This window comes from Protopterus annectens, chromosome 3.part0 (genome assembly GCF_019279795.1).
Source record: "Protopterus annectens isolate FY-2018-M chromosome 3.part0, PAN1.0, whole genome shotgun sequence".
Lineage (NCBI taxonomy): Eukaryota > Metazoa > Chordata > Ceratodontiformes > Protopteridae > Protopterus > Protopterus annectens.
This window is the reverse complement of record NC_056731.1, coordinates 84,677,536-84,749,624: the sequence shown is the minus strand read 5'-3', so window position 1 is coordinate 84,749,624 and position 72,089 is coordinate 84,677,536.

Below are 72,089 nucleotides of genomic sequence, written 5' to 3'. Positions count from 1 at the left end.
CTAAGAGGTCATCAAGGTTATACATGATGACAACAGTATCATGCTGTGGGCCTTGACCAGGTCAAGGCATTTGACACAAATCCTCACTGAGGTATTCACTCTACACTGTCAGATGTGGTCATAAACATCTATATCACCAAATGGTAGGCAAATGGATCACATATGTTGCATCTAAATATGTTGAAACATGTAAAGTGACCTATATCTCAGGTCCAGTGATCAGGTCCGTACATTATAACTGTCTGCTAGGTCCTTTTCTGACCATTATTTAAGTCACAGACTTCAAGAACGACATAAGCATACTGTGTCCAAATAGCTGTCTGTAGGATTACAGATTGTGGGAAATCATTGACTCCAACTGTGGTATTAGTATAATACAGACAGTATCAACACACACCAAAAATTGCTGCTACAGCCATTACAACACATGAGATGCAACAAAAACATGGAGAGATTTGTTACATTATGAAAACAAAAGCACAACCCATGGATAATGTAGACATTATACCCTATCAGTAGACTAACTGGTGTGTGACCTGTGTCCTGGGGTATATGGTATGTGGAACATCTACCAGCACGTAGCCATAGTGGTGACTACTCCCTTGTATGTAATGCAACTACTGGGTATATGCAGGGCATTCACATCAAAGGCCATAATGCCTCCATAGTTCACAGACTTCATCACACCAATAATTGAGTGCAATGCACCCTTCTTCATGTACTACCCTAAACATATTCCAGTGATGTGTAACTGAACTGTACCACCTTTGCCACAGTGAGCTGCCACACATCTTATTGGCCATACCTAGGTATTCTTTTTGTTGCATAAACATTACTGTCTGATGATGCGGAACACTCATCAAGGTGTTACACGAAATGCATGTCTGATACTTTTTCCAGTGATACACCCAGTACATATAGTTTCATCGGTTCATAGGTTGGTACTGGGCTATCTGCCCGAAGGCATATATAAGCCCAGCCACATTGTGCGGTATTCACCTCCCCTTTAGTAGTTCCCTAGACCCTTGTACTAGTAGCTAGTACCCTTGGCCCCTATCTAGTAGTGCTGTTGGCATGATCCCCGGTGTGAACTTTCTGTTACCCATCCACTCATCAAGGTTCCTCTTGAAGAGTGATAGTGAGGGGCTCTGTCTTATGTAGATCGGGACCATGTTCCATAGTAAGGGAAGTCTCTGCAAAGGGAATCTATCCCTCCAGCATGTTCTATTCATTGTTGTGTTGAGGTTTATATCCCTAGAGCGTGTAGCTCAAGTAGATTTGGTTTTGCTAAGATGGAGCATGTTCAACAATTCTGGGTTGGACATGGCTCTGTACGTTAGACAGAGATCGCCTCTGAGAAGGCGGTATGCAACAGAGAACAGTTTTAGCTTTTTCAATCGTGCTGCATAGGGCAACTGTTTGAGGCCAGTAATCCTATTGGTTAGGTACCTCTGTGGTCTTTCCAACTGCTGGAGATGTCTAGCCAGGTACATTCCAATTGGTGCATTGTACTCAATAATGGGTCTGATGAGGGAAGAGTAGAGGGGCACCATTACATCCTTAGATCTTGATGCGAACCCTTTCTTGATCAGATGGGTCACATAGAAGGATTTTATAACCACTTTGGCAACATGGTTATCAAAGGAAAGCTGACTATCTACTTGGGTCCCTAGATCCCTTATTTCTTCTTCATATTTCAGGGGATTACCTCCTATGTTGTAGTTTATGGTACTCTGTTTTTTCCAAAGGGGATTACTACACATTTTTTTGCATTTAGCTTGAGACCATGGTTTTGACACCATGCATCAGTCTCATTTAGGCCCTTCTGGAGGATCTCCATGTCGGCTGGAGACTCTATTATAGTGCCCAGTTTGCAGTCATCTGCAAACTTAGTCAGCCACAGCCCTTCCATGCTTGCCTGTACTTCTGAGAAGTATATGCCAAACAGGAGGGGCCCCAGGACAGAGCCCTGAGGCACACCGCTCGTTACTGGTCTGGATTCAGACATAGATAGCTGTCTGACAATATTGATAGCATGGATTACATTCCTGACAGTGTGGATTGTGCTATATATATATATATATATATATATATATATATATATATATATATATATATATATATATACATACATATACACGCACACACACACACACACACACACACATATATATATATATATATATATATATATATATATATATATATATATATGCCATGCAGCACACCAGTCAACTAGCCTATAGTGATCATAAAGTCACATAGAGGTATAGCAGTATCCCTCCTAACACCTCCAGCAGATGTTACAGTATCAGGATGGTGTATTTGATTACCCTCATAGATAGCTGACATGTCATACTAGTTGCACAAGTGTGTTTGTGCAGAAACATCTATGATCACTCAGAATCACATATGTTATGTCAGAGACATAGGATTAATGGTGGTATTATTCTGATATTGTCCATGATTGTGCATGCTTCTTTTAATGTTGTCCATGAGCCTATAACTGTGTCCCACTTTTTGGAGACCTCTGCTGACATTACACTCATATTTAGGCAAATCAATTTGCACAGCTTCACAATATGCAGTCAACCAAGATTGCATATAACATCCTTGATAGATGTCCGTTCCACTGTTCATGTCAGGATGCTTATCTCAAAAAGACATCTTATCCATCATTATGTCACCTTGTCTGACTGTCCATTCAATGATAAAACGCAAGAGATAGTCAATATTGTTCAAGAAGCATGGATTAGTGTTATTGATGCGAATGTAGAACTTTCGAGTATTTTAGGCAATTTACCTAAAATTACCTACAGTAGAGGGAAAAACCTGAAAAATCTGTTTGAAAACAACAGTAACATTGATTTGGTTAGACACTCTAGGATGAGCAAATGTGGCGCATGTCATGTTTGCAGATTCATTAACGATGGTCCATACATTTCCATCTCCAACTATGGGAAGACTATTAAATGTCCAGGCCATTGTAACTGTAATTCTAGCATGGTAGTTTATGCTGCGTCTTGCACAGCTTGCCAAGCATTTTACATAGGAAAAACTATTAGAAAGTTAAAAACGCGTATTATTGAACATTTAAGTGATATCAAAAGACATAAAACAACTAGCATGTTATTTAATCACAGTATAAATTGTTCTAATTTTAAAAGATTTCTTTTTTTCGTCATTGACAGAATACCACAGAATATACACAAAGGGGGTGACGAAAAAACTATGTTGGAAGCTAAAGAATGCTTATGGCAACTTAGACTAAATGCTTGCAAATGGCCTGGCATTAACGAACAAATAGCAATTACCAGTATTCTTAAACTCAGATCACATTTTATATGAACAAACACAACACTACGTACATTTTTATTATATTTTATTATTTTTATTTGTTTTGTATGAACTTTGAATGTTTATCATATGCAGTGGCCATTATTGTATTTAATAAGTTCTTTTCATATAACATACACATGTTTTAATACAAGTTTTTAGTATATTTATATAATTATAATATAATTAATTATATAACTAACTATTATTATATTATTTACATTTAATATTTAATATTTATACTTATATTTATAACATATATATTTATTTTTACACTCACATCTATTTATATTTACATTTGTATTTGTATTTACATTCATATTTATTATATTACATTTATATTTAACTTCATTTTTTAATAATTATATTTATATTGACATACATTGCTGTCATAAGTATTGTTTAATTCTTACCATGTTATTTATTTATATATTTACTCAATTACCTTAGAGAGATTAATTTTTAATATTTAGCACTTCTCTGTCTGTCCTTTCAACAGTATAGGTTTTTTGCTCCTCTTGTCTCTTTAAAGAAGTGATGAACTGATTGTTTGATTTATTTTAATTATTTTTTAATTATTCAATTAAATGTTTTTGTAGTTAGTATATAAGGGATGATCAGCAATGTTTTCTTGTACTCTGATGATGCCCCTGCTTAGTGGGTGAAAGCGCTTAGTACCTGTGGATTTTATCGTGGTTTGTCTTCCTGTTTGGTCAAGTTTTATTCATTAAAAGTCGTTTTGATATGACCAGGATCCAAGGTTTGCTGTTATTTTTTGCTTATTGGTGTGTTCAACAATTGGACGGCATACCTTGTCTGACTGTCACATAATATACATTTTCACTGTGTAGTCTGTACTGTGCCATGTTGATATGTGATTAGTGTTCCTGTTACAACTGTCTTTCATTTACATGCCCTCATCTGCTGTAGATTACAATGTTTCTCTTTCCCTGTGCTCATTCCTACAGTTCATCTGTGGGTCCTTATTCAATACACACTCTTCCCCTGACTATTATTTTAAATCGCGGTCCATGTACCCTTACACATCATTTACACAACTTTTGTACAGAATAGCTGGAATGGGATTTCACAATACTCTGCACTGTATACCAAGTCATGTACTATGCTTAGACCATATACACTGAGATATAATAAACCCTTGTAACCATTGTGGAATTCCGTTCAATCCCACTAAGGTAGATTGCTCTATGGTAAACAAGTTTGCTATTCATGTTGCTTTACATGGTTTCCTGGCTGGCAATACTGTTGCCAGCCACAAAACTGAGCTTGCTTCCATTTAAACGCAGTGCTTAGCATGAATATGTATTCACTGCTGCTACTCACCATGCACTTATGTCAACTCTGTGTAAGCTTTGTGCTAAACCTACATGGAGTTTATTAAATTTCAGAGTATATGCTTCCATATTATATATAATTGCTTCCAGTGCAGCTAATATTTCAGTTTATAAAATAAGTGGAGAATGTTCAAGTCATAAGAAGGGTATTAAAAGCAGTGTCAGTGATGCAACAGGTAGCACAGTCACTTTTGATGCAGGAGACAATAGGTTTTATTCCCACACAAAGTAGATCAGTTGCTGACACTACAGTGTGGTGTTTTCTTTTTTGGATGTGATGTTATACTTAAATCGCACCTGCTTGAGTTGGTGTTAGCTCAGGTGGGTGTAAAGGATCCCATGGCATGTATCAAAAAGAGTAGGAAAAGTTCCTTAATGCCCTGGCCAAATTTCTCCTTCCAGTATAAATACAACTTTAGGTCTCACCCATGAAAACAGTCTACGAACCTGGTTAATAAACAATAAATAAAAGTCTGTGTGTTAGTAACCAGATTTCTACAATTAAACTTCAGGTTTTTACATCTCAGTCATATTGTATATTCAACCAAAAAAGTTCTGTTTTTATTCTTTCACTTCAGATTAAGTCAAATGCACTAGAAACTGATTTTATAATGGGTATTTATATGAAATAAAATAGTTTTAGTGAACATTTCACATGTTGATTTCTTTCACTACCAAACTACCATCTGGCATGTTGTTGCATGCTGAACAAGTAGGGTAGATGTCTTTGGGTAAGTTGAAGCAGTTTCTTCTGAAAAGAATGCATTGATTCCATACCCCGGGACAATGCTTGACATTTACTGAGTTGTAGACTTTATATGATATAACATTCATGCATCTGTGTAGAAGCTTAATTCCATAGATATGGAAAATGTTTTTTTCTTACAATTTCTTTCTGGAAATGTTGGGTATACTAGTGCTTGAACTGTTTTAATCATCTCATCTTCTAACTATGTGTACAAGAGCTTTAATGACAGCAGATACAAGCAAAGACTCCCAGCCCCTTTCCAGTGGGACAGACATTTGAGTCTATCTTTGCTAATCAATCTGTGGAAATAGCTATTAAGGGTGCTGCAATCAGTGCAGAGCCTTTGAATGTAAGCTTATTTAAAACCTTAATAAAAACTTTTTTTTCATGCTATAGTGGTGATACACAGGTTGTTTTTTGCAGAAAAAAGATAAGTCTTCATCTGGTTCTACACATGTTCAGGCGACAAATCTATTGATGGAAGTGTACTCAGAAGGGTTTAGGATCACTTGGGAATGCTAGGACAAAGATGAGTTACAGCTACCAATTTCATTACCTTAAATCTTTTCTGGAACATTGACAATGCCAGAACAAACTTGCATGGTTCATGCTGTGTGCTTTAGTTAATGTACTGATGCCTTTCCTTGGCCAGACTTTGATAAGGATGCTGGTTGCATACAGATAACAAATTGGTTTGTTTATTTATGTATTTATGTATGTATTTATTTGTTTGTTTGTTTATGTTTGCATGCATTTATTTATTTTATTTGCTCAGCAGGTGAGTGAGTTGGTCCTAGTATTCCTAGTCAGTGGAAACATGACTATGACATTATAATTAATTTTGCATAAATAATAGGAACATCTAACTTGCAGGCAATTGATAAATGCAGGATTCAACATCCAGGAAAATATTGAGTAATTAAGCGTTAGAATAAGCCATAATCAGTGGGTGAGAGGTTTCTCTGGCAGTTGGCTTAGAGGATTAAGGAGCTGTTAATGAGTTGTTTCATATGGCTTAGAGGACAAGGTTTGATTCTCGCATCCTTCATTGCTTAACTGTGTGACTAAGAAAGCCACTTAAGTAGATACTGCTCCTAAGATGAGTCTGAAAAAGTGCCATGGAGATCTGCTGTCTACCCCAGAAATCAAAAATAAATAATAAGGTGATGTAACATGCATTATTATTGAAAATGACTTAATGATGAAAAAAAACGTATCCTTAGAAGTTAAGAACTCATCCAAATTTAAATTAATAGTACATATGACTTAATGTTATTCAATAAGATTAATAAATAATCTTCAATAATCTTGAAACTTTTCTCCCTAGGTTCCACTGAAAAAGGGAACCTGTGCCCAGTCAGACTTTCCCACTAAACAAATGTCAATAAATAAATAAATAAATTAACATTAAGTGAATTGGGGTTTGGTCATTCATAGTTCAAGCCACTATCTTTAAAGCATTTACAGTTTTGTGATGTTTCACACCTTTTGAATAAGATTATTTCTAAATATGGGAAACAGGGACAATTACTGTAAATTACCTTTCCCCGTTTGCTAATCTGAAAGCAAACCACTTAGTTATGAGATCTAGGAGGATAGTAACATATTTTAATTTGTAGTTTTTTTGCTTAAGGCAGTGGCACTTCCAAGTTTTGTTTCTTGCTGAGGAAGACATGGGCACAACAGCTACCTAGTGGGCACACAAAGACCACAAGAAAAAATGTGTAAAAGATACAAACCTATGCTGTCTGCCTTCTTACTAGTTGTGTGTTTTTCTACAAAGAAACATAGTTCTCTAAACAAATGGAATAACTTTTTCAGACTAATATATCACAACCTCCAGCTACTAAAAAATGGGTCCCCTACAGATGACTGAACTTTTAAAAGTTCGACTTTCATATGGCCGAGACCATATGATCTAACTTTTAAAAGTTCAAACATTCTGAATGGAGATCTCCATACAGCACGGAACAGGAAGATTTCCCTTTTCCTCACTGTAGTGTGATCTTGGAGTTGGTATACTTAAATAGCAGGGGGTGTGGGGGGTGCAGGGGGGCGTGCCCCCTACTAAAAACGTTCAGGACAATTTTTTTACTTTTTTTACTTTTTTCAACAGGTGTTAGAACTTAGAAAGTGCGATTATATGGTCTCGGCCATATGAAAGTTGAACTTTTAGAAGTTTGATCATCTGTAGAAGACCCCTACAAAATGCACTTAGCTGGTGATTCCAGTATATGACTCAAACATTCTGTCATACTAGCTTGCCGAGCAAGTCTTTCATAACCTTATACTTGGCTTTTCTTGATCTATATCTATGTATGCAAATAACCATTGTTTTTATTTTCTAAATCTCTCCTGCCCCTTCACAATCAGGACTCTGACAACCAAAATAAATCCTTCCTTACCAGGCCTATCGCCACAACCACCACCAGACAAAGGCAAACTGACAGGTGCAGTTTTTTTTTATCTAAAAAATATCTTTGACACTCAATAAACACTTTATTTATTTATTTTACATTTGTTTACTGGGATAGTCTGACTGGATACATGTCCATTTTCAGCAGAGGCCTGGGGAGAAAAGGTCCAGATAGACAAACTTACATAGATTACACAAGAAGTTGGATAACATTAGAAAATATAAAACAAAGTGATTATGTAAAATGGTTTAGAAGTGTTCCCTAGTAGGGACTCACAATTCTTATGGACAGACACAATTAAAAGCAAGAGACATCGATTTGGATATAGAGCTTGGTGATGTAGTTGCATGTTATGATATTTAAGATTATGCTTTCAGCTTATAACTTAATCAGGGTTGGTACATGGACAAAGCCAGTTCACTTTGAGATACTGTTTGAAGTTTTATTTGAAGATACTTTTGGAGGATTGTAGGGTTATATAGTTCAGCAACAAATTCCAGGTTTTGCCAACAAAGTTGGCAAACAGGAATTCACCAACAGAGTTATTAGCTTTGTGGGTTTGGACCAGTAGTTTGTTGGCTGACCATAGGGATCTCAGGTTGCTATATGGCTTAATAATATTTATAAGTGAGGGGGTGTCCTCAGGGTGGTACAGAATTTTGTGCGCTATTAAGAGCTGATTGAATTGAATTAAGCTGGGCAGTTCTAGCCACTCTAGTTGTTTCAGGTTCTGGCAGTGGTGGGTTCTATAGGTTGAGCCAGTGGCAAATCTGGCAATATGGTTGTAGCTATGGGACAGCTTACCTAGTTTGGATTTGTTGAGGTTTGAGAGTACAGGCGAGGCATATAAAAGAGTAGAGAGTAGGTGTGACTGGGCGATTGCAGTCTGGCATTAAAAATGTCTTGTTTCTATACAGTGATCCAAGCTTCTTATTGATGGTCTGTATGGTTTTGTTTACCTATAGGTCAAATTTGAGATTATTGTCTATGATAACCCCTAGAAGTTTGGTGTGTTGATCTGGGGATATAGTGGTACCATTTTTAGACATGACAGAGAATGAAAGTGTGGCAGATCTATTAGTGGGGGTGAAGAGTAGAAGTTTAGTTTTATTGGGGTTCAGCAGTAGGCGTTGGTTGGCAAACCAGTTCTCAATAGTGTTAAATGTATTTTGGGTTAGGATTTGCAGTTTGGATGGGGAGGTGGCTGAGCAGATCAGAGTGCAACTATCTGCATATTGAATACAGATCGCTTTAGGGATAGCAGTATGAAGGTTGCTGATAAAAATAGAGAAGAGTAGTGGACATAGTATGGAGACTTGAGGGACACTGAGTGTCAGAGGTAGCTGGCTGAAGAGTTTGTCCTGCCATAGTACCACCTGTTGTCTACCAGCCAGGTAGGACTGGAACCACTGGATTGCGTGCTTATTGAGGGAAATAGATTTTAGAGAAAGAATGAGAAGTTCATGGTTGACCATGTCAAAGGCTTTTGATAGGTCAAGAAAGAGGGTGGAGGATAGCCTATTGTCATTCCTGTTTTGGTTTATGGCATTAGTGAAGGAAAGGAGGGATGAGGTGGTGCTGTGATATGGCCTAAAACCATTCTGGGAGTTGGATGATAAGTTATTCTGTGTAAGTTGCTTGTGTACACATTTCTCCATTATTTTGGCTAGTGGGGGAAAGAATGGCAATGAGTCTCTAGTTGGATATGTCTGTAGAACAACCACGTTTATGGAGTGGGATGACGTGGGATATTTTCCAGAGGGAGGGGATGGTGCTTTTGGATAAGGTTCTGTTGATAAGGATAGATATGGGATATTCAATGGCATCTGCAGCTATTTGTAGGTACTCTGCAGGGAGGAGGTCAGCAGTGAGGGTTGTATGTTTTAGCTTTTTAAAAGTGTTTTGATAAAACTAGTGGATATCGGTTGGAAGCTAAATTGGAGGTGATTAGTGGGTAGATTAGGGGTGTGGTTTAAGTTTGTGGGGGTTAGTTGATTTGCTAGGGATTGGATTGTTTCAGTGAAAAAGTTAGTATAAGCGCCAGCTATGGTCTCTCGGGAACTATGGGTGTGGTTAGCTGGGATTGTGGTGGTAGAATGACCTGGATGAAGTAGTTGATTAAGCCTGCCCAGAACTTTTGTGGGTTGTTTTGGTGTTTTTGTAAGAGATTTTGATAGAAGCTTTTTTATCTAGTAAATTAGATTTTTTGTATCATTCCTGAGATGACGATATTTTAGATGGTCAAGTGGGGCTTTAGTTGTCCTCCAGCTGGCCCAGACTCAGTTTCTAGTTTTGATTTTAGATTTGGTATCTTTTGTAAGCCATGGTACTGTGTTTGATCTAGATTTTATTGTACGTGCTGGAGCATGGGAATCAAGGATCCTTAGGAATTTAGTGTTAAAGGGAGCTATAGCCTCGTCTAATGGTAGATTTTTTAGTGTTGACCAGTCAACTGCTTTTAGTTCATTTAGGAATATAGCAGTGTCAAAGTTTTTCCTGTTTTTTCTTCTTCTTCTTTCGACTTTTTCCTAGTTAGGGTTCACCACAGCGGATCACCTATCTGCTCATGACTGGCAGTGGAGTTTTTCAGTGTCAAGTTGTCAGCCCGGCGCCCAACCTTCCACAGAAGGCAAACACATGCACACACTCACACCTAGGGACAATTTAGAGTATCCAATCCACCTACAGCATGTCTTTGAGATGTGGGAGGAAACCAGAGCACCCAGAGGAAACCCACGTGACCACAGGGAGGACATACAGACTCCACACAGAAGGCATCACAGCCAAGGATGGTACCTCTTGCTGTGAGGTGGCAACACTAACTGCTGCACCGTGGCCGTCCAAAGATTTTCCTGTTTCTAAGTGTTTTATATTTGTCTGGTGAGGGTTTCCTGCCTTATGTTTTGTAATACAGGTTAGTAAATGGTCGCTAAGGTCATCAGGGAGAGTGCCAGCTCTGTACAGTTGGGGTTGGTTATTAACTAGGATCCAGTCTAGGATACTTTCCCTGTTGGTTGGTTTGTTTATCCTAGTGGGAGAGGCTATGGTCTGTTTAAACCCAGATAAGTTTATAGGGGTGAGGGGGGGGTTCAGAGGAGCAGGGTTGCCAGTCGGCATTGAAGTCACCAAGAACTATGGTTTCTTGGGGCTTGGTAGTGGATAACCAGTATAGGATATCCTTTTGGGTATTTAAGTTGTTGCTTGGTGGAATGTAAGCACAGATGATGTTTAAGCATTTGTTCTGGTTAATCTGTAATTTGGTTATGAAGAGTTCTGGATTATTAAATTGGGGTAGTTGAATGGTTTCTCTATTAACAGTTAGAGTATTTTTGTAAAGGACTGCTATCCCACCTCCTTTCCTTGTAGTGGGGTCTAGTCGGTGAATATTATATCCTGGAGGTAGTATCTCATTATCAGTAGTACTAGGTTAGTACAGTCTAACCAGTGAATATTATATCCTGGAGGTAGTATCTCATTGTCAGTAGTACTAGGTTAGTACGGTCTAACCGGTGAATATTGTATCCTGGAGGTAGTATCTCATTATCAGTAGTACTAGGTTAGTACGGTCTAACCAGTGAATATTATATCCTGGAGGTAGTATCTCTTTATCAGTAGTACTAGGTTAGTATGGTCTAACCAGTGAATATTATATCCTGGAGGTAGTATCTCATTATCAGTAGTACTAGGTTAGTAGGGTCTAACCGGTGAATATTATATCCTGGAGGTAGTATCTCATTATCAGTAGTACTAGGTTAGTATGGTCTAACCAGTGAATATTATATCCTGGAGGTAGTATCTCATTATCAGTAGTACTAGGTTAGTACGGTCTAACCGGTGAATATTATATCCTGGAGGTAGTATCTCATTATCAGTAGTACTAGGTTAGTATGGTCTAATAGGTGAATATTATAGCCTGGAGGTAGTATCTCATTATCAGTAGTACTAGGTTAGTATGGTCTAACCGGTGAATATTATACCCTGGAGGTAGTATCTCATTATCAGTAGTACTAGGTTAGTATGGTCTAACCGGTGAATATTATAACCTGGAGGTAGTATCTCATTATCAGTAGTACTAGGTTAGTATGGTCTAACCGGTGAATATTATAGCCTGGAGGTAGTATCTCATTATCAGTAGTACTAGGTTGGTATGGTCTAACCGGTGAATATTATATCCCGGAGGTAGTATCTCATTATCAGTAGTACTAGGTTAGTATGGTCTAACCGGTGCATATTATATCCTGGAGGTAGTATCTCATTATCAGTAGTACTAGGTTAGTATGGTCTAACCGGTGAATATTATATCGTGGAGGTAGTATCTCATTATCAGTAGTACTAGGTTAGTATGGTCTAACCGGTGCATATTATATCCTGGAGATAGTATCTCATTATCAGTAGTACTAGGTTAGTACGGTCTAACTGGTGAATATTGTATCCTGGAGGTAGTATCTCATTATCAGTAGTACTAGGTTAGTGCAGTCTAACCAGTGAATATTATATCCTTGTGGTAGTATCTCATTATCAGTAGTACTAGGTTAGTATGGTCTAACCAGTGCATATTATATCCTGGAGGTAGTATCTCATTATCAGTAGTACTAGGTTAGTACGGTCTAACTGGTGAATATTGTATCCTGGAGGTAGTATGTCATTATCAGTAGTACTAGGTTAGTACGGTCTAACCAGTGAATATTACATCCTGGAGGTAGTATCTCATTATCAGTAGTACTAGGTTAGTATGGTCTAACCAGTGAATATTATATCCTGGAGGTAGTATCTCATTATCAGTAGTACTAGGTTAGTAGGGTCTAACTGGTGAATATTATATCCTGGAGGTAGTATCTCATTATCAGTAGTACTAGGTTAGTACGGTCTAACCGGTGAATATTATAACCTGGAGGTAGTATCTCATTATCAGTAGTACTAGGTTAGTATGGTCTAACCGGTGAATATTATATCCCGGAGGTAGTATCTCATTATCAGTAGTACTAGGTTAGTATGATCTAACCAGTGAATATTATATCCTGGAGGTAGTATCTCATTATCAGTAGTACCAGGTTAGTACGGTCTAACTGGTGAATATTGTATCCTGGAGGTAGTATCTCATTATCAGTAGTACTAGGTTAGTACAGTCTAACCAGTGAATATTATATCCTTGTGGTAGTATCTCATTATCAGTTGTACTAGTTTAGTATGGTCTAACCAGTGAATATTATATCCTGGAGGTAGTATCTCATTATCAGTAGTACTAGGTTAGTATGATCTAACCAGTGAATATTATATCCTGGAGGTAGTATCTCATTATCAGTAGTACTAGGTTAGTATGATCTAACCAGTGAATATTATATCCTGGAGGTAGTATCTCATTATCAGTAGTACTAGGTTAGTATGGTCTAACTGGTGAATATTATATCCTGGAGGTAGTATTTCATTATCAGTAGTACTAGGTTAGTATGGTCTAACCGGTGAATATTATAGCCTGGAGGTAGTATCTCATTATCAGTAGTACTAGGTTAGTACGGTCTAACCGGTGAATATTATATCCTGGAGGTAGTATCTCATTATCAGTAGTACTAGGTTAGTATGGTCTAACCAGTGAATATTATATCCTGGGGGTAGTATCTCATTATCAGTAGTACTAGGTTAGTACAGTCTAACCAGTGAATATTATATCCTGGAGGTAGTATCTCATTATCAGTAGTACTAGGTTAGTATGGTCTAACCGGTGAATATTATATCCTGGAGGTAGTATCTCATTATCAGTAGTACTAGGTTAGTATGGTCTAACCGGTGAATATTATATCCTGCAGGTAGTATCTCATTATCAGTAGTACTAGGTTAGTATGGTCTAACCAGTGAATATTATATCCTGGAGGTAGTATCTCATTATCAGTAGTACTAGGTTTTAGCCAGGTTTCCATAAGGCACATAATGTCTGGGGAGTGTGTTGCTAGGAGGGCATGTAGGTTGGGAATCTTATTGTTAATACTTCTAATATTTAGGTGAAATGCTAGGAGGGAACTAGTGGGAGTAGAAAGGGGTAGCTTGACTGTGGGGGTTGTGGGAGGGGAGTGAAGGTTATTGGGTGTGGGTGGGCCAGGGTTGGGATGGATGTTATAAGGTTATAGTGACAGGATACTCTAAGCTTTAAGAGTTTGTTTATAAGTTTTATATAGTCTTTGTCTTTAGGATTATGTTTTGTGGCTTTACAGGGGTGATATTTTGTTGAGGGTGGTAGATTCAGTGTGCTGGGGATGGTAAAGTGTTTGGTGTTATGTGTGAAGTCGTGGGTGGCTGTTTGACCATTTGGGTAGTGAATGCCATGGTCAAGTTTTTGTTCATAGGCAGTAAGATGGTAAAATAGGTAATTAGTATTTTTTTACTTCTTTGCATTTTGGTGGGGGGGGGCAATTTTGATGGTTGAGTGTGCTAACAGGGTGTAGAAGAATGGAAGATAAGGAAATGGGTTAAGGAGGGAGGGTTGTTCAGTGATGTATGAGGCACTGATTGGTACTTAGCATGAGAGGAGTGGCTAAATTTAGTTTAAATAGGTTCATAGGTTCATAGGTTCATACTAGGCTATCTGTCCTAGGGCATTTATAAGCCTAGCCAGAGTGTGTTTGGCTTTCGCCACCCATTTTAAATTAATTTTGCTATGCCCTTTTTCGAGGTTAGTATACTGTGCTGCTGTCTAACAATGACACAGAAGTGATACCCGGGGTAAACCTACGATCCCCCATCCACTCATCAAGATTCCTCTTGAAGAGAGTCAATGAGGGACTCTGCCTAACCTGGACTGGGATTTTATTCCAGAGTGAAGGGAGCCTCTGGGTTATGAATCTGTCCCTCCAGCATGTCCTATTTATTTCAGTGCTGAGGTTCAAGTCTCTCGAGTGCATAGCTCGATGGGATTTGGATTTTCTGAGGTGCAGCATGTCCATTAATTCCGGGTTGGACATGGCTTTATACGTCAGGCACAGATCGCCTCTGAGCAGGCGGTATGCCACTGAGTAGAGCTGGAGTTTCTTTAACCGGGCAGCATATGGCATCTGTTTGAGCCCTTTGATCCTCTTGGTGAGGTACTTTTGGGGTCTTTCCAGTTGCTGCAGATGTCTGGTAAGGTACATCCCAAAAGGGGCATTGTACTCAATTATGGGCCTGATGAGGGATGAGTAAAGAGGCACGATGAACTTCCCTGATCTAGATGTGAATCTCTTCATGATTAGGTGGGCTATATAAAATGTTTTTCTAACCACTTTGGCCACGTGGTTGTCAAATGAGAGATTGCTATCAACTTGGGTCCCCAGGTCCCTAATTACTTCTTCTGTACTTAATGGATTACCACCTATGTGGTAATTTGTGGGCACTTTGTTTTTGCCAAAGGGGGTGACTATACACTTTTTGGCATTTAGCTTGAGGCCATGGCTCTGGCACCAGTTGTCTGTTTCTATGAGGCCCTTTTGGAGGATGCTTGTGTCAGCTGGAGAGTCGATTATAGCGCCCAGTTTGCAGTCATCTGCGAACTTGGTCAGCCACAGTCCTTCCGTGTTGGCCTGTACCTCCGAGTAATATATACCGAACAGGAGAGGTCCCAGGACTAAGCCTTGTGGGATGCCACTTGTAACTGGTTTGGAGCTTGACATGGCTCCAGCAATTCTAACTATGTGGGTTCTGTCCTTGAGCCAGTTTGCAACCCATCTAGTGACATAGGGGTTTATATTTAAGCTGGTGAGCTTATCTATAATGCCCGAGTGGGGTATTGTATCGAAGGCTTTTGGAGGTCCAGGTAGGCTGTGTGGACCACCTTCTCCTCGTCAATGGCCTTGGTGACTGTTTCAAAGAAATCAACCAGGTTTAAGAGGCAGGATCTGCCCTTAACAAAGCCGAACTGGGTAGGATCCAGTGTCTGTAGGTCCCCAATATCTTTTTTTATGAGGTCCATAATGATCCTTTCCATAGCTTTGCAGACCAAGCTAGTCAGGCTTATGGGGCGATAGTTTCCAGGATCCGTTGAGGCACCGCCTTTGTGGAGAGGGACCCCTGTTGCTGTACGCCACTCTTTGGGTACATATCCTGTGGTAAGGCTGAGATTGAACAGTAGTTTTATATTTGGGTTTAGCTCTTCTTGGAGTTCATGTAGCCCAGGCTGGTATGACCCTGACACTGAGCAGCATCTTGCCCTCACCAAGAATGATGCCACAATACAAAGACAAGATGATCAGCTTTAATAATTGGCTCAGTTACTGGTGTCATTCTAGGGGGATCCAATGTCTGTCTGCTTGTGATGACATGCTGGACAAGCCATGCTGCTTCGCAAGGGATGGCTTGCACCTGTCACCACTGGGCTTCCGGATATTGGCTAAGGCTCTTGCCACCCCCATAGTGCCTTTTTTAGGCAAGGCCCAAAAGACGAACCCACCTCCTTAGAAAACAAAAATGGAAAAAAATTAAGGGTACTGCTGCTCACCACCAGAAGTCTAAATCTCAAGATGCAGGCTCTCGAAGCACTCCTCAGTATGGAGAGCATTGATGTCTGCGCAGTAACTGAAACCTGGTTCAAGGCTCCTGAGAGCACCCCAGCACTACCAAGCTTTACTTCGTATCATGCTTTTCAGCCCCAAAACCCAGGCCAAACCACAAAGGGAGGGGGAGTGTCCATATTCATCAAGGATACTCACACCTCCAGGTTAGTGGCAACTCATGAAGCATCAGAGACCATCCAGGTGCAACTAACCATAGGCAAAACTGCTATACAACCGGTTGCATGTTACAGACCACCCTCCCAATCTCAAGATCCCCATTCAGCCTTCCTGAAGACATTGGAAAATATGAATGTATCACCAAATACCATTATATTGGGAGACTTCAACTACCCTAACATAGACTGGGTGCACTATTCTAGCCCTAACACCCTAGCCCAAAGGTTTCTGGAATTCATAAACTCAAATGCAATGGAACAGCTAGTCACCTATCCCACAAGGGGAGATAATATACTAGACCTGATGATCACAAACATGGGGACAAAATGCTCGACACGGGAGGTATTCCCCTCACTAGTGAGATCTGACCACAAACTAATCACCCTGGATATACATATTCCACCTCCACCCCCAGCACAAAAGACTACAGCGAAAAACTTCTCAAAAGCCGACTTTACACTTCTTAAGACTGAGATGGTATCATTTAAGCTCACTGGGCCAATAGAAACCACATCCCACAATGTTGAATCCTTCACAAATGCTTTCTATGGACATCTCCAAGAATGCATGGATCGTGCAATCCCAAATAAAACCAAGACCCTCTCCACCAAGGGAAAGCGTCTTGTCTGGTGGACCCCAGCCATAAACAAATTGTATAACAAAAGAAGGAAGCTACTGCAAGACAGAGCAAAATCCTATAAAGGGAAGGCATCTCTGATCAGCATTAGTAGAAAGCTACGTTCTCTCATAAAAATATCCAAGGCAAACTTTGAGAGAAAAATCGCCAAGGACACTAAAGATAACCACAAGGCATTCTTCAGTTATGTTAGAAACCTGGGCAGAAACCCTCAGATATGCTCAGAGTTAGTACACAATGACAAAAAAATCACCGAACCCACAGATATTGCCAACATTCTGGCAGATAGGTTCAATGCAAATTTCTCCCCTCCCTCACCCCCAGAAGAAGAAATACTTATTCCAGCTGAATGTAACCTCCCTGTCATCTCAGATGTCCAGGTGAGAGCCGCCCTCAGCAAAGCAAAAAACACAGCATCAATGGGACCTGATGGTATCCCCGGTTGCGTGATACGTGAACTCCAAGAGGAGCTAAACTTGCATATAAAAATACTATTTAACCTTAGCCTTACTACAGGATATGCACCTGAACACTGGCGTACAGCAACAGTGGTCCCACTCCACAAAGGAGGCTCCACTACAGACCCTGGTAACTACCGCCCCATAAGCTTAACCAGCCTGGTCTGCAAAGCTATGGAAAGAATCATTATGGAACTCATAAACAGCGACATTGGGGACCTACAGACACTTGATCCCACCCAGTTTGGCTTTGTAAAGGGCAGATCCTGCCTTTTGAACCTGGTTGACTTTTTCAAAACAGTCACTAAAGCCATTGATGAGGGCAAAGCAGTCCATACAGCATACCTGGACTTGGCTAAAGCCTTCAACACAATACCCCACTCAGGCATCATAGACAAGCTCAACAGCTTAAATGTAAATCCATATGTCACAAGATGGGTTGCAAACTGGCTAAAGAACAGATCCCATAAAGTCAAAATTGCGGGAGCCATATCAGACTCAAAGCCAGTCACAAGTGGTGTCCCACAGGGCTCTGTCCTGGGACCCCTCTTGTTTGGCATTTACTTCTCAGATGTGAAAGCAAACATGAGAGGGTTGTGGCTGACAAAGTTTGCAGATGACTGCAAGCTAGGCGCCATAGTCGATACACCAGCTGACACATACATCCTACAGAAAGGCCTCACCAAAACGGACAACTGGTGCCGGAATCATGGCCTTAAAATGAATGCCAAGAAATGTATAGTCATCCCCTTTGGGAAAAACAAAGTACCCACAAATTATCACATAGACAGTAACCCACTGAGTATGGAAAAAGTAATCAGAGACCTGGGGACCAAAGTTGATAGTGACCTCTTATTTGACACCCACATTGCCAAAGTGGTTAGAAAGACTTTCTACCTTGCACACCTTATCATGAAGGGGTTCACATCCAGATCAAAGGAGGTCATTGTACCCCTATACTCCTCCCTTATCAGGCCCATGATTGAGTACAATGCCCCATTTGGTATGTACCTCACCCGGCACTTACAACAGCTGGAGAGACCCCAGAAGTACCTCACCAAGAGGATCAAGGGTCTCCAACATATGTCATATGCTGCCAGGCTAAAGAAACTCCAGCTCTATTCAGTAGCATACCGCCTGCTCAGAGGTGATCTGTACCTGACGTACAAGGCCATGTCCAACCAGGAATTGATGGACATGCTCCACCTCAAAAAATCCAAATCCATAGAACCACGAGAGCGAAAGATTTAAACCTCAGCACAAATATGAATAGGACATGCTGGAGGGACAGATTCATAACTCAGAGGCTTCCCATACTCTGGAACAGAATCCCAGTTCATGTTAGGCAGAGCCCCTCACTGACTCTCTTCAAGAGAAATCTTGACAAGTGGATGGGAGATCGTAGGTTTACCCCGGGGGTCATCCCTGTGTCACTACTAGACAGAGGCACAGTAAAATAATTTTAATAAGTAAGGGGGTCTTCAATGTGTCACTACTAGACAAAGGCACAGTATTCTAAATCTATTCTGTACACTCTAGTACCACTACATGGGGTGGTGATAGCCACATCACTAGGGCTAACATTATAAATGCCCCAGGGCAGATAGCCTAGTACTAAACTATGAAACTATGAAACTATGTAGGACACAGCCCGGGATACCATCTGGTTCCATTGATGCTGTGTTTTTTGCTTTGGAGAGGGCGGCTCTTACCTGAGTATCTGAGATGTCAGGGTGGCAGAACTCTGCTGGAATAGATATTTGCCCTTTTGGTGGGAAAGGGGGGGGGGAGTTTGCGCTGAACCTGTCGGCTAGGATGTTGGTAATGTCTGTGGGTTCGGTGTATTTTTTGTCATTTTGGACTAATTCTGAGCATATCTGGGAATTCCCACCCAGGTTCCTAACATAACTAAAGAAAGCCTTGTGATTATCCTTAGTGTCCTGTGCAATTTTTCTCTCAAAGCTGGCCTTAGACGATTTTAAGAGTGCCCGTAATTTTTTGCTAACAATGATCAGAGATGCCTTCCCTTTTTGGGATTTTGCTCTATCATGTAGTAGCTTCCTCCTTCTATTGTATAGTTTGTTTATGGCTGGGGTCCACCAGACAGGACATCTGCCTTTGGAGGATTGGGTCTTGGTTTTATTTGGGATTGCATGATCCATGCATTCCTGAAGGTGTTCGTAGAATGCGTTTATAAAGGATTCTGCGGTCTGGGCCGTATTTTCCACAGGCCCGGGGGCTTTGAAGGATTCCACCTCGGTTTTGAGGAGTGTGAAATTTGCTTTAGAGAAGTTTTTCACTGTGGTTTTCTGGGCAGGGCGTGGGGTCGGGATGTGAATATCCAGTGAGATTAGTTTATGGTCTGATCTTACCAGTGAGGGATACACTTCTGGTCTGGAGCATAGAGTCTCCATGTTGGTGATGATCAGGTCCAGTATGTTTTCCCCTCTTGTGGGAGTGGTAACAAGTTGTTCCATAGCATTTGAGTTTATAAATTCTAGGAACCTTTGAGCTAGGGTGTTGGAGCTAGAGTAATGCTCCCAGTCTATGTTTGGGTAGTTGAAGTCGTCTAATATAATGGTGTTTGGAGAGACCTTCATATTTTCCAGTGTTCTCAGGAAGGCCGAGTGGGGTTCCTGGGTTTGGTGGGGTGGTCTGTAGCAGGCTATAAACTGGAAGGCAGTTTTACCCACTGTTAGTTGCACATGGATAGTCTCTGATGCTTCTTGCTGTGCCACCAACCTGGAGGTGTGGGTATCTTTGATGAATATTGATACTCCCCCTCCTTTTCTGGTTCGGTCCAAGTTTTGGGGCCGAAAAGCATGGTATGAGGTATAACCTGGTAGTGCTGGGGTGCTCTCAGGAGCCTTGAACCAGGTTTCTGTTACTGCACAGATATCGATGTTCTCCATGCTAAGGAGAGTTTCGAGTGCGTGCATCTTGAGGTTTAGACTTCTGGCGTTAAGTAGCATTACTCTTAGTTTCTTATCCCTTGTGATACCTATGGAGGTGGGTTTGTCTTTTGTGCCTTGCCTAAAACAGGCACTATGGGGGTAGCAATGTCCTTTGCCAATATCCGAAAGCCCAGGGGTGACAGGTGCAAGCCGTCCCTAGCGAAGCATTGTGGCTTGTCGAGCATGTCATCCCAGGCTGACAGGCATTGGATCCCCTTTGAATGACACCAATACTTAAGCCAATTGTTGAAATTGATCATTTTGTCTTCATATTGTGGCATCATTCTTGGTGAGGGTAAGATGCTACTCAAGGTCAGGGTCATACCGGCCTGGGCCACATGCTCAGAGAGCTCCGCTATGTCTCTTTTCATGTAGTCCAGGGAGGTACGTCTCAGGTTATTCACACCAGCATGGACAATGACTGAGTCATATTTGTACTTGCCTTGGAGTGACCTGAGTGCTTGTGTTATGTGGCGGATCCTAGCGCCCGATAGGCAACTCACCATGACCTTCTCCTTGTTCAGCCTGGTGAGTGGGACGTCAGTGTGCCTGACGATAGAGTCACCTATTACAAGTGTATCAGTTGTGTTGTTTAACCTTAAGGGCTGTCACTGTTCGACACACTGGCTTTGTTAGCTATGTGTTGCATGTGTTTTGTTTTGGGGTAGTGGTTGCTTGGGTGTCTGCTTTGGAGATCTCTGCTGCTTAGGCAGATTTTTATCTAGAGCCTCCGAGTATGTTTTTGTGTGTTTATGTGCTTGGTTTGCTGTCGTGGTAGGTCTGTGTGAGACTGGAATTGTAGTGAGTGTGGTTTCCTTCTCCTCCTGACAGGTTTCGCCAGTACTGAGTTGAGAGATCTTAGCCTCCAGTTTGGCTATATGGTTGCATCTCTCACATGTGTTGGAATTTGTTGGGAGGAGGAGAGGGTTGTCTGTGTACATGAGGCAGTTGTAACATTGCCTCAAGATTCCCAGATTCACCAGCTGGACTGGAGAGGAGATTGACAACTGACCTTTGGACATGCTAGAGTAGTATTGGGAATTCCTTTATAATTGAAAAAAAAAGGGCCAGTGGGGAACAAGGTACTCAAGGGGAGTTTGTGAGGGTGTAGTGCTTTTAATTTTTTAGTGCTGACTTATATAATTGCTTTAGTTAGCAAGTGCCAGGTAACTTAAATGCAATGTGTTGCAGGTATCTTAAATGCAAAAATGACAAACAGTAACTTTCTTTCAAGTGAAACAAGGAAATAAGTACAGTAAGCAATGCAGATGTCACTAGGGATCCACAGAAATGCTGAAAAGCCGCATTTTAGGTGGAATTAGCATTTCAGGGAAATAACATGCAAACAAGCATACAAACAAAGCTAGATTCAGCAGGCCTGGAGTCTATGCTCCCGCAAACAAGGTGTACCAATTTCAGTAAGAAACAGTTCAAGTATGCAGGCACTATAAGCCTTTAACCAGAAATTCCCAGCTCAGAAGGGCAGAGTCCAGCCTCTCCTCCCACAAGAGTGCAGACCACGAACCTTCTTAATGTAAAATAACTGGCCTGAAGCCCAAGTGCTTAAACCAGAACTAATACACTTTTAGAATAACAGACACTGAGCCCTCAATCAGCAGTTCCCAACTTAGAAGTATGTAAGCTACCTGTCCTGCCACCACAGTGCAGGCCACAAACCTTCCTAATGTAAAACAACTGTTCTGAGCCCAAGTGCTTAATCCAAAAGACTTAGAATGATAGCTACACTTTAATCAAGATACTACCAAGCAGTAATAAATACAACTGAATACTTTAAAGAATGCCTGGATTAGTGCTCAAGTTATACAAACAAAGCTAGATTCAGCAGGCCTGGATCTAGTCTATGCTACAGCAAACAAGGTGTACCAATTTATTAAGAAACAGTTCAAATATGCAGCACTATAAGCCTTTAACCAGAAATTCCCAGCTCAGAAGGGCAGAGTCCATCCTCTCCTCCCACAAGAGTGCAGACCACGAACCTTCTTAATGTAAAATAACTGGCCTGAAGCCCAAGTGCTTAAACCAGAACGAATACACTTTTAGAATAACAGACACTGAGCCCTCATTCAGCAGTTCCCAACTTAGAAGGATGTAAACTACCTGTCCTGCCACCACAGTGCAGGCCACAAACCTTCCTAATGTAAAACAACTGGTCTGAGCCCAAGTTCTTAATCCAAAGACTTAGAATGATAGCTACACTTTAATCAAGTTACTACCAAGCAGTAATAAATACAATTGAATACTTTAAAGAATGCCTGGATTAGTGCTCAAGTTATACAAACAAAGCTAGATTCAGCAGGCCTGGATCTAGTCTATGCTACAGCAAACAAGGTGTACCAATTTAGTAAGAAGCAGTTCAAATATGCAGGCACTATAAGCCTTTAACCAGAAATGATGTAAGCTACCTGTCCTGCCACTACAGTGCAGAGCACAAACCTTCTTAATATAAAACAACTGGTCTGAAGCCCAAGTGCTTAAACTAAAAGGCTTAGAGTGAGTTACACCAAGCAGTAATAAATACAACTGAGTACTTTTAAGATGATGCAAAAGCAAAATAAAGTAGGAAGAAACACAAATACAGTAAAAGCAGATACATTTTTTTTTTTTTGAGTGAGCAAATGAGATGGGCCCAGGAGGAGTATCCAAGTGCAAATTTACAAGAGGAGCGGGCAGTTTCAAAGCCACCAAGATTAACACCAACACAAAAACATGGAGGGTGGGCAGGAACCTGCTGAAAAGCAGAGTCACAGCTTCCAGCTAGATATTCCTCAATGCAACACAAACAAATTACTTTAAATCGTGTATTATTTGATAAAAGTGCAGATGAAAGTTACTTAGCTTCACTTATGCATTCAAGTTGATAGCATGCAGGTCTTAACTGGCCAAAGCTCACAGTTTAAACAGGAGATAATTCACTGTACCACTTGTATAAGACAGAAACTGAATAACGATGAAGGAAACTACCCCCACCTATCACTGGCTATGCAGGTTTTTAACAAGCCTTAACTGAAAATACCACATGTACTACTGAAAAACAGAGTCACAGCTTCCAGCTACATATTCTCAATGCAACACAAACAAATTACTTTAAATCGTGTATTATTTGATAAAAGTGCAGATAAAAGTTACTTAGCTTCACTTATGCATTCAAGTTGATAGCATGCAGGTCTTAACTGGCCAAAGCTCACAGTTTAAATTGAAGATAATTCACTGTACCACTTGTATAAGACAGAAACTGAATAGCAATGAAGGAAACTACCCCCACCTATCACTGGCTATGCAGGTTTTTAACAAGCCTTAACTGAAAATACCAGTACCTTTACTGAAAAACAGAGTCACAGCTTCCAGCTAGATATTCCTCAATGCAACACAAACAAATTACTTTAAATTGTGTATTATTTGATAAAAGTGCAGATAAAAGTTACTTAGTTTCATTTATGCGTTCAAGTTGATAGCATGCATGTCTTAACCAGCCAAAGCTCACAGTTTAAATGTAGTTTAAATGTAGCACTAGTGTGGGCGGGTGAGAATTGGGGGCAGGGAGGGGAGCGGTGCAAGCCTGAGTGCAGTGAGGGCGAGCAGAGTGGGGCTAACACTGACACCAAGTATTTCCTTAGGCTTTTGGTATGTATAGTTGTATGTTTGGCTGTATTTTTTATTTGTTTTTTTTCACCAGTTTATAGACTATGTTTAAGCTTATTTTATACACTTGCAGGTGAATTTAATAGCTGCAGGGTATAATTTTCAGAGCTATGTGAGGGAGAGCAGAGTGAAATTACTGTGTTCAGGGTATTATTTTAGTTGTAAGAAAGAAGATACTGGGGGCAAACTAGCTAATTTTAACAATATGGAGGTCACCAAATTACTGTGGGAGACAGCGTACAAGGTGCCTTTAAACCTAGGTCAGCAGTATACAGTGCTTGTTTTAAATTCTAATCTATGTTCTGTTTTTAAAGACAGACAGCAACTTTAACAGTACAATTTGGTAGAACTTTTTCGCATTAGAAGCCTATTTAAGGGCTGGGAAGCTTGGTGCTGTTGACCCAGTACTGCTGACTTAAACAGTTTAAGCAGAAAGACTTTAGAAAAAGTAGTAACCTTAGTTAAGTTTGTTATTGAGGGTAGACCAGTGTGGTTGCCCGTTTTATTTTTCTTTTTTAAAAAAATTCCCAACATGATGCAGACCTTCAAACTGTGCGAGCCTTTCAGGGTGGGAGACGTGAGAAGAGATAATACCTTAGTTAAGTTTGTTATTGATGGTAGACCAGTGTGGCTGTCCATTTTATTTATTTAATTTCTTAAAAAATTCCCAACTGGATGCAGACCTTCTAACTGTGCGAGCCTTTTAAGGTGGGAGCCGTAAGAAGAGACAATACTTTAGTTAAGTTTGTTATTGAGGGTAGACCAGTGTGGCTGTCCATTTTATTTTTCTTTTTAAAAAAAATCCCCAACTGGATGCAGACCTTCTAACTGTGCGAGCCTTTCAGGGTGGGAGCCGTGAGAACAGATAATACCTTAGTTAAGTTTGTTAGTGAGGGTAGGCCAGTGTGGCAGCCCATTTTATTTTTCTTTTTAAAAAAAATTCCCAACTGGATGCAGACCTTGTAACTGTGCAAGCCTTTCAGGGTGGGAGCCGTGAGAAGAGATAATGCCAAGTATACAGCAGGACAGCCGTCTGGGTCAGGAGCACTTCTCATAAATCAAAATAAATCAACTGTGATTATTTGGCATCCCCGTGACAGCCTGTCACAAGCCAACAAATTATCTAAACAACAGATGCAATCAAAATTTGCAAGGCAAACTCTGCAGAACTAAACTACCAGTGAAAATTCCTGAAGGCTAGGGTCTTGAAATCGTACTGTTCATGTAGTATATTAACGTCCAGTATAAAGGAAATATTTATATTCAGATCACCTGGTCTTGTTTAGAAATGACCTCTTACTTTCCTGATTTTTTTCATGGAAAATATGCTTAAAAAGAATTGCATATTTATATTTCCTTATTAGAGCACTGAAGATTTGAAACAGTCATCAGTTCCCTGTGCTGACTTAACTTCATACCAAAAGAAAAACACTTTCAGATTCAAGACCAATGAAAATAACAGGTTTTCTCTGATAACAACTTATGCCAAAGTCATTCTCCCTTTCACCCTACCCTAGTTATGTTTCTGCTTTAATTCTGTTCCAGCTACTCATACAAAACATATTAAGAAGCAAGAAGCTTGGAGATGTAAAAATAAAGAGTCTGGGGTGACATAACATTAGGGCGAGATATAACTATAACTGTCAGGCTCAGATGCCACATCTAAACTAAACTTAAAATTTGGAGCTGCTGTTCATAGAGAGACTGAGTTAAGGGTGTACATGATTCCCAGTTGTCAGATATATCATACTGAAATTTAAATTACCATCACAAAACATAAGAATTTCATTTACTCTAGTGCTCTGCCTTGATACAGATTATGTTATTTAGTTAGTTAGCATTTATTAGCCTTACAGGTAGACCAGTTTAACCTTATCTTGTTTATGCTATTACTTGGGGGAAAAGGCAAGTGGAGAGACTGAAAAACACTTAAACCAATAAATATAAAATAAAACACTGTTATATAAATACAAAATAAAGCACTGTTATATAAAGTACAACTAATACACACAACACACAATGAACAAAACAGGAAAGAGGTTAGCTAAATGTGCTTTTTATTCACTGCCCATTAGTTGAAGGGGAGCACTGCTGAATTACTAACATCCAAAGACTAACTGCTGAAAACCTGACATCAAAAAGCTGAATGCTGAAAACTTGGCAGCATATATGGCTGAAATATATACTGTTAAACATGTCATTACGTAAACCTAGATGTCAGCAGCATCACTCCATCACCTTGTAATGCTATACTTAACACTATGAGAGTGTAATATCAACAAGCATCCCAACGCTTTATCATATGTAAACTGGACAAGGCTTTGGCTTGCCAGCTACACTTCCCTCAGTCATTGCTTTCACCTGAGAATCACTACCAGTGTAGGTTTTCAGTCTGCTGTCTGTTTATGGGATCTGGAGTTAGTACATACAAGCAGGAAGAGTGTAACAGGAAAATTCCCCAACACAGAGAGATCTGATTCCATGCAAGCAATGTATTTTTCCCTCTGGCTGAAGCTTCAATGGTTTTGAGTTGTTCACTTAATGCTACAGATTTAGTGGACCATCTCTGCCAATACAAAGGACTGTAACAACGTCAAAACCAAACGTGACTACAACAATGAGCTATATATTCAGAAAGCTGCATAATCCATACAAAACTCTGTTAAATTTAAGTTAGGGTCTTTTATAGATTATATAAATGGTTGCAGTGTTTAAATTTCACATCAGAATATAGTGAGAAGTCTGTTAAGTCTGTTAATTTTTTAGATGTTGTAGTATATAAATCTGGTAATGAATTAGAGACTGAAATACACAAAAAGGAAATACAGAATATGGATGCTTAAGTTATGATAGCATGCATCCTAAAAAGATGAAAGGAAATGTTGTTAAAAGTCAACTGATTAGGGTTAGTAGACTGACTGACAATGACAAGTCATTTGAATGAGAAGGAATTGCATTATGCAATAAATTTGAAAAACGGGGTATCCCAGAAGATTAGTGCAAACATTATTTGAAAAGATTCGAATGAAAAAAGTACAGAGTTCAAACCTTGCAAATTAGAATATGAAGTTGTAAAAAAAAGAAATAATAACAACAGTATGTATAAAAAATGGCACGTTTTTGCTAAATTCATTAGATGCTTCAAGTATTAAAACTATTAAAAATAACAGTTGGGAAATCTTAAGTAGTTTTCCTAATGCAAGAATAACAGTGGAGGACAATCTTTTTTTCATTAGGAAAAGAGCTTAGAACCTAAAAGATATGCTTCAACAGAAGTTAAATAATTTAAAATAGGAAGGCAGAGTACTAAGAATAAGGATGTGTAAGTGTTATGACACTAACTATTGCCTGTATCTCAAAACTGATGTGATTCAAATTAGTATAAGGATTGTGGAGTTGAGAATATTAGGTTATTACACTGTCAAATAAAGGCAATAAGAAAAGTTTATGTAGACTATATATGCCATTTAGATAATACCTCAAATGGAAAGTACTATTTCTTTTATTTATTTATTTGTTTTTCCTTTGTTGACTGGGTTACTTTCATTTGTCTAGTGGCCTGTTTTCAGGGCAGACCCAAACTGGTATGTAAACTACTAGGGAAAATTTGACCAGGGTATCGGGGTACTTGCCCTACTCTTTTTGATAGGTACCATGGGATTTTTTACATCCACCTCAGATACCACCAACCAAACAGATGAGACTATGGTATAACATCTCATCTGAAGGATGATACACTCAGAAGTGCAGACCCATCTTATGCCACACTGCAGTGTCAGCAATCCATCTTCCTGATGTGGGAATAGAACCCACAGCATTCTGCACCAATGGTGAGTCCTCTACTAGTTGCATGGAAAAAATGAAGTACTAAAGAATAAGGGCAGTCATGATGAAGAAAGAATAATGTGAGCTGATGCAAAGAACTGAAAACTTGCACACCAAAGAAGCAACTGAACCTGAGAAATATGTGTTTTAGATTATATAGAACAGCCAGTAAGATTGTGAGCATATGCCAAGACATTATTAGAGAAAACACAATGAACGTAAGTGTTGAAACCACTCAGACAATGCCAAATAAGCAATCTCCTTAGAGATTTGCATGGCTTGCAACTGAGAATTAAAAAAGAATAGTGGTTAGGGGACACACTTGTTCATCCCCATTATGTCGCTTTTGAATTTTAGATTTAGAACCATATAGAAAGAAAAATGATGTAGTGCAGAATGATGTATTTATTAAAATGAAAATATTTGCTGGCCACTTCAGTTTTGTTAGCACTTCAATTAAATTGATATCTGCTATAACTATAGGTATATCTATATCCGTCAATTTACATCTGTCTATCTATCTGTCTGTCTATCTATCTATCTATCTATCTATCTATCTATCTATCTATCTATCTATCTATCCATCTATCTATTTACCTATCTGTCTGTATTTCTACCTATCTAGCTGTCTATCAATATGTATATTCTGTTCATCTTATCAAATGTTTCATGAGTATCCACTGATATCATGCCAATATCAGTTTTGAGTAATGAAGGCTGCAAATGTATATATGACATTAATTATTTTATAAGCTACACTGCTAATGAGAATTCCCTACCTGAACAAAGCCCAACTGATATTTATCTATCACATAAACCAGAAAAGAAATAAGAAACGTATGTAATTTATAATCAGAAGGGTCGATTCAATAAAGCCTACATGGTCATTTTTCACCATGTGCGTGTTGTGGTGCAATGTACAGCCAGCTGCAGACAGTTTTAGATTCAGTAGTGGTGCATACTCCCATGCCAACAAGATAAACACAGTGGTATGCTAATTACAGCATAAGCAGCTGAACTGCATGGCAATCAGCCAACTCAACACAGTGGAGCTATTCAACAAGCTATAAAGCATCCATGTAGACTCCATGCTGTTTTTGTCTGCGAATTCCAAAACTTTTGGAATACAGCCACAGAAAGGAGTCTACACAAATAGAATGTTGAAATTGCAGAGTGCTACAGGGTGGACAGGGACAAGCTACAGGAACTTTGTGACCTCTGCCCTCCTTGGCTCAGAGCCAGAGCCAACCGACGGGAATCCGTACCAGTGGAGACAAAGGTATGAGTGACACTTGAATCTTAGCTACAGGTACCTTTCACAGACCAACAGGAGACATGCTGGGAGTATCACAGGCGTCAGCATTCAGTATCCTCTGCCAGTTCCTGAATGTTATGCTCCAATATGTAAGTGACCACATATATTTTTCCCATAGTTCTGAGGAGCGGGCCAGAAATATGCAGAAGTTCTACCATGTTGCACATGACCCTGAAATACTGGGTGCCATAGACTGCACACATATAGAAATGAAGGCACTACCCAGGGAACAGAGTAAGATCTGCATAAACAGAAAGGCTACCAGTCTATCAACTGCCAATTTGTGAGTAATTCCATGGGAATAATCTTGAGCGTGTGTGCTGACGACCCTGGCAGTAGCCACGACTCACATATCTGGCACACTTCCCAAATGTACCAGATGTTTGCTAGGGGATTATATCCCACAGTGTCATTTACTGGGGGATGCAGTCTATGCACTGGAACTGTGGCTGATGACACCCATCAGAAATGCATACACATCCATGTAAGAAGGCCATAGTGAGGCACATGCTCAAACCAGAAATATCACAGAGCATGTGTTAGGGCTGCTGAAGTCATGGTTCTCGTGCCTAGATACATCTGGGGAGCCCTGCAGTACAATCCACAGACATATACAGAATTATTTACAGTATGTGCCATGCTACTCAACATAATCCTGAGAAAACAGGTTCAACAGGATCAGCAAGTGAAAGGGGCACACATCCCAACATGGTCACCACAGCCACAGGCAGATGAGGAGTCAGAGGGGGACCGACCAGCTGCTGTGGGTACAGGCAGACATAAGCATGCTCAGTATGTCCTTGCACTGTCTAAGAGACAAAGCATAGCACAATCACTCACCACCTAGGGACCTAAAGCCTTCGTCCTACTCACATACATACATATAGTAACAACCAAAGCATCTACCATATTCTCAGTGATAGACCAAAAAAAGGTTGTGCTTACTCGAACCTGGGATTTTATTTCTGCTACTTAAGTGATAAAACATCCCTCCAAAGTGCTTCTTTACTGAAAGCACTGGCAGTCGTTTCACTCACCTAGTGCTGGCTCTAAGACCTTGAGAACTCTGGGCGGTGTATGCTGACGTCAGAAAGTTTTCAAAGACTCCACCTGGCTTACCGCGAAACTTGACTATCACTTACTCCTGGAACTATCTTTCCCTCGGTCCGGTCGCATTTTCGAGCCTTCAGGAAGCCCCCTAAGCTAACCCCAACTACGCGTGGCTCCTCAGAACAACGCTCCTACCTGACAACAACCAAAGCATCTACCATATTCTCAGTGATAGACCAAAAAAAGGTTGTGCTTACTCGAACCTGGGATTTTATTTCTGCTACTTAAGTGATAAAACATCCCTCCAAAGTGCTTCTTTACTGAAAGCACTGGCAGTCGTTTCACTCACCTAGTGCTGGCTCTAAGACCTTGAGAACTCTGGGCGGTGTATGCCGACGTCAGAAAGTTTTCAAAGACTCCACCTGGCTTACCGCGAAACTTGACTATCACTTACTCCTGGAACTATCTTTCCCTCGGTCCGGTCGCATTTTCGAGCCTTCAGGTAATTTGGAATCCGTGAAAGAAGTCTAATTTGTGGTCGTTCTCTTCTAAAGCAAATTGCTCTGCAACTATTTTTGTCAGTGACTCCTTTTTTATTCCTGGGTACTCCATCACAATTATTTGCTTGCAAGTGTATTTAGCGAGTATCTGGCGTTGTTTTACTAAAGCCAGATAGCGCCGCTAATGTGTTTGTACTGACTCTATACTGTATTATCCGGCTTCCATTATAGCCAGAGATCCTACGCAGTCTTGTTTTACTTTCAGTATCAGTATGCATGTGTGGTTAACGCATATCCGGCGTTGTTTTACTAAACCCAGATAGCGCCTCTAAAGTGTTTGTACTGGCTCTATATTGTATTGTATTGTATTATCCGGCTTCCATTACAGCCAGAGAACCTACGCAGATTTGTTTTGTTTTATTATCAATGCCAGTATATTGTAGTGGTCTGTCTGCCTGCTTTACCGAACTTATCTGATTCATCCACCAAGTCTAGCACGTGCTTCCAGCATATAACTAGCGTCCTTCTCCCAAACTCAGATAGTGACTTGGTTGATAGAAGTTTAAGGCAACATAGCATTCTTTATGCAAAACGGATATCATATTTTTTAAAGATAATTAAGCGACTGGCTTAGCGAGTTGTTTGCATATGTTTTTGATCATTTTTCTTACTTCGTAGATGCTAAGTTGGTGGCATTTTGTCTTAATTTAACATCTAGACTGGATTAGTGAATTGTTGCAGCAAACTCAAAGTGTCTGAACGTGTTTCTTGTTGGAACAATGGTGTCTGTTATCTACTAATGTTGGGTTATTGTTTTGTACTGTATGCTTGTGCAACTTAATCTCTTACCCTTGATATAACTTGTGTTTGGCCTACTAGTTCTATGTTTTGTTCCTTACACTGGAGATATCATGATGCCAACTCTCTAACTACTGCAACACTAACTGCATAACTACTGTTATTGATTTCTCTCTCCCAATCATTGAGGTCCACTAGTACACACCTATTGGCACCTCTGAGTCAATTCTACATTTACGGACTTACTAATTTGTGCTACCTCTCTCCCTTCTACCACAGGAAGCCCCCTAAGCTAACCCCAACTACGCGTGGCTCCTCAGAACAACGCTCCTACCTGACAACAACCAAAGCATCTACCATATTCTCAGTGATAGACCAAAAAAAGGTTGTGCTTACTCGAACCTGGGATTTTATTTCTGCTACTTAAGTGATAAAACATCCCTCCAAAGTGCTTCTTTACTGAAAGCACTGGCAGTCGTTTCACTCACCTAGTGCTGGCTCTAAGACCTTGAGAACTCTGGGGTGTATGCCCGCTCAGCCTCGCTCGGGCTCCGCTCCGCTCCCCTCCCTGCCCCCTTATCCCACCCGCCCCCAGTACCTCTACATTTATAGGAATTGATAACCCCTCCCAAGTACCCCTCTCCAAGCTACACGCCCATCAATTTCCTCCTTACTCCTCCCACTTCCAGCTCCTCCCATAATTCCAAAGATAAAACTAAAGCATCTTCCCTTCCTAGTACACTTTCCACCCCTCACCATGGCCAAACTTCCCTCTTCCACAACCCTCCTCTCAAGTACCCTTCTACTCCTTTTTGCCTATTTTTTAACCAAGTATGAAAACCAAACTCTTATAGGTCTCTCCCATCCTAAGCACTCCACCAATTGCCATACTAATCATTCGGCCATAACTATCCCACCAATGCCTAACTCTTTTAAAACAAAATCCCCCAATTTAGCCCAACTCACCCTCCGTTACCCTAAAATTTCAAATAATAAAAATCACCTCAAATTACTATTCAAACTACAAAGACTACAAATTCACCTGAAAAATAGTATTACCATTTATGGCGATATCCACCCCAACCCAGGTCCCCCTAATGACCTAGACTCTAACCCCACTAAACTTGTTCGTAACTCTACTGACTCCTTCTAGTATTACACCTGAACCTAAGAAGCATTAATAACAAGGTGCACAATCTGCACGCTATGTTAGCTACTCATTCCCTGACATTATGTGTCTAACTGAAACATGGCTAAAACCTGCCACTAAGGACTAAGAGATTCTCCCTCCCGGTATAATATCTTCAGGGCCGACTGTAAATAAACGGGTGGAGGTATAGCTGTTATGTTCAGGAATACACTGAATATTATTAAGAACCCAACACAACCTCCTATAATCTCTAACTTAGAACTTATTGCCCTCAAGCTATGCTTAAACACGCAAAAATGCATCAACCTCATAGTTATTTATATCCCACCAGGGAATAACATTGAAAATCTCGAGCTAATACTGTCCTGGCTAGCCACTAGTTACCCACAAGAAACCATAGTACTTGGGGATGTCAATATAGACTGGTCCTTATGTTCCTCCCATTCAACCCCACTACCTATTAACCTACATGGCTTTTCCCAAAATATAACATGTCCAACCAGACTGGGCAATACTCACCAAAAAGAAACCACCATCGATTGGATCCTTACCAATAAAGATTCAATTAACTATACCACCGGGACCCTTCCAAATGACCTCAGTGACCACCTAATTACCTATATTATTAAACATAAATGCCCAACTTTTAACCCCCCCCTCTATAGATTAATTAGAAACAAAAAGAACTTTGTCCCACAATTATTCCTTGCAGATCTAAAATCCTGCAACTGGTCCATTTTAAAATCTCTACCCCTAGAAGAGAGTGTTTCCCACTTCAATAATACATTCCTAAGCATACTAGAAACACATGCCCCGAATCGACTAATCAGATCCAAAATACGTATAGCACCTTGGTTAACTAGAGAAACCAAAAACAAAATGAGACTCAGAAATCAGGCCTGGGTCAAATGGAGAGCCACTAAAACCCCCCAAGATCGCATAATATTTCAACAGCTAAGAAACACTACCAAAGCAGCCACTACCCAGGACAAAAAACAATACTTCTGTCACCTCCAGAATAAACACCAGAACAATCCAAAGAAGTTCTGGGCAGGATTTAACAATCTCCTTCACCCAGGTAAAACTTCCACCCCAACCCCTGAGAAGCAAATCGGGAAAGATGCAGAGGTAGTAGCCAACACCTTTAACTCCTTCTTCACCGCTACTATCCAATCCCTTGCTAGCCAACTAACCTCCACTGCCCCACCGTCCTCCAAATCTAATGAAGCTGCCCGCATCTCCTTTAACCTAAACCCTGTCTCTTCCTCCTACATTTGTTCCCTCTTAAAAAAACTGAAACCAACCACCTTGGCGGCTGATCACCTCCCAGCGGAATATTTACAAATAGCATCCAAGTCATTGCCTACCCATATCTATCTTGATCAACAGAACTATTACCAAGCCACTATTCCCTCTTCTTGGAAGACTTCTTATATCATCCTCTACATAAAGGAGGTACTTCCACTGAAATATCTAACTACAGACCAATAGCAATCCTGTCTCCAATAGCGAAAATTATGGAAAGATGTGTTCACAAACAACTCCTTCACTACTTAACCCTTAATCGACTCCTATCTAACTCCCAACATGGTTTCCGCCCCCACCATAGTACTACTACTGCCCTCCTTTCCTTTATCGACTCCATTAATAACAATCGTAACAACAAACTAATATCCTCCGCCCTCTTTCTCGACCTATCGAAAGCGTTCGACATGGTCAATCACCAACTCCTGCTTATTACCCTCGAAAGTCTAGATCTGAGTACCCCTGCACTAAGCTGGTTTAAGGCGTACCTCACGGGTAGGCAACAAGCTGTCCTATGGCAAGACAAACTATCAGACCTGCTCCCAAATACCATCGGTGTTCCTCAGGGCTCTATTCTTGGTCCTCTTCTCTTTTCCATCTTCATAAACAACCTGCAATCAGTCATCCCTAAATCTACCTGCATACAATATGCTGATGACTCTACCCTGATCTGCTCCGCTGTCTCCCTATCAGAACTCCAAACTACTACTCAACTCTGTTTTACCTTAGTTGAGAAATGGTTCACTGACTTGAAACTCCTACTTAACCCAACTAAAACTAAATTACTCCTATTCTTCCAACGCCAATACACCCTTCCCAATGAACTCCCAAATACTAACAGTATTCCTTTTCAAATTAAATCCATCAATGGAACCATCATAGCCCCTGTTGCCAGTACCAAATTACTAGGTGTTACCATTGACTACAAGCTAAAATTTGACATCCACATTACCCAAACCATCAAAACTGTCAACAAAAAACTTGGATCCATGTACAGAATAAAAAACTTCTTAACCCCTTTGACCAAACTAACGATTGCCCGCACGCATCTCCTCTCCACCTTACTATATGCATCCCCAGTCTTTTCCTTCCTCAGTAAACGTGAACTTAACATGCTCTCTCTTGCTTATAACCATATTGCAAGGTTCATAACAGGTTCCCCATACCGCACCCACCACTGCCTTAACCTTAGGAAACTTGGTTGGTTGGAACTACCCAATCTTCTCAAACTTAATCAACTAACCGAAGCCTTTAAAATAATCCACTTTCCCGACAGAACTCCCTCACTATGTAGTATTTTGACCCCCTACTCCAACCTTAACTCTCTTAGATCTGCTAATACCGTCCTGATATTAACAACTAAATCTAAGAACTCAGGCGGCGATGCCCTGTATGCCAACTCCATTGGAAAGCCTTGGAACTCCCTACCAAAGACCCTTAGACTCATGACCTCACATCAACAGTTCAAATACAACCTCAAAAGCCATCTTAAGCTACAATGGCTATGTCCATGCTCAGAACCCGACTAACTTACCTAAATTCCTCTACTTATTACTCGCCCTGATTAGCTAGTTCTTCGACCATTATTCTCACAGTGTTTATCCTATAAGACTAATTTGTTTAAAATGTAGATTTGTTACTTGTACTTATATTAAGTCTTTGTTATTTCCTATTTTCATATTGTAAATGTAACTTGCTCTCTCCATGTATTGCCTTTATGTTGGAGCTTTTCTCCCCGGGCCTCTACTGAAAAGGGATATGTATCCAGTTGGACTAGCCCGGTCAACAAATGTAAAATAAATAATAAATAAATAAAATAAATTGATGCCAGGCAACTCAACAACTCACAAAACTTTTATCTCCCCATGTATTGGCTGTATACTGCTTGCATAAGAAAGCCAGCCTTGAGATAAACCTATGGCAACTACTGCATTTACAAGGTAAGTCCTGAACCTGGAGTGTATTGTTTAATAATATGAATGTGTGGCATATCCTTGTATTTCATTACTTGGACCTGTAAGCAAGCAAAAGTTGGGAGACTTGTACAGAAAGTACCTTAACATGTGGCAGCAGAGATTTATTTGACTTATATGTGTCCATTACTAAGGAGTAGGCCTCAGGCATCAATGATTCACGCATTCATATCTCTCAAAAGTACTGATGATCACTGCATGCCTTCAGTTTAGCACCACACGTTTGTACTGGAAAATCATTAAATACAGGAGTTCGAAAGTAATGATACTCTTTCAGTTTCTGACTTCATAACCCTCACAAAATCATTCACTATAACTGTCTAACTTTCCAAGGCCAATATATGTCAAAGGTACAATTTACAGTTCAACACCACAAATGCAGATATACTAAGCACTAAGTCAACTATGCACCCCAAGCATCAAACACAAAATGTATGTACCCTGAATCCAAAAGATAGAAAACAAGGATATGGCACAGTTATCCTCACTTGCACAGGGTGTTGTGTATGTGTGTGTGTGTGTGGGGGGGGGCGGGGGCAGGAAGCCTAGACTGACAAAAAATGTCAGTGAGTGTATGTGAGTAAGAAAGAGAAGCAGGCAGACAGTTGTATATACCAACAAATGGCCAATGTGACAAAATGAGTAACTGTTTTGTGAATGTCTGTAGGGGTCCTCAAGGTGAAATTGATATATGAGTGTCTGCATGAACACAGCCAAACACTGAGCTGACTCTATGTCTTGGTATATTGGACAGGTGTGAGCCATGCATGGTAGAGGTGGCAGTTCATCATTGTCTTCCCTGACCACAAGAACTAGCTCTGCAAGGAGATCACTGGCACATCCACACCCACGTTCAGATGCAATGCTGCTATCTAAATATGATTGGTGTCTACTGGATGAGTTCCCTTCACAGGGATGCCCAGGATCACGACCCCATGGCCTGCCGTGTCTGGATGTGGACACTTGCACATGCCTACACATCCATTTCATGCTGGCCTCCCAACATCTCTCCAACATGCACTGCCGATGTCATCCATTATAACTTGGCCTGCCGCCATTTAAAAGTCAGATTTGTGCTGTGGCACTTATGTAAAGTACTGAGTTCTGTAGTCTGTGTACCTTAGATAGTTAGGGGCTCTGTTCTCACTCCAGTCAACTGTGTGTGTGTGTGGGGGGGGGGCTGTCTTGCCAGAAGATCAGGAGTGTGTATCCTGCAGTTACCTCTCCACTCCCATGAACTGACATGCCTACAGATCCATTTTATGTAGGCCTCTCAACTTCTTTTCTCCAACATGCACTGTTGATGTCATCCTCTAGAAGGTATTCTGCAGCCTTATAAAAGTCAAACTTGCTCTGTGGTGCATGCATAAAGTACCTTGTTCTGCAGTCTGCCTTCCTAGATAGGTAATGGTTCTATTCTTACTGCAGTCATGTGTGTGTATGCATGTGTGCTGTTGCCTGACATTACAGAGACCATTTTCCACCAGCATGTGGTTCTGTAGTCTCTGTACTTAGATAGGTAGGAGTTCTGTTCTCACTGCAGTCAAGTGTGTGTGTGTGTGTGTGTGTGTGTGTGTGTGTGTGTGTATGGCTGGCTAGCCAGAAGAGCAGGAATGTGTATCCTGCAGTTACTGCTCCACTCCCATGAATTGGCATGCCTACAGATCCATTTAAATGCAGGCCTCTCACCTTCTTTTTTCCAACATACACTACTGATGTCATCCCCTGTAAGTTGTCCTGCAGCCTTGTAAAAGTCAAACTTGCTCTGTGGTGCTTGCATAAAGTACTGTGTTCTGTAGTCTGTGTACTTAGGTAGGTAAGAGTTCTATTCTCACTGCAGTCAACTGTCTGTGTGCATGTGTGTGCTGTTGCTTGACATTACAGTGAACATTTTACACTAGCATAAGGGAAACTGTTATAGTCTCCTGAAAAGACACTGCTAATGTTATCAGCTATAAAGCGTTGTCTAGCACACTCCAAGATGGACTTGAGCTGTGGCACTTTTGTAAAGTATGGGGTTCTGCAGTCTGTGCAATTAGATAGGTAGGGGTTCTATTCTCACTACAGTCACATGTGTGTGTATGTGAGCTTTTGCTTGACAATACAGAGAGCATTTTACACCAGCATGTAGGACTCTGTTATAATCTCTTCAGCACACACAGCTGATGTCATCATCTATATTAGATTTTTGGATATGCCGTACTCCCACCATGGCATGGTCAGAGACTGGCCTGGAGACCAGGCAGAAGTCAACTCATCCTAAACAATAAAGATTCCAGTGCTATGGCTTTTAATCTATCCATGTACATTATGGCATGGTTTCTAAGCCTTGTGTTATCTTGGTGAGAAAGCCCTGTGGTCTATCCAGCTGCTACATGTGTCTGGTGAGGTACGTGAAAAAGAGAGCATTATACTCTAAAAGAGAGCATTATACTCTATTAGTGTTGTGATAAGGTTTAACTACAGTGTTGTCATGTAATACTAAGATTTCAATATGATGGCATGAATTATGAAGTGCACAACATAGGCTTTCAATACCAGTGTGGACACTTTGTGGTCAAAGTTAAGAGTGTTATCTACATGCGTTCCCAGTGCTTGCATCACTGGATTTCTCCTTAGCAGGACTGTTGTCAATGCTGTGATTAACATGGAATTTCACTTTTCAGAAGGACATTACGAATGCACCTTTCTGTATTTATTTGTAGAATGTGTGCCTTTGTCTCCATTGAGCTGTGTGTTACCTCCTCCTGTACTATGTTATCACCATTGGTGGACTCAATGATTGCACACAATATGCAAGAATCAGCAAACTTGGTAAGCCATAGGCCATACACTTTAGCCTGAACTGTCAAGAAATAGAATTAAAACCATGAAGGGCCAAACACAGATATCTGGGGTTTGCCAATGGTGATAGCTCTGCTGATGCAGATTGATTCACCAACTTTCACATGATATGTTCTGTCAGTGAGCCAATTGGTTACCCATCAATGGATGTAAGAGTTAATCCCCAGCTTGGAGGTTTTCTCAATGATATTTTCAAGGGGGATTGTGTCAAAACCCTATCCCTGATCATGTTAGACAGTATGCACTGTCTTACTTTCATCCAGACTTATCACACAAAATCAACGGACAGATCACCTATGGTGTGACTCAACACAAACATTTCCTGATACGGTTGAATATGCAGTTCAACATACCCTCCAAATGGCCTATGTTCCCATACTAGGGTGTACATAAACATGCATCCACCTGAGTTGAGGGGGACAGCACCTGATGTATGCATGTATAGGCACATCCTGACTCTTTTTGACTGTGAGGTACACCAACATGTCATCATGGACCTCTTCTACATACACACTAATAATATTCCAGGTGTGTGCAACAGACCTATTTGAGCTGTTAATGCTGCATCAAGTCCGTTACATCTGATAGATATCCTCAAAGAGGTCATCGAGAGCATGCATGATGACAACACTATCATCTTGTAGAACTTGACAAGGTCAAGCATTTGACACAAATCCACACTGAGGTATTCAATTAACACTGTCATATGTGGCCATAAACGGCTATATCACCAAATGGTTAGACAAGTGTTTGACATACGTGGCATCGCACTATGTTGAAATATGTGACATGGATTACATGTCAGGTCCAGTGGTCAGGTCGGTACATCAGGGGTGTCTGCTAGGGCCTTTCCTGGCAATTAGTTAAGGGATGGACAGCAGAGATGACATAGACATGCTGTGTCCAAAAAGGTGCCCGAAGGACTACAGATTGCGAGCAATCAGTGACTCCAACTGTGATATAATTATATAATTATAATACAGACAGTATCAACATTAAACAACTGCTGCTGCAGCCATGACAACACCTGCATTGACAAGAAACATGGAGGAATTTGTTGAATCAGAAAACAAACACACTACCCAAGCATAATGTGGACATCACACCCTATAATCAGACCAATAGGAATATGACCCATGTCCTAGGGTAGATGGTAAGTGGTACATCTACCAGCATGTAGTTAAATGTGCTGACTACTCCCTTGAATGTAACACAAGTACTGGGTATTTGAAGGACATGCACATCAGAGGCCATAATACGTTCAAGGTTCTCAGCCTTCATCACAGCAATAACTATGTGTAATGCACCATTCTGCATGTACCTCACTATACATCTTCCAGTGATGTGTAAGTGAAGTATACCATCTTTGTGACAGAGTGCTGTAACACAACTTATTGGCCATACCTTTCTGTGGAATATACATGACTGTCTGATGGTGTGGAACACCAATCAAGTTGTTACACCAGATGCATGTGTGCTACCTGTTCTGCTTAGGCACACACTACATGCATAGGTGTTTGACATCATTAATGGCATGTATATCATTCATGACAGTGTTGACTGTTCCATATTTTATATGTACATATATATGAGCTGTGGTGGTGGTGCTGCAGTAGCTTTGTAACCTCACTGTAAGACGTTGTCCTGTTCGATTCTCAGCTAAAGCGTCTTCTGTGTGGAGACATGCATGAATGGGCATACCTTTGTTGAAGGTTGTGCATCAGGGCTGGTAACTCGGTATGTAAAAATCTACTGCCAATCATTAGCAGACCGGAGTTCCACTGTGGCGATACCTAACCGGGAAAAGCCAAAAGATACAACAACATATATATATATATATATATATATATATATATATATATATATATATATATATATATATATATATATATATACCATGCACACAGGGCAACTCACCTGTATTGCCCATACTACTCCCTATTCTAATCTTTACTTCCTTGTACTTGCCTCATACATCTTTATACCTCCCTCTCCCCTCACTTCCATAACATATATATTCATATATATCTTTAAAAAAAAAAAAACATTTTTTTGGTTGAATGGTTTATCTAGTTGTATGTACTTCATGTGTGGTATTCTCTAGACCTGTCAATTGTTATTTAACCTACTCTATGAACAGATATTCTCTAGCAGTTGATTTTCTTTTTCTGTTTCATGGTGGTTTTAATAAGTTTTATTTTTGATTTGATTTTTATTGTAAAAATATGTAATACTTCTGGAGCTTTTCTCCATGGGTATCCACTGAAAATGGGCCCCTGGCTAAGTTGGACTAACCCGGTTAACACATGTCAATAAATAAAATAAAATAGAAATAAATAAATAAAGTATAGTAACATCCCTCCTAACACCTCCTGCAGATATCACAGTGTCAGGACAGTGTGCATGGTTACCCTTATAGAGTGTGGATGTATCATAATAGCTATTCAAGTGTGTGTATGCAGCCTCATCTCTTATCACTCTACATCACATATTTTACATCAGAGGCATGGGACTAGTGGTGGCATTATTCTGATATTGTCCATGGTTCTTGTAATATTTTCCATGATCCTTTACCTCTGGCCAACTTGGAGACCTCTGCAGAGGGCACACTCATATTCGGGCATATCAGGTTGCACAGCTTCACGATATACACCCTACCCAAATTGCATGTCAGAACCTTGATAGATTTCCCCGGCATTATTCAAGTAAGGATACTTATCTCAAATAGGCATCCTCTCCATTGTTATGTCATATTGTGTGATAGTCACAGACAACACATTTTCACTGTACAGTTTGTATTGAATCATATAGATATGTGCATGGTGTTGCAGCTACAACCATCTTCGATTGACATGCCCTCCTCTGCTTTACATGAGGGAGTTTCACCTGTCCTCTTTCCTTGTGTTCATTCCTACAATTCATCAGTGTGTCCCTATTCAATGCACACACTCCCCTGAGTGGTCATTTTACGTGGCAGTCGATGTCCTGTTATAGATGATTAACATAGCTTCAGTAAAGAATGCCAGGAATGGGATATCACAACACTCTCACAACACTCGGCACTGTAGTTACACTTTCCTGTACTGTGTTTAGACCATATACTTCACATTCTTACCTCTCAACTGTGCAGATATTCCCAAGATGTCCAGATGTTTAGCCTATCAAATTTGTAGCTTTCTGCCATATCACTGGGATGATCTCTGGACTGATGTGACTCTGGCCATGTCAAACCCAGAGCTGTTGGACATGCTACACTTAAAGAAATCCCAGTCCCTCAGAGCCACACGCTCCAGGGATCTAAACCTTGTCATCACAATAAACAAAACATGCTGAAGAGATAGGTTCCTGACCCAGAGACTCCCCAGACTCTGGAATAGATTGCCCATACATGTCAAGCAGAGTGCCTCTTTGGCCGTCTTCAAAAGGAACCTTGACGATTGGATGGGAGAAAGGAAATTCACCCTGGGGATCACGTCAGTCGCCCTGCTAGACAGGGGTCCAGGGAAGTAAATAGTTTGGGAAAAAATAGCCAGGGAATTGTTATGGCTAGGCTTGTATAGGCCCTATGGCTGATAGCCTAGTACCAACCTATGAACCTATGAACCTATGAACTATTATATACATTTGAGTGCATATCTCTCAACTGTCCTGATTTGTGCAGGATGTCCAGGTTTTTGTCACATATTTGTGATCTTTTCCTCATAACATTTTTGTTTTCTGGCAAATAACTGGCATATCATTACAAAGTGAAGTAAGAAACCGATGACTGACATTTGAGTTTCAAACTTCATGCTCGTCAGAAAGTTCATGTTAATGTAAAAACTATTTTTTCTATCAACTTTCTAAGGTTGGAAATGCAATATTAAAATCTGTCCCTATTTTGGCCCTCTGTCCCCCAATTATGTATGCCTTTGTCCACATATCTTGCTCAAAGAGGATGACAGGTATGTTATTTTCATTCTACCACATGTCTGTGCGACATCTATGGCACTTATGTCCCTATTTCTGGTTAAATGTCCCTGCATTATGTTGGGCTTTGTGGAGATATTTGTCAGTAACAGATTCACAGCTATCTCTGAATCCCTGGTGGTCATTGTGGCAGTTCAAGGAAATCAGCAGACCGTAGGTGCGCTGCTTTAAACAGAATTGTATCCATGTTTAATTACACAGTTTTGCTGGCAACATTTTTAGCCATGTAGCCTAATTTAGGTGCTCTGCGCATCATTAATTGCATGCTACCACTCAGCTCACACCCTCGCACAGACATGTAATCCCCATGTAGGCTCTGCGTGAAGCCTACATGGAATTTATTGAATCCTGGGGAGTATTTTAATAAACATTTGACACAGTAACTGTTCTTATCCTAAAAGTTTTTATTAGATTTTAATAATAATCCATTATTTGATTAATGATGTAAGCCTCATACTTTTACAATGTGTTTTAAAGTTCATACTTCATTTAGACCTTGATACCAATATAATTTTAGCTAATACAAAACAAGAATCAGATTTATAACCTAAAAGTGTCATAAAATGATATAGCTGTATCAGTCTACAGGCCAAATGAACACAAACAATATACAAATCATTTGGCAGCATGGCGAGGCCAGAATCCTTGCTCTTAGGGTCACTTTTGATCATATCCCTTTCTGCCTCCTTTATTAAACTGAGCTGCAAATACTGTTATAACCTCCATATTGTCTGAAATAAATGAGTTGCATTCAATTTCATGAGAAGAGGATCATTAGCTAATCTATTTCTATAACATTCAGAAATGCAATTAGTGACTAAATTAGAATCATTAGTAGCACTATCTGTGCTTATTTCCTTGATACAATTTCTCATTTTCTCTAGCTAAAAGGAGAATAGAGTTTTTATAGGTTCATATATGGTTACTAGGATTGCAGTCCAGGTGACCCTTGAGAAGCCTAGTCCAAATTTTAAGCTCCCTTTAAACGGGGACTGGTTAAGGGGCTTGCCCAATGTCACTCAGTAGTCCATTAAGAGCTAAGGGAATCAAATCTGTACCAGATGAACTACAGCTCATAGCCTTAATCCTCCATGTCAGCTGCTAAAATCTATAATCTATTTACAGATTTTGACCATATAGTAAACTTAATGTAATTACACATTAAATATTTATTACAGCTAAAAGTTTCTTCTAACAACTTTCAACCCAGTGGTCCCTTTTCTGATAATTATTTTACATTTTGAGATTTTTTTATAAGAAAATAGTAAGTTATATGCAATGGACTTGGTCACTTCATCAACAAAAAGTAACACATCCCTGATCTATGTGTATATATATATATATATATATATATATATATATATATATATATATATATATATATATATATATATATATATATATATGTGTGTGTGTGTGTATATACATATTTTTCTTTTTGTATCTTAACGATAACATAAAGCAAGGGGTACCTGATTGTTGAACTCTGAAAAATAATTAAGCAGACTTTCTGAAAAATAACTGCTGAAAAGCACATTTAATATTTGTTTTGGTATTCACTGTGTATTCATTTGTACTCTCCTCTTACTTTTCTATATGTAGACTTGTCCACCAGTATATTTAATATTCTCTCATTTTATTGACTCTTATGCTTACCAAAAGTGGCATCCTCCCACCACCTGTTTAATCACAATGTTGGCTGCTGCCTTTAACTTTGCCAAAACCTATCTTTTTTTCTGTGTTCAAATTGTCATATCTGTTTGGCTAACACAGATCTAAACCTCTCCGTTCATTTCCACATAAGAAATAGTTATGCACTAAATTCTGAAGTGGGGGGGAGGTATGAATCTGATCTGGTAGGGATACCTAGGACTTCTTTCAGTGTTTGCAAATAAAATATTTAAATTCTCAGAATTATTAAAGTTATTTACATCACAATTTATTTTACAGAATATTCATAAGTTCATTTGTTCCTTTTGTTGAGTTCTTGTTTTCCTTTGTAATCCTCCTGCCATGTGAAAAGATCTCTTTTTTATTGTTTACTTTCCATCTCAGTGCAACTCTTTTTTATAAGCTGTTGTATTGAATTACTTGAGTACACATATTGAATCTAATGTATTTATGGAGAGTACCACTGGATTATCCTGCTTCTGTATTCTTTCTAAAACAGTGAAAAATGCAACATTATTAAGATAACAAAATTATCATTCCAATGTTGTGGCTGTGGAAACCAAGAAGACCAAAAAAATTCTAATAAATCTGAAGAAATACACATGGCATAATTGTTGTTTAATTATTTAGTAAAGTCTGACTCGTTGTGACTTCAAAGCCTCTAACGCACATGGCCTTTGTGTTGTGATTACACACAATTATTCTGAATTAATATTCATCACTTCATTAACCCTGTTTGTCTATCACAGTCATTGCCACCTTGTTAATCCTTTGGTTTAAGTCATCCACGGTGCAGCTAACCTCTCCAGTGAATCCTGTCTTTAAGTTAAGTCTCTAGTATTTAAGGTATATTTTTGCTATCAGCCCCTCTAGTGAGCAGTCTATATTTATTTCATTACGTTTTGACTGATTTGATCTTCTTGAAGTAAGGGAAAATCTCAAAAGAGTTCTACAGCACAAGTTATCAAAATAATCTCTTTTCCAGGGCACTGTTATGCTTGCATTCTAGCTCTCGCAGCCATGTCTTATTACTGGGAAAACATAGACTTAATTAATGCAAACCTTTGTTGACAATGTGATGTTTGCTCTTGTTGATATCTTAGCACAATTCACCATGGCTTTTCTCTCAAGAAGCTAACATTTTTAATTTCATGGCTGCACTTACCATCTGCAGAGATCTTCAAGGACAGGACATAAAACCTTTCATTGTTTTCACTTCATTCCATTGATTTGCAAAGATTTGATAAGATTAGAAGATAGAATCTTCATTTCTCTGTCTTTTTCTTCAGTTTGAACAGAAAAAAAACATCCCTGGCATTTTTTAGTTTCACGTTTCGCAATGGCCACTTTGATTTCTCCTTGCTTTAGTCATCAACATAGCATCATACATACATACATACATATATATTTACATATATATATATATATATATATATATATATATATGTTTATATATATATATATATATATATATATATATATATATATATATTTATATATGTATATATATGCATACACACACACACACACACACACACACACACACACACACACACATATATATATATATATATATATATATATATATATATATATGTGTGTGTCTATATCAGTTTTGATTACACCATCTGATTCATCTATCCTAACATATCACATAGGTTCATAGTTTCATAGGTAGGTACTAGGCTATTGTCCCTAGGTCCTATATAAGCCTAGCCAAAAAGGTACCCTGGATTTCGCCACCCAAGAAAATTATTTTCCTGTGCTCCTGTCGAGAAGAGTCACAGAGGTGATCCCTGGGGTGAATTTCCTATTTCCCATCCAATCATCAAGATTTTTCTTGAAAAGTGCTAATGAGGAGCTTTGTTTGATATAGATAGGTAGTTTGTTCCAGAGTATGGGAAGTCTCTGGGACAGGAATCTATCCCTCTAGCATGTTCTGCTTATTGTAGTGGCATGGTTTAGGTCCCTTGAGTGTGTAGCTCTGAGGGATTTGGATTTCTTTAAGTGGAGCATGTCCAACAGCTCTGGGTTTGACATAGCTTTGTATGTTAGGCAGAGATCGCCTCTGAGTAGGCGATATGCGACGGAGTAAAGCTGGAGTTTTTTGAGATGGTCTGCGTAGGGCATCTGTTTGAGTATTCCTCTTTCTGAGGTATTTCTGTGGCCTTTCCAGTTGTTGTAGATATCTTGTGAGGTACATACCAAAAGGGGCATTTTACTCTATAATAGGTCTAATGAGTGACAAGTAGAGGGAAACAATGACCTCTTTTTTCCTGGATGAGAAACCTTTTGTGATGAAGTGTGCCATGTAGATTTACTGACTACTGTGGCGATGTGATTATCAAAGGAGAGACTACTGTCCACCTGTGTCCCAAGGTCTCTTATCACACTTTTGGTGTTAAGTAGACTACCACCTATGTGGTAGCTCCTGGGTACAGAGTTTTTACCAAAGGGGATGACAATGCACTTTTTGGTATTGAGCTTGAGGCCATGGCTTTGACGCCAGGCATCTGTCTCCGTGAGGCCATTTTGTAGGATGTCCACATCATTAGGAGTTTCAATTATGGCTCCTAGTTTGCAGTCATATGCGAACTTCATTAGCCAAAGCCCTTCTGTGTTAGCCTATACTTCAGAAAAGTAGATACCAAACAGGAGAGGACCCAGGACTGAACCCTGTGGTACTCCACTTGTCACTGGTCTGAAGTCAGATTTGGAGTCTGCTACTTTCACAGTGTGGGTTCTGTCAGTGAGCCAGTTGGCAACCCATCTTGTGTCATAGGGATTTATACCTAATTTAGTGAGTTTATCTATAATTCCAGAGAGGGGGATGGTGCCAAAAGCCTTGGCGAGATCTAGATAGGCTGTGTGAACCACTTTACCCTCGTCTACGGCTTTGGTGACTGCTTTAAAGAAGTCTATCATGTTTAGGAGACATGATCTGCCTTTTACAAACCTGAACTGGGTGGGGTCCAGAGTTTGGAGATTACCAATGTCTTTGTGTGTAAGATCCATGAGGATACGTTCCATAGCCTTGCAGACCAGCCTCGTTAGGCTAATGGGGCGGTAGTTCCCGGGGCTCGTGGTGGCCCCCCCTTTGTGGTGTGGGATAACCATTGCTGTGCGCCATTCAGTGGGCACAAAGCCTGAGGTGAGGCTATGATTGAACATGGTGCTTAGGTGGGGTGCCAGTTCATTGTGCAGTTAGTGTAGAACGCAGCCTGGGATGTTGTCAGGTCCCATGGATGCTGTGTTCTTGGCTTTGGAGAGTGTGGTTTTTACCTGTGCAGCCATGATTACAGGAATTTTGCATTCTTCCGGTATAGAGATGGGCCCTTTAGGGGGTGAGAGGGGGGTAAAGTTAGCACTGAACCTATCTGCCAGGATGTTGGCAATATCAGTTGGTTCTGTACATTTAATGCTATTGTGCTGTAACTCAGAGCAGATCTGAGTGTTGCCATTGAGATTCTTGACATAGCTATCGAATGCTTTGTGGCTGTCTTTAGAATCAGTGGCAATTTTGTTTTTGTAACTAGCTTTGGAGGATTTTATGAGGGACCTCAGCTTCTTACTGAGGCTGAACAGGGAGTTCCTCCAATCATGGGATTTTACTCTTTTTTGCAACAGTTTCTTTCTTCTGTTGTAGAGTTTCTTTATGGCAGGGGACCACCAGATTGGTTTCATTTTTTGGAGGATAACATCTTGGTTCTGTTAGGGATAGCACAATCCATGCACTTGTGTAAGTGCTTATAAAGTGCATTTGTGTAGGATTCAGCAGTCATACCTCTACTGTCCATCTGCATGGGTGTCGTGAAGTTTGCCACTTCTGTCTTAAGAAGCGTGAAGTTGGCTTTGGAGAAATTTTTTATGATGGTTTCCCCTAGTGGGGGATACGTTTGGGATGTGGATGTCTAGGGTGATTAGCTTGTGGTCGGATCTGACCAAAGAGGATTTGGCCTTTGTTGTGAATCACCGGTCGCCCATGTTGGTAATGACCAGGTCTAGGACATTGCTGCCCCTGGTGGTTGTGTGGATAAGTTGATCCAAGGCATTGAAATTTATGAATTCCAGAAATCGCTGAGCAAAAGAGTTGGTACATGAGTAGTTTTCCCATTTAATGGTGGGGTACTTGAAATCACCCATTATTAGGGTGGTGGGTTGTACCTTAATATTTTCCAGTGTATCAAGAAATGAGGAGTGGGAATCCTGGGGCATGGTGGAGGATCTGTATCAAGTTATAATTTGGATTGCGGTCTTGCCCAGAGTTTGTTGCACTTGGATAATCTCAGATGCATTATGCTGAGCAACTAGCCTGGAGGTGTGGATATCTTTAATGTATATGGACACACCTCCCCTTTAGTGTTTCAGTCCAGGTTAGGTGGCAGAAAGGTGTGTTATGAATTATAGCCTGGTAATGCCGGGGTGCTCTCTGGAGCCTTGAACCAGGTCTTTGTCACTGCACAGATGTTGATGTTCTCCATTTTAAGGAGTGGCTCGAGTGAATGCATTTTGAGGTTTAGACTTCTAGCACTGAGTAGCGTTACCCTCAGATTTTGCTTGCTTGTACCTGTTAAGGTGGTGAATTTGTCATTTGAACCTTGGCTAAAAAAGGCACTATAGGGGTGGCAAGAGCCTTAGCCAGTATCCAGAATCCCAAGGGCCACAGGTACAAGCCATCTCTGGCAAAGCATCGTGGTCTGTCGATCATGTCATCTCAGGCAGACAGATACTGGATCCCCTTAGAATGACACCAAAAGCTTAGCCAATTGTTGAAGTCAATCATTTTGTCCTTGTACTCTGGTATAATTCTGGGTGATGGCAGGATACTACTCAGGGCTAGGGTCATACATGCCTGGGCTACAAGATTGGAGAGCTCCTCCATGTCTTTTTTCATGTGGTCCAGGGATGTACGTCTCAGGTCATTCACACCAACATGGACAATGACAGAGTCATATTTGTACTTGTTGTGCAGTGACTTGAGTGTGTGCATTATGTGGCGGATCCTGGCACCTGACAGGCAGCTGACAGTAACTTTCTCCTTGTTTAGCCTGGTGAATGGAGCATCAGTGTGCCTGACTATAGAGTCACCTATGGCTAGAGTGTTGGGTACGTTGTTATTCCTTATGTGCTGTGGTTGAGTGGCACACTGAGTTTGTGGGCTGTGTGTCATTTTGGTTGTGTTGGGAGGTGGAGGTTGCTTGCGTTTCTGCTTTGGAGGTCTCTGTTGCTTGAGCAGATTTTTATTGAGACTCTCCGTGAATGTAGGTGTGTTTTTCGTATTTCTATGTGTGTGTTTTGGTGGTGTAGGTTTTGAGGGACTATGTGATGAGTGTGGTGTGGTGCAAATGTTTACCTTCTCCTTATGACTTTCTAGTCCAGTCTTGGGTGAAGAGAGCTTTGCTTCCAGTTTGGCTATATAAGTGCATCTCTCACAGGTTGTAGTGTTGGGTGGTAGGATGAGAGGGTTGTTTGTGTACATGAGGCAATTGCTGCATTGCCCCAAGATCCCCAGATTCACCAGGTAGACAGGAGAAAACAAAATGATTCATTCAGCACATAAATTAAGAAGGGTGACAATACAAAACCTCACATTACTCCTTTCCAAAACGTGAATCAGTTAGTTATTCCATATTCAATTTCAAGTGTTTCTTTTTGTTGTGTATGCAGATTCTTCAGTAGGAAAATGAAATAACCTGGTATCATGGTTTCTCAAAGGCATGCTGCAATACATTATGCTCTATACAATCAATGACTTTAGAGTAGTCCATAAGGCAAAAATGAATTATTTTCTGCTACGTCCTTACTTTAACTACTATCCATCAGATATGATGATTACTCTACTTAAAAAAAATCTGTTACATCTGTCAGTTCTTATTTATTCCCTAGCTAACATTTGAATAAAATGACATTGCTCAATAATGTGAGTATTCTTTAGTATTGCTTTTTTGGGGTTTTAATATGAGTTAACATTTTCCAATTTGGCGGCCACTGTCTTTTTGTTAATATGATGACAAATTAGTATCAAAACTGCAACAACATCACTTTCAAGATTTTAAGCAATTTTATTTGGAAATCCGTCAGTTAATGTAGCATTGTTATTAACAAGATTTTCTATGCTACACTTGTCTTCACTCTCCATGATGTCTGGCTTTAGAACAGAGAAGATGGTGTAATGTTTATCAGGTATCTCAGGTCCTTCTTATATAGTTCTTCTGTATGTTCCTGTAACTTTTTCTTACTACGCTCTACTTATATTAGATGTTTTACATCTTTATCTTTTAGCATGCCCTTATATATACATTTCCTGTAATAGCACCAGTCTTCTTGAAAATATTTCTTATCATTCTCATTCTATTATCTTCTTATAATTCTTTGACCTGCTCACTTAAATATGCCCCATACTGCTTCTTGTTAGTCTCTGGAACTCTACATTCAATTTAATACCTTAATCTGTATCTTCACTATCTTTTGTCTTTCTGTCTTTCTTCTTTCCTCAGCAACTTATAAAACGTCCACAGGCAGCCATTTGCTTTCTTAATCTTCTTTCAACTTGAACTATTTTTGTTGTCACATCTTGGATGCTGTTGTGAGCTTATAACCATATTTCTCCAGGCACACTGTCCACCAGATCCAATCGCTCAAATCTTCTTTTCTTATATTCATATCCAAAAATATATTAAAAAGCAAGACAAAATGTCAGAATTAAATTATTAAAATTGAAAAGTAATCACTTCTAAAGCTGCTGTGGTTAAATATTTATTATGGATATTATTGTTTGATACTGTGATCACATTATGGCCTTTATTATAAAATAAGATGACAGAACTAAAAAAAAAAGAATGACAGATTTAACATCAAAGACTTTACATGATATGCCCTTGAATGGATTCAGATTTTGTATAATTGCAATGTAATAAAAAGCTTTATAGCCCCTTCTTCAGAGATGCTACCGCACCTATATTCAGTACATGCAGTTATCTAATGCTCAGATATTACTGTGCATGTTTCCTATGCTCAAATTATCATTTTGCTGACTGCATAGTAGAGCATGAAAACCTTGTTATCTTTGGTACAGTTGTCTTTTTTATGTACCTGTAGTAGCACAATAAATGACCATGTGGCCACAGATTACAGACCACAATACACAGCTACATGGAACTGATAGCCTTTGGGTGGAGCATGGTGTATAGCACTACCACAATTCCCAATGATTTGTTCTTGTCACTTGAACACATCATAATAAGAAGGTTTAGCTTACTTTTTGATCAAATAGATGGTAGTCTTTGAGACTTCCATGAGAGGAGGACAGTAGTCCAATATATAAATTAGAGTAGCACCACAAAGACAAGCACACAGAAATCAAGTCATGACCTGATCCTCAAAAAGATATTTCTGGTGATCAACTGGCCCCTGATTCCTGTATGTTTGATACAAATCAATATCCCTAATGATCACTAATATTAATTTCTGCTCAATATCTGAGCTGTTAGGCTGGCTGCTCTATACCTACAATCAACTGTATTACAAACAGAGTTAAGTGCAAACCTGCAGTGTTATAGTACTGCATTTTATTTTTCTGTTTATTTGTTTCATTGCATATTGTGGTCTCTCTGTCTCTCTGCAGTTAGTGGGTGTTATTGTTGTTTTCACTTCATTGATATTCAGTGTTTAACTCTTAGCCTAGAGGGTTTCTCTGTGCTTATAAGTGTTAGTCACATATCTGTCAATTTATTTCTATTCAATATCTGAGCTGTATGGCTGACTGCTATATACCCACAATCAACTGTATTACAAGCTAAGTACAAACTTGCAGTGTTAAAGACAGTACTACATTTTATTTTTCTGTTTATTTATTTATTTGTTTCATTGAATATTGTGGTCGCTCTGTCTCTCTGCAGTCAGTTTCCTTCTCTTCCTCCCTGTTCTTGTTGTGGTAATAATCTTGGTGGCTTTAGAATTGCCTACCCCTCTTGTAAATTTGTGTTTGAACACTCCTCTTGGGTCAATCTCATTTGCTCACTCAACTGAGTACAGTGAGATCATGTTTTGATTTCAGACACTCCTACCAGTCCCATCTGTTCATCTCTATCGATGCTCTATCCCAGTCTAGTGTCATTAGCCCATTCTACCTAAGACAGAGAGAACATTTGAGAAGGCCAACCCACTTAGGTCCTTAACCTTGAATTATCTTCTGTAACTCTTTTCTCCATTTCCAATTTACTAAAAAAAAAAAAAAAAAACTAGCTAGAATCTCCTTGTATTCTGACTGAGTGTGCTTCTCAGCTGATGAGTATATTTTCTGGCACTTTTTAACTGTTCAGAGTTGAATAAAACAATAATTGAATTCAGTTCAGAATATGGTTTGAATAAATTGCATTTATTTAAATTGTATTTGCTTTAATACTGCTACACACACAAGTGTGCTAGCTTGCACTTAACTTGAATTGCTTTTAGTGCTGTTTTAGCTGCTTTTCTGTAAAGAAAAAAATTCTAACCTAGTTTCCTGCCTTTCCTGTAACTAGTCTAGTCCAGCTACAGCTAAAAAACAAAAAAGTACAGAAACTAACACAGATAAAGGCAAAACAAAGAACTTTAATACACACAAAAGAGAGTAAGCGCTTTCACGGTGTGCTCTCACCGCTTCATCAGACTGTTCTCAACTAGTAACAAAAGCACTTAAATAGCATATGTTAATCAGTCAATTAAGGCACTAATCAAATCAACAATTATATAAAAGGAAAAAAGTCACAACTAGAAAACAGGCAAATAAAACATATAGAAAGCATACAAATATATAAAAACAGTCCTATACTTAGTGTTTGAGAGGTATAGCTTTTAAAAAAGACTTAAAAGAGACAACTTCATTAAGACCTGGTGTCTTAGCATTAAGTGACAGAATCCATTTTTGCTCTGAAGATTCTGTACGATTCCTAAGGTCTCCCCCTCTTAGACTCTCAGCAATAATCTCTAGCACAAGAAATTTAAAATTATGTTCCTGTCCCTGGCACATAATATGCTTAGCAAGAGCATTAGTGTCTTTCCTGTTTCTAATGTCTCTCTGATGTTCCAACGCCCTGTCTTTGAGTTGTCTATTACACATGCCTACATAAAAAACATGACAAACAGTACAGTAACTGAAATAAACAATGTTCTTAGTCCTGCAATTAGCATAAATGTTTGTATCTATTTTAAAGTGCATGTTAGGGTGTATGTAAGTAGGATTAGAGTGTATAAACTTGCAGGCTGTGCAATTACTGCATTTAAAAGTGCCATGCTTCTCTGACTGTAAAACCCTGTTAAAAGTAGAAGTATTATAGAACAAATGCCTTTTCAAAGATTTGTTATTTTTAAAGGAAAAATATAGAACAGTGTCTATGGCATTTTTTAATTCATCTACAGTATCCAAAATGCCCCAGTTCCTTTTAATAATGTCACATATACTAATAACATCAGAATTTGCTGCATCCAGGACTGTTTGTAAGCTTCTGAGCCCCCCCAAGCCTTTCTGTGTTGGAGGGAAAGTCTTCTAGCTTATCAGTGGGAGTTGTAAGCACTAGGTAGCCTATCTACCACAAGAGTGGTTTCTTGCCCAGAAATTGTAGTTTATTTGCCATTTGGGCAGTTTTTCCATCTCTCTTAACTTTTTGGTCTAAAAACCTGCATTTGCACTTGTTTCCCACCTTTCCAGTAATGAGTCTAGTCCAGATACAGATTTGCTATATCTAGGACTGTTTGTAAGCTTCTGAGCCCCCCAAGCCTTTCTGTGTTGGAGGGAAGTCTTCTAGCTTATCAGTGGGAGTAGTAAGCACTAGGTAGCCTATTGACCACAAGAGGAGTGGTTTCTGGCCCAGAAATTGTAGTTTATTGGCTGTTTGGGCAGTTTTTTTTCATCTCTTTCAACATTCTGGTTTAAAAGTCTGAATTTGCACTTGTTTCCCACCTTTCGTATATCCAGTCTAGTCCAGATGCAGATTTACAGTATCCAGAACTGTTTGTAAGCTTCTGAGCCCCTAAAGACTTTTTGGGTCGGAGCTTGTCAGTGGGATGGGTAAGCACCAGGTAGCCTATCTACCACAAGAGGAGTGGTTTCTGGCCAAGAAATTGTAGTTTATTGGCTGTTTGGGAAGTTTTTCCATCTCTTTCAACATTCTGAACTAAAAGTCCACGTTTGCACTTTTCCCGCCTTTCCTGTAACTAGTCTAGTCCAGAGACAGATTTGCTGTATCCAGGACTGTATGTAAGCCTCTGAGCTCCCCAAGCCTTTCTGTGTTGGAGGGAAGCCTTCTAGCTTATTAGTGGGAGTGGTAAGCACTAGGTAGCCTATCTACCACAAGAGGAGTGGTTTCTGGCCCAGAAATTGTAGTTTATTGGCCATTTGGGCAGTTTTTCCATCTCTTTCAACTTTCTGGTTTAAAAGCCCACATTTGTGTTTGTTTTCCGCCTTTCCAGATACAGATTTGCTGTATGCAGGACTGTTTATAAGCTTCTGAGCAGTGCCAAAGTCTGCTCTTCAATTTTCCCCTTAGATCTGCTAGTTCTCACCTCTCCTGCACTTTTACTGGTTTATTAGTCTAGCACATTACCAGACTTCTTGTAGCAATTATTGTAGCACACAAAAGGCTACCAGCACTAAATGTTCTACAAGGAAACAGCTCCAGTACTTATTATTAATGCCCACCCCCTCCAGGCATGTCTAAAAGTCAGCCCCCTGTGCTTTCTCCTATTAACTTGGTGAACTTGGGCTTTCTGAGGCAATGTAGCAACTGCCTCATGTACACCGGCAATCCTCTCCTCTTACCTCCCAACATTCAGACTTGTGAGAGATACACCTGGATATCCAAACTGGAAGCCACGCACTCTCCAGCCAAGACCAGAATAGCTGGTCAAGAGGAGAAAGTCAACACTTGCACCACACCACATGGAACACAAAGCCATCAAGAACACATACCAGCACTGCCTTCACATAAAAACCCAAACTACACACCCACCTTCGCAGAGGATCTCAATAAAAATCTACCCAAACAGCACAGAACTCCAAGGCAGAAATACACTCAACCACCACAACACAACACTAATCACGAGGCACATAACTCTCCTAAACAGTTTGCCACTGAACCAAAGCCCCTAAGGCAAAAGAGCATGCTCAACACACTAGTCATAGGTGACTCAATAGTGAGGCACACTGATGTCCCACTCACTAGCTTGAATAAGGAGAAAGTGACATTCAGCTGCCTGTCAGGTGCCAGAATCCACCACTCAGGTCCCTCAACAACAGGTACAAATATGACTCTGTCACTGTACATGTGGGTGTGAATGAACTGAGACGTACCTCCCTGGACTACATGAAAAGAGACATGGATGAGCTGTCGGATTATGTAGCCCAGGTGGGTATGACCCTAGCCCTGAGCAGCATCCTACCATCACTCAGAATGATACCACAGTCAAGCAGAAAATGATTGATTTCAACAACTGGCTAAGTTTCTGGTGTCATTCTAAGGGGCTCCAGTATCTGTCTGCCTGGGATGACATGATTGACAGACCTCAATGCTTTGCCAGAGGTGGCCTGCATCTGTCACCCTTGGGTTTCCCTATACTGGCCAAGGCTTTTGCCACCCCTATAGTTCCTTTTTTAGGCAGTGTTCCAAAGATGAAATTAGCACCATAACAGCTACAAAGAAATGCAGTCTGAAGATCATGCTGCTCAACATTAGCAGTCTAAATCTCAAAAGTTACTCACTGGAAGCACTCCTTAAAATGGAGGACATCAACATTTGTGCTGTAACAGAGACCTGGTTCAAGGCAGCAGAAAACACCCCAGCACTATCAGTTTATAACTCATTCCACACCTTTTGACCCCAGAACTTGGACTGAAGCTCCAAAGATGATGGTGTTTCCATATTCACACAGGATGTGCACACCTCCAGACTGGTAGTCCAACATAACACATCAGAGATACTTCAGGTGCAGCTAACATTGGATAAGACAGCAATTCAGGTCGTAGCCTGCTATAGGTCCTAACCATGTCCCAAGACTCACACAACACGTTCCTAAGCACCCTGGAGAATATTAGGGTACAACCTAACACTTTCATACTGGGCAACTTCAACTACCCCTCCATTAACTAGGAAAACTACACATGTACCAATACACTTGCCCAACATTTCCTGGAATTCATTAATTCTAATGCCCTGGACCAGCTCGTTCTTACCCCCACTAGAAGTAGCAACATCCTTCACCTGGTCATTACTAACATGGGCGACCATTCCTCTACACCAATAGTCAACTCCTCCCTGGTTAGATCCAACCACAAACTAATCACCTTGGAAATCCACATCCCTACCCCCCCTCCCCCTGCAAAGATAACCACCATGACATGAAAAACCTCTCCAAAGCTAACTTTGGACTCCTAAAAACAGAGGTGGCTAACTTCACGGTACCCATGCAAATGGAGAATAGTTGCATGACCACCGAATTGTACACCAATGCACTGTACAAACACGTACACAAATGCATGGATCTCGCCATACTTAACAGAACCAAGATGCTCCCCTCCAAAAAAAAGGAAGGCAATCTGGTGGTCCCCTGCCATGAACAAACTGTACAACATAAGGAGGAAACTAATGCAGAATAACTTGAAGTTCCAAGACTGGAAAAACTCCCTTATCAGCCTCATCAAAATGTTGTGATCCCTCATCAAATCCTCTAAAGCTAGCTATGAAAACAGAATTACAGCATATAGTAAAGACAACCACAAGGCCTTCTTTAGTTATGTAAAGAATCTCTATGGCAATACCCTGATTTGCTCTGAGCTACTGCACAATGGTACCTCTTATACCGAGCCAACAGATATTGCCAATATATTGGCTGGCAGATTCAGTGCCAACTTTACCGTGCTGTACACCAAAGGACCAATCACAATACCAGTAGATTGCCAGGCACCCAGTATTACTGCTGCACAGTTTAAATCAGCACTGTCCAAGGCCAAGAATACAGCTTCTATTGGACCTGACAATATCTCTGGCTGTGTTCTACATGAACTACAGAGTGAACTGGCACCTCACCTGTGTGCCCTGTTCAGTCACAGCCTCACCTTAGACTTTGTCCCTACCGAGTGGCACACTGTTACAGTCATCCCTCTCCACAAAGGAGGAGTGACTACAGACCCTAGGAACTATCAACCCATTAGCCTGATGAGTCTGATATACAAAGCTATAAAATTGATCATCATGGACATAATAAACAAGGATATAGGGAATCTCCAAACTCTGGATCCCATGCAGTTTGTTTTTTTGAAGGGTAGATCATGCCTGCTCAACTTGGTCGATTTTTTTGAGTCAGTCACCAGAGCTGTGGATGAAGGCAAGGTGGTTCATACAGCCTGCCTTGATCTGGCCAAGGCCTTTGATACCATTCCCCACTTAGGAATAATAGAAAAACTCAGTAAGCTAGGCATCAACCCCTAGAGCACTAGGTGGGTTGCAAATTGGCTCACAGATAGAACCCACAGTGTGAAAGTAACTGACTCCAAGTCAGACTGCCAACCAGTCACGAGTGGAGTCCCACATGGTTCAGTCTTGGGTTCTCTCCTGTTTGGTATCTACTTCTCTGAAGTCCAGGCCAACACAAAGGGACTCTGGCTGACAAAGTTCACAGATAATTGCAAGCTGGGAGCTATTATTAACTCCCCAAGTGATGTTGACATCCTACAGAAAGGCCTCATTGAGACCAATGACTGGTGTCAGAACCATGGCCTTAAGCTCAATGCCAAAAAATGTGTCATCATCCCCTGTGGGAAAAACACAGTTCTCATGATTTACCACATCGATGGTAGTTCACTGAACACAGAAGTAGTTATAAGAGATCTGGGAACACAGGTTGACAGCAACCTCTCTTTTGACCACCACATTGCCACTGTGGTCAGAAAGTCCTCCTATGTGGCATATCTCATTACTAAGGGTTTTGCATCCAGGAAGAAAGAGGTCATTGTCTCCCTCTGCTCTTCCCTCATTAGGCCAATCATCAAGTACAATGCCCCATTTGTCATGTACCTCACTAGACACCTTCAATAACTGTAGAGGCCGCAAAAGTTCCTCACAAAGAGGATGCTAGGCCTTAAACACTTGTCCTATATGTAAAAGGGGATGTGGCAATAAAGGCAAGCAGCTGATCCTCTTTTTATATTCTTTAATGAATAAAAACGATGTCACACAACAGTAGCATCACGAGCAGTCAGTCTACCAACACAAAGATAAACAATCCACACTGAAATCTCCCTCTCCGATGTTTTAAAATCCTGTAAATTTACAAAAAAATTTAAAAATTACAGGATTTTAAAACGTGTTTGGATTGTTTATCTGGTAGTTGGTTGACTGTGGGTGGTGCTACTGTTGTGTGACATCGCTTTTATTCATTAAAGAATACAAAAGAAAATCAGGCTCAAATCAATTGCCATCATCCAACTGAGTTGGCCTTTCGTTTGTAACTTGTCCTATATGGACAGACACAAAAAACTCCAAATATTTTGTCTCATATCGCCTACTTAGAGGCGATCTCTGCCTGACTTACAAAGCCGTGTCTGACCCAGCTCTGTTAGAAATGCTACATCTAAAGAAATTTCAGTCCCTCCACATCACACGCTCCAGAGACCTCAACCTCATTACCGCAATCAACAGAATATGCTGGAGGGACAGGTTCATAACCCAGAGACTGCCCATACTATGGAATAGACTTCCCATACATGTCAAACAGAGCACATCACTTGCCCTCTTCAAGAGAACTCTTGATGTGTGAATGGGAAATAGAAAATTCACTCTGGGGATCACTCCAGTGTGGCTCTACTCGACAGAGACACTGGGAACTAAGGTTGGGTGGCACAATGCTAGGGTAATCCTATGGGCTAGGCTTGTAAAGGCTCCAGGGCCATTAGCCTAGTACACATCTATGAACCTATGAACCTATGTGCTATGCTCATCTATGGCTTACAATGACTTTAACGCTATACTCGTGCTGAACTACAGAAAACTGAAAGTGTACTATTTTGGTGGAAAGGTGTATTCCAGAGTTCTTATATCCCATAAATCCAATGAGGTGGTCACAACTTGAGATTAACAAGCCTGAATTTTGGGAGTGATCCCTTGATTCCCCATGTCAGAAGTGGCAATATTGAAATTTTGAGATTCCCCATTGAGATTGCCCAAACATCCAGCTGGGCTTGCAGAATAAAAGGGCCGACAAAGTAATCTCAAACCAGGATTTATGTCTCAGGGGCTGGGAATTAAAAAACACTTGCCATGTGGTGGCAACTGGAGTCATAGATATGGGTTCTCACTATTTCTGAAGTTCAATCATAAGCCAGCAATGCTGCCTCCAGCTGGTATATGGTTATATACTAATTATATGTCCCCTAGCCCACACAACCTGTCAGTCTATCATGCTAGTAATTACCTGTTCAAGGTTCTTAGCATAGGTAGAAGATGTAGAGCTCCCTTGTACATTGTCTATTATTAGAAGCCAAAGAACCCTGGTGCTGCTATGTCTGAGGTGGGTATGGTTAATAAGTCCGTCCCTTTCACTCCCCTTGTCTGTCCCATTCATCAGCTTATAAGAGAATGGTTAGAATGGCTTTGCTGTTCTTTTCCTTCACAAACACTGTGATGAAGTTCTATGAAATAGGCATGAGAGGTTCTGTGCTATCCCAGTATGGAACTAGTTATTTTGGACCCCATGTGTCCAGAAGTCCAGTGGCTTTGTTCTTTTAGTCACAAGAAAGTGAATGTTTGCAACATTTTCTTACTTGACTGGGAACACTAATTTTCCAAACACCTTTGTAAGGTTTTGTGTTCCAACATAGGCTTCAGAAACCACAGTTTTCTGTCATGTTGCTCCCTGACAAGGAGTACAGGGCTTTTGACAATTGCATCATGTTTACTCATCTGTGATGCTAGATGTTAGGGTCATCAACTGTTTTTCTCACCTGTCATATTTCCAGTCCTACTTGATTGGGGGCTTGTAGCATGAAGACCTAGTACCAGAATCTTGACTCAGGTAAAATGTCACTGAGACTCTGACTATGCTTTACTAGTTTTGACAGCATTGATACTCTGGCAGGTACTACAGACCCAGATGCTTGCCTGTATAGCATGACATGGCAAATATTATCCTTCCTTAAGATGGATCACAGAAACCCTATCATGGATGCTCATTTCTCTAGGGAAATGTTCTTTGGCTAAGCTGCATGATGACTTGTTGAATGAGTTCATTGTCTCTCTCTTTCCAGTTTCATTTGTTCCTCTACCAATCCTATTCAACTCCAGGATAAGGGAAGCCTCCAATGAAGGCTCTTTAGTACTACATTGTCATACCTTCTCCAGTGCTAATTCAATGAGATACCTATATAGTGACAGAGGCAATACTGTAACCAGATTTCATCAGTTTTTAGTTAGACAATAATCAGTCAGTTATTACACCATTAACAGCTTAGTCCAGAACATCAAGCATCAAGAGTTACTGCCTGCCTTAAGGAAGGATGCACAAGACAGACCTGTGGATAACTTCTGAGTACCCATCCAGCTGACTAAGCTGATCTGAATGTAACTAAGACACAACATTGCCTAATAAGATGCAGGGATAGTTTATTCCATTATCAACAAATGTGGTAGTGGAGACTATGGTCATTGTTTTTTCGCTTGATGAACCATTAGTTCTATGAAAACATAATTGAACTGAGTTTCAAAGCTCAAACATAGATGACCATGGAGGAGTCTATAGGAAACCAAATGGAGAGAGTAGGCAGCCAATCAGTATAGATAACTGAGTTACAGCCTGTGACATTTTTGGTAAGGAACCTCAGAGGAGTATATTAAATACCGGGGCAGACAAGAGGGGAGTAAAGTGGCAGAAACACTTCTTTGCTTCTGAATCAAATGTCCTTGGGTATTAGTTTCCTATCTATAATGTAGACATGAGAAACAAATGCTAGACAGTAATCCATTAGGGTGCTTATATCTGTAATGATGGTGTCATTCTTAAGAGGTGTACCATCTATCTGATATAATGAGGAAATATGTCTGCTACTAAAGTGGACTATACTGCAGATTTTGGCATTTATTTGTGACCATTATCTTTTAAGTAGTTGCTTGCATAATGCAACCAGTCCTGGAGTATCTTCACATTGTTTTTTGTTCTTATAACAACCGTGCAGTTTACAGTCATCAGAAAATTTTGTTAACCAGAGATTTGAAGTATTGGCTTGCAGATCAGACTGGGAAATAACAAGTCTTTGGATTTACCACAAATGCTATGGAAATCACAAAGATGCCTTATCAACAGCAGCTGCACAACCAATGAGTTGGGTTGCTCAGATGGCATTCAGTGACAAGACCAAAGTGGTGTTGGTCACCAGACAATGGTCACTGACTTCGTTTTCTGCTTATTTCATTTTGTGCATTGGTGATTTCACCACTATCGTATTCAGATGGGCTCATGATGAAATGCTCTCATGGCTGGACAGATCTACCATTATGGAATCAAATAAAGAGCACTTGATTATGAATATCAGCAAGAAAGAGACTGGAGCATGTGAAAGTGTGTGGTCATCCATGGTGAGCTCTGACCACAATCCAGTCTCGCAAGAAGTAACTATAACACAAGACTCCCACCTCCCAGCAACAACTAAAAACGTCTCCAACAACTTCTTACATGACAGCATAAATAGCTTTGTAGCCCCTCCCCCACTGATGGAACAGACACCTATGCTGAGTTATACACCAATGCCTTATACAAGCACCTGTACAATTGTATCAACTCTGCTGTACCTGATAGAACCAAAGCAAGATCTTCAAGGAAAAACAAACCTGCCTGGTGGACAATTGCCATCAACAGGGTAAATAGGTTATACAATAGGAGAAAGAAGTTGCTGTCTAAGAGCAGGGAGGAATGGTCTCAAAACTGGAAACACTCCCTCCTCAACTTAAACAAGCAAATAAGACTCTTAGTGAAGTCCTCCAAAGCTAACTGTGAATCCAAACTACCTTCCCTAACTAAGGATAACCACAAGGTGATCTTTAGTTACATTCATAACCTCAAAGGTAAGGCCCAGATTAGATTTGCACTGAAGTCATAATTAATGGTACTACATATACAGAACTTGTGGATATAGCAAACCTGCTGGATGACAGGTTCAATGAAAACTTCACTCCCCTGTCCCCATCACATATACCCCAAAGCATCCAAAACATCTGTTCCCCACTTAGTATCTCTGAGGAGCAGGTCTTAAATGCCCTCTCCAAGGACAAAACATAGCCTCTATGGGACCAGACAACATCCCGGGCTGTGCTCTACATGGGTTAAAACAGGAATTAGCATCACCATTGAGCACACTTTTCAATCACTGGCTTCATCCCAGTGGAATGGAACACAGCTACAGTCAACCCTTTGCACAAAGGGGGTGCATCCACAGACCCCGGGAACTATAGACCCATTAGCTTGATCAACCATTTCTGAAAGGCCATGGAATGAATCGTCATGGACCTTATTAACAACAATATAGCTAATCTCCAAATGCTTGACCCCACCCAGTTTGGCTTTGTCAAGGGGAGAACATGCTTGTTAAACTTGGTGGACTTCTTCAAGACAGTCACCAATGCCCTAAACAAGGGCAAATCTGTGCATACGGCCTAACTAGACTTAGCCAAGGCCTTTGACACAATCCCCTGCTCAGACATTATTGGTAAACTCATCCGGCTAGGTATAAACTCATATATTGTCAGGTGGGTTGCAAACTGGCTCACTGATAAAACCCAGTCAGTCAAATTAGGGAACTCCAACTCCACTAGCAGACCTGTAACCTATGGTGTTCCACAGGTTCTGGGACCCCTACTGTACGGAATCTACTTCTCCGAAGGCTAAAACAAAAGGACTGCGGCTGACAAAGTTTGCTGATGACTGCAAACTAGGAGCGATCATTGAAACCCTAGTGATGTCAACATCCTGCAAGAAGGTCTTACACAGACTAATGACTGGTGCCAAAGTGATGGTCTTAAACTTAAAGCAAAAAAATGTATTATCATCCCCTTCAGCAAGGGTGACGTTCCTGCAAACTACCATATCCATGGCAATACCCTAAGTGCACAGTCAGTAGTGAGAGATCTATGCACACAGGTTTACAGCAACCATGTCTCCACAGTGGTAAGAAATGCATTTTATATTGCTCATCTCATAAGTAAGGCATTGCCTCCAGGAAAAAAAAAAGGTTACAACTCCCCTGTACTCTTCCTTCATCAGGCCAATAATAGAGTACAACACTCCCTTTGGTATGTTCCTTTCCACACATGCAGCAATTGGAGTGACCACAAATGTTTCTTATGATAGAAAATCATGGTCATCAGGATCTGTCTTATACGGACAGGATGAAGTCATTGTCACTTTACTCTGTATCATACAGTCTGCTCAGAGGTGACCTGCGTATTGCATATAGAACAATCTCTGAACCAGCTTTGATGGAAATGCACATTCGCAAGTCAAATGTTGCACAGGTTACTCACTCAAAGGACCTTAACCTGGTATGTGACATCACAGCACTTGCTGGAGAGACAAATTTGTCCCACAGAGGTTGCCCCACCTTTGGAATAAGCTTCCTATTCATGTTAAACAAAGCCACTTGTTGGCTCTATTTAACAACAATTTGGATGATTGGATGGGTGAATGGAAATTCATCCCAGGGATTCCACCTGTGTCCCTCTTGGACAGGGGCAATAGGTACTAAATTTAGTGTCTGCTTGAACCAGACACCCTTGGGAACACAAGTTGACCTTGGCTAGGCTTTTAAGGGTGCTGAGGCCATTAGCCTAGTAACCTCCTATGATCCCATGATCCTATGAAACAAAGCAAGGCATGCAGTCTTCATTATTTCTGCATAATAAATGTTTTCTACAGGTTGCACATGAGCTGCGATTAACTGTGTGAGCTGTGTATAAAGAAAATGTTTAATGTAGTAGCACTGAATGACTATTTGTGAAGTAGCTTTACTGTCAGTAAACTGCACCAGTTTTCTTTTCTTTTGTTTAGAAACTAATTCAGTTATGAGACATTTTGGGTTTATGATGGAATTTGTCTGTTTCCTTTTACAACATTCTATCTTTGCAGGCTCTGCCATACTTTTTTTGTAAAAATATGGCTTATAAAATACACATCTAGCATATGATTATTTAAACTTTTGACTGCTTTCAAAAAGCTGTGTAAAAGTTTCTTTAAATTGTGATTTTAGATTTGCATGCATCACAGAACAATATTGGCTAAGAAATTTTAAGGGGAAACCTGTTGACTTAGAATTAGGTGAATCTATGTTTAAGTTTCTTAGCAAATGTTTATTTTAGAGAAAAACATTGGAACATGTTTAACTGGAGATCCATGCGAATAAAACTACACCATACAGTGAGTCTTGGGTGCATTTTTATTTTAATTACATGTTTCTGGCATCATCTGCTGTTTAGCTCAGGGTGATAAAGCTTTGTGCTTTTAACAGACTTCATCCTGTGGTCCTGGAACTGATTCTGTCAGTTTCTTCTTCTACACAATGCGTTTCTGAGCAAGTCACTTAAGCAAACAGTGCTCCCAGGCCTTGGAAAGGGACACATTTATCTAGTGGGTTTATCCAGTAAATTATAAAATAAAATACTTAAAAAGGGTGCATTGCTGTTAAAATATGTTAATTGTTCATTCATTAGTGAGATTATAAAGAAAACCGTACATCCAATTAATTCTCAGAATCATACCAATAAGATAACTACTTGACTAATATTATTCATCGATGACTTATACGTCTAAGTTAAACACAATGCCTTGTGGTTTATTAAGGAATTTTACTTATGAATTATTAGAAGATGAAATTAATTATGAATGGTCTACTGAGGGCCTTTAGTAATGGGAAGAATGAAGATTTTAATTTAATCAAACAGATAAATGCAACACACGCAGATGAGTAATTACTACTTGCTATCCTCAAGATTTAAACCTTATAAGTAAATGTTGTTCATTGTTCTCTTGTCTGTTTCAAGAAATAAGTCTAAATGTTCAAGACTGTTTTGATTTCCTTTCAGAAAAACATGCATGTTATGATTGTAAATAATTTAGCGGAAGTTCACAAAAATGCATCAAAGGTGTAAGTAATAATGCATGTGCAGAAAATGCTGAGAGAAAAATCTAGTTTCATAACTATTTATCAAGCATGAGGTGACTTGATGGTCCAGACTATTCACTGTGCTATAGTAACTTCATAATACAGATTATATACTTAGAAAATTATGCATAGCATCATTTATCATTTTATCAAAAATAATAATCCCTGTCTCCATCTATGGGTCCTTATCAGAAGCTCGAGTTTTCAGAAACTTGAAACTGATATGGTCAAGACCATATGATCGAGTTTCTGAAAACTTGAAGCTTTTGAATGGTGATCGTGGTACAGTGAGGATATGGGAATTTACCCTTTTCCCCATTGTAGTGCAACCTAAGAGTTGGCATATATAATATGCAGGGTGTGTGCGCGTGTGTGTGTGTGGGGGGGAGGACTTTTTTTTTTTTTAAAACAAGTTTATTGTTTTTAACATACAAAATAAATATCATAACAATTTTATACAAGTACTTAAAATGGAAATGGTTATAACATTCAATAAAATAACCAAAGTATTTACAAAGACATCCACTACAATCAAATCAATTAATTAAACTAAAATACCATGTTATTGAAGTTAAGATTTTTTTAACAAATTTTGTAAAGTATCCCATATAATATAGTAAGATGTTTTTCTAGTAGTTCTTGATTTTATTGTCATCAATTCCATATGGCACACTACAGTCATAACATTTTTAAATTCATTAAACGAAGGAGGTGTATCTGAAATCCAATTTCTGGTTATTATTTTTCTAGCCACTGCTAGAATAGACCATAACAGGGGAAGCTTAACCTTTTTAACACTTTGAGGTACAGGGGTGTTGAATAATATAAGAGATTTAGAAATAATGAAATTATCTGTAAAAAGAGCCTGCAAAAAATCATTGATTGACTTTCAATATTCTTTCAATTTTATACAGTCATAAAACATATGTGCCCAATCAGCATTAATTTCTACATTACATCTTTTACATAGATTGTCTTTATTATTTATTTTATTCATCATCAAAGGTGTATAAAAGGATCTATGTAAAAATTTCCAATTAAAACATCTCCAGATTATGGAAAAAGTAGTTTTATAGGAAGATTCCAATATATATTGTTTATCTTGTTGATTTGGTAATTCACCATTAATTGAAGTGAAATAGTTCCAATAGGTATCTACATTGTAATAAGTTTCTTCTCTAATAATTTTATGTATGTATGAAAGCTTACCTTTATCAGAAACTTTATGTTGTAAATTTAATATCAAGTAATCAATCAGTGTTGGAATAGATTCTTTAACTGTTATAGACATTAAATCAATTTTATTAATGAGATGTTGTCTAAAGGTCTGAACTTCTAACCAACAAGCTTCTCTCAGATCAAATTCTTGTTTTAAGAAGTCTAAATTTTTAACTTTATTATCAGATAGCAACTGATACCAGTACTTTAGATCATTTTCTGTGACTAAATGAGTTCTTTCAGAAGTGGATGACAAAAGCATACCTCGTGTATACATTATAGGAAATATAATAAAATTCCATTCCTTATACTTAGGATGCATGAATATAAAATTACGATAACTAATAATAATGTTTAATGGATAACTAACTATATATTTTGGTGTAATAGGTGATGTACAAAATTCTTTTAGTAACCATAGCATGGAGTTATTTACAATCATATTTTTATGTGTTAAAGAGATTTTAATGAAGTGAATACTAATTAGTTCCCAGTAATCTTTCCATTTTGCAACATATGACTGATCTATTAACAAAGTAATAACTTTTATAATAGAAGAAATAGTATATAAGTTAAAGTCTGGAAAAGAAATGCCCCCTTGAGACCAGCTATTAGTATGTTTCTTTAATGCAATCCTAGGTCTATTAGGTGCCCATAGGAAATTTAACATTAGTGTATTCAATTTCTTGATAATTATTTTTGTAGGTGGGAGTATTATTGATTTTATTAAGTATAATATCTTGGGGAATATTATCATTTTAATAATTGTAAGTCTCTCTTCCATATTAAAAAACATATTATTGCAGGTATTGAAAAGATTTTGTATATTAAGAAGACAGGTATTATAATTATTATGTATAATAGATTTGATATCTTTAGTTAATATTATACCTAGATAAGTTATCTGATCTGAATTGGGAATATATTTACTAAAATCACTAATGAGAACATTTTTTCGTGTATATATAGGTAGTATTTTAGTTTTTTCTTCATTGAATATTAAACCAGAAATATTTTTAAAATTCATAATTTTATCAAATAGGGACTACATAGAAGAATTAGATCCTGCTGATGTAATTAAAACATCATCTGCAAAAATAATCACAAACCAAACACCAAATTAGTGACTCTCCAGTGGCAATAAAACGAAAGTCAAATGTTCAAATTAAATCCAACTCAGAATGCACTCATGAAAAAAAAAAAGTATAATTTATTCCAAACGAGTAAGCGCTTTCGCCAAAGGCTTCTTCAGACTCTTAATACAAAAAATAAAACTGTAAAAATCACTTTTAAAACTTCATTGAAGTTGCTATTGGACATTACAAATTTGCTTGTCACATGTTATGTTGTCTTAAGAAGACAGGAACTAAAAAGTGTTCACAATAATAGAAGCATCAGTATCTTAAAATGAATGGTTACATCAAAATAGGCATTCAGTGTTGAATATTAAATATGTCCGTACAAAAAAATATAAAAATCATGGATGAGAATAGAAACATACATAAAAAACTCTGATTCTAACCAAGGTTTGTCAAACATTTTACAACGTCATAAATCGTTGCTACAGTAACAAAAAACCAGTTACCTATCACCTAACGGTGTTGTAATCTTAAAATCACAGAGGAAGAACTTTCATGTTTTCATTTCACTCCGTCAGAGTTGTATTAGAGCATCTACTAAAAATATTACATTGCGACTTCACATAAACCAAATAAAACAACTGCCTCTGTGAAGTTACTAATCTAAGAATTAGAAGCGTACCTTTGTGCTAGTTCACCGTACCAAATAAGGTAAACTTTACGTTATCCCACGGCCATGAAACAAGCTTCATTGTCACTGGGACAAACTAAAAATATATAAATAGGAATGCCCAAGCAGAAACAGCCTAGGTCTCAACGGGTCATTTTGTTTACGTAGAGAAAAGACGCATTATGCATAAACTTTGTATACAGTTATGTTACAACCTAACTTAATGTACAAAGCTAGTTCAGTCTACGTAACGCGCATTTCAAACGCTTTGTGCGTCTGTCTAATGGTATGTATGAGGTACGTTTATTCAACTAAGAAATAAAATCAACCTTATTCTCAAGCAAAGAAATGCTTAAATGCAACAAATCAATAATGTATGCTCGGTTATACCCTACAATCATATAACGCTCTCATATTTAATTTATAAATTCTAAACAGAATCTCGAGTAGAACTCGTTAGTGTGTTCAAAAAAATGAGAGTAATAAAAATAAAAATAAAAATAAATATAAAAATAAAAATAAAAATGAATGAAAAAGAATAAGATATGGTAAATGAAAACAAAATATGAAAACAAAATATCAAAAGAATAAAAAAGGAATCCGCAAGTAATGACAAAAAGGAACACACATGGGGAACACCATGACATCAAGTTCTGGGGAGTTAGCAAATCAGATAGGAGTGAGGTGGATTATAAGATTAAGGTCTGACAGACCTCCAGGCCTCAATGATAAAGTACAACTAAAGCCATTTCTGAAAAGTAGAAGGTTACGTAGATGATAACATCTACCTTCTCTTATAAATAGTGCAATAAAGGGTTTGAGCACTATGTTTTTAAGAAGCAATATGTTTTTGAAGTACTTTTAATTTTGAATGTAAATTTGTGTATATTGTCCGTCATTGCAGACATAAGATAAACACTTTTTCAACTGTTCTGAACCATATAGAGTTAAGGAAATATGTTTTTTATTATATCTTTTAGGAATTGTTGGACATATAGAGACTTAAAGAGTCTGGAATTTAATTTCAGACCACAGACTATACTTCAGTCCTCGGAGTGCTAGCTTCCCAACAACCATCATCACTTGGTGTTGGGTACAGCTCACGATTGCTATACATACACCTCACTCCTGTCTGATTTGCCTAGAGTAGTGATTTATTTGATTTATTTTATAAGAAGGACTAGGGAGTCATATAGCAGTTAATTAGGAGCTTCCAACAGAACATCTAAGATTAGATATGTGACACATTTTTTATATATACTTGTAGTTAGCACGCATACCCCTTAAATTCATTATATCATAAGTGTATTTAGACCTTAAGAGATTTTACACTCCGTGCTAGATATTTTACATGAGCTTAGTAGTTTATGTCATCTGTTAGGGATGTCTAACTCCCCAGAACTTGATGTCATGGTGTTCCCCATGTGTGTTCCTTCTTGTCATTACTTGTGGACTCCTTTTTTATTCTTTTTATATTTTGTTTTCATATTTTGTTTTCATTTACCATATCTTATTCTTTTTCATTCATTTTTATTTTTATTTTTATATTTATTTTTATTTTTATTTTTATTACTCTCATTTTTTTGAACACACTAACGAGTTCTACACGAGATTCTGTTTAGAATTTATAAATTAATTATGAGAGCGTTGTATGCTTGTAGGGTATCACCGAGCATACATTATTGTTTTGTCGTATTTAAGCATGTCTTTGCTTGAGAATAAGGTTGATTTTATTTCTTAGTTGAATAAACGTACCTCATACATACCATTAGACAGACGCACAAAGCGTTTGAAATGCGCGTTACGTAGTTTGAACTAGCTTTGTACATTAAGTTAGGTTGTAACATAACTGTATACAAAGGTTATGCATAATGCGTCTTTTCCCTACGTAAACAAAATGACCCGTTGAGACCTAGGCTGTTTCTGCTTGGGCATTTCTATTTATATATTCTTAGTTTGTCCCAGTGACAATGAAGTTTGTTTCATGGCCGTGGGATAACGTAAAGTTTACCTTATTTGGTACGGTGAACTAGCGCAAAGGTACGCTTCCAATTCTTAGATTAGTAACTTCACAGAGGCAGTTGATTTATTTGGTTTATGTGAAGTCGCAAAGTAATATTTTTAGTAGATGTTCTAATACAACTCTGATGGAGTGAAATGAAAACATGAAAGTTCTTCCTCTGTGATTTTAAGATTACAACACCGTTAGGTGATAGGTAACTGATTTTTTGTTACTGTAGCAACGATTTATGACGTTGTTAAAATGTTTGACAAACCTTGGTTAGAATCAGAGTTTTTTATGTATGTTTCTATTCTCATTCATGATTTTTATATTATTTTGTACGGACATATTTAATATTCAACACTGAATGCCTATTTTGATGAAACCATTCATTTTAAGATACTGATGCTTCCATTATTGTGAACACTTTTTAGTTCCTGTCTTCTTAAGACAACATAACATGTGACAAGCAAATTTGTAATGTCCAATAGCAACTTCAATGAAGTTTTAAAAGTGATTTTTACAGTTTTATCTTTTGTATTAAGAGTCTGAAGAAGCCTTTGGCGAAAGCGCTTACTCGTTTGGAATAAATTATACTTTTTTTCATGAGTGCATTCTGAGTTGGATTTAATTTGAACATTTGACTTTCGTTTTATTGCCACTGGAGAGTCACTAATTTGGTGTTTGGTTTGTGATTACTTTACTTTTGAAGTGAGTCTCCTGCCTCGACTGATAGCAGCCCTGCATTTGGTTTTTTGGTATCATCTGCAAAAAGTTGAATTTTAGATGTTGTATTTTCATCTATTTCAAATCCCTCTATATCAGTACTGTTTCTGATCAGATTAGCCCAAGGCTCCATTATTAAAGTAAATAATAATGGAGAGAGTGGACACCCTTGTTTTGTACCTTTTAAAATCGGTATTTTTTGTGAGACATATGTTCCTATCTTAATGTAAGCCAATGCTCCTTTATATAAATGTTCAATCAGATTTACAAATGCATCTGAAAAGTTTGTGCACTTCAGTAAGATAAACAAGTAGTCCCAACTTACTGAATCAAATGCTGAACTTATGTCGAGACTAATAAGTGTTAAATCTTTCTTTCTCCTATTTACAAAATCAATTAATGTTAGAGTTCTCCTTATATTATCAAAAGTGTTTCTATTTACAATGAAGCCTGTCTGATCTATATCTATAATGCCTGGGATGAGTGTCTTCAATCTATCAGCAAAAATACTCATAAACATTTTATAATCAACATTAAGTAATGAAATGGGTCGATATGAAG